Genomic DNA, 60,948 nt, shown 5'->3' with positions numbered 1-60,948 from the left:
TTCACAGAGTGGACTCCTCCCTGAGAGTGGGGGCTGACGGCGTGACACCGGAGCAGCCTCCCCCGGGAGCGGCGGTCCGAAGGCGCAGGCAGGGCCACCGCGCCGGGCGCTGCGCTCGCCCGGGAACCCGCGGCCAGATGGCGGGAGGCGAGGGGACCCTTTGTGCGCCCGGAGCGCGCGCCTCAAAGCCGCGCGGTCGCCGGCACCGGAAGGGTTCACACTGCGTCTGAAAGGGGACAATGGAGTCTGGATAGATCAACATCGCAGAAATCGAGTTCATTTGTGATTCAGCCCCTTTCACCATGGTTGTCATGCAAACTTCCTACTTTGATCAGCAGAGGGTGGAGGGGGAAAAAGCCCGCAGAGGCCCGGCCGCGGCGCGTCCGCGGCGCCCTTGGCGGGTCCCCGCCCCCTTCCGGAAGGAGCCGCGGGGACGCAGCATCCTGCACCTTGACCTGTCTAGACGGGCCCCGAGTTTTTGTGTCGGTTACCAAGGGCGAGGGGTGCTCTTTGACCCCCGCGCGGGGCGGAGGTGGTGGCCAGAGGGTCCTCTGAATCCTCGCCGGATTCCGGAGGGAGCCGGGCGCGCGGAGACCGGCACCAGCTGTCCCCAGAGCCCGCGGCCGCGCCCGGGGCCGCCCTGCCCGCCCCTCTCCCCCGGCGCCCGCGGGCGTCAGCGCGGCGGCCGGGGACCCGCGCCCAGGACCCGCGCCCCGGGGCGCAACTGTTGGCTCGGCCGAACTTGTCCGGAATGGAGGGGCGCGCTGCCTCGCTGGGTCTCCATCCCTCCCTGTCCCCGTCTCGTCCTCTCCAGGTTCCAGGTCTCCCTCTCTCTCTGCCTCTCTCTCTTCCTCCCTCTCTCTCTCTATTGCAAGTAAATAATCACAGCCATTTTCTGTCCTCAGTGCCTTAGTCTGCCTGTTCGGGGACTTTTATAAATGATTACCTGTATAAGTGTACTTTCTAGTTTGAATATAGTTTTTTTTTTTCTGTCCACTTTCAAACATCCGCACTTTTTCAAAAGCACCATTTAAGCTAACTTCTTAAATTCTGTAAGTAGTACAATTGCATACATATTATATTAGGAGAGTAATGCACGTTGGCGTTCATGGGGGTGGAGGATGTTTCCATATGGCTTCATCGCGAGCTCTCTCGAACCTTGTGCACGGGAAGACAGCTTCCCTGCCCGTGTTGTCTTCACAGATCGCCTTAGCCCACTCGGAGGCTTTCCTAGCAGACCTGTTGGATGGAGTGTGTGAGCGGATGAACGACCACAAGCTGGAAGAAGACCCCGTGACCAAGGAGAAGGCGTTTAAGAGATTTGCCCCAAGGAAAGGAGACAAAATATACAAAGAATTTTAAAAATTCTGTTTTTATTCTGATGCTTACAGACCTTTGAAATTCGCGGTAAGCTCTCTTCCTGGCAGGTGAATCCTGGGCGCCATGAGTACAGTGTGGTTACTCTTTTTTGCTATTTGCTTGGGTTGTTGAGTTTCAAGACACCGAACATTAAAATGTTATCTGTTAGCTTTGTTGTCCGTCCTGCTTTTTCAGTGTTGACCAGGCATTTAGGAACTTGCCAGTGAGACACCTAACGGGGCTCTGGAGACAGGAGACATTTTCCAGAAAGTGCTGTTGCAGCTCCTAGGGACTTTGAGACACAGTTTGCGTGTTTCTGTGCGGTGGGGCTCGGGGAGGGGTCTCCGTGGGTCCCCTGGCCGAGGCAGGTCTCTTCCAGGTTCCCACAGAAATAATCAGGGGTCATGGCTCCTAGGTTAAAATCCAAATTAAAATGAATGTCGCTTTCAAATATTTATTGCCAAATGATGGAGGAAGAGTGACACACATCATCCTTTCTCCCCCCCTCTGGGCTTCACAGAAGAGAGAGAATTTCTTTCCTGAGTCAATTCAAGTATTTTAGCACAAACTAAGTTAAACAAAGGCTTAGGTGTGATAGCTGGCTTAATGCCAAACTTCCGTCCAGTATAGTGTTTATTTTAGATGAAGGCTGGCCTCTGGCTTGCTAGAATGTGCCTGGCAAAATATATTCCAATATATTTCACTTTACTTAACGGTGTTGAATCAGACAAACTGTTGGGAAAGCCTGTTTAAAAAATGTATTAAGTTCACACACTGGCCAAAATGTCAGGCATGCTGAAACCCTGAAGTAAGGGCTTTAGCTGACTTTTGAAGATTTCATTTTAATTAAAAAGTATAGGCAATAATTCCAGGTTAAAAGCACTGTGGAAGAGAAATTGCAATGAGTGAGTATGCTTGCATTTCACAGGTTTTAAATAAACACATTATAGTGGAATTTAAATATTTTTAAATGCCATTTAAAATTTTTAAAGTCTTGCTTAATGAACTTGGAAAGTGATTTGCAAGTCTCGAGCGAATGCCCTTCTGCAGGTTCCCAGTTCCTGAAACTGTAACCTTGTGGGTCTCTAACACAGACACATACTTCACTTAGAATTTAAGATTTTTTTCTTTTTTCCTAATGCCTGGGCAAATTTGGGCTGCCTCTTCTCTGAAAAGTTAGATTTGGGGGTAGAAGCAGAGTGAAATTATGAATGGATCTCTAAATGGTATGAAAGGAAACTTGCCTAAGTAACTGTCAAGCATGTTATCCACAGTGAAATTGAGGATGCATTTGTTTTGATTGCTGAGAAAGCTTAATTGTTTTCACACTTCAGACTCTGTTTTAAAACCACAACATGGATTATTATGTTAAATCTGAGGGAACCGGGTTTAACCATTTCAAGGAGCTGTGTTCTTTAAAGGGTTCTAAAAAAAAAAGCAAAAACAAAAACAGAAGCTAAGACTTTTCAGCTCCACCTAGGAGACCCATTTCTTCCTAGTCCTCGCGTTCCAATTTAAGGAAAAGGAACAAATACAAAGAACTAGTTTCCTTCCTTACCCTCGTCTTTCAACACGACTAATCAGTTGGTTAGGTCCCAGGAAAATGATGCAATTAACATTCTGGGGAGAGGGTTGATCCAATGCCATGGAGTCTTAAACCAAAGGGGCTAATAAAAATGAGCCACCTTGGCAACACGATTTTCTATTTTCAGCTAAGAAAATGTTGGTAAGTGCTTCTAACCAGATGCCCGGTGCGTGCGTATCTACCCACCTATGCGGTGATTCTGTTTCCTCAGTGCGAAGCCATAATAGAGGAGCATGAAGACGGAATATTCTCACTTATCGCCCAGGAGGCACACCACCTCGCTGACAAGCTGTGCAGTAAAAAGGCAGGTACTGTGTCTGATGTAACATGTGTCCTCCGTGCGCCCACCCCCTCTGCCTTGCTGTCTCCCTGCCACCAACAGCTCTCCACTGACTCAGAAAGACACCAAGTGAGAGAGAACAAACAAACAGAACCACAGGGCTACCGGGCTCTCGGGTGGCACTTCCTTTCCTCTGCATTGTCGAGGAAGTCTAAAGGACTCGATTTCCAGATGTTAAGGAGCACATGCTCGTCAGAATTGGATGGATCCAAAACACTTTCTCTTTCTAAACTCCCGAGAGCTAGGATTCTCCATCCTGGATCAGGAAGGAGAATCTCTTTATGATTTGCCTACACTGACAGAAGGTGGGATCTTTATTTAGTACGGGATTTTGAAAGTTGTTTTTTTTTGTTTGTTTGTTTGCTGATTTGCGAGGGTGCTGGGGTTTTTTTTTTCAAGTTTATTTCCCAGAAATCCACTTCTTCTTAAAAAAATTTTTCTTTTCTGGTAGAGGGTAGAAAATAATATTTGAGTCATATTCTTATACACACTCACACACACACACACACACTCACACTCAGAAGCTAGAAAAAATTACCAGAACTTGATTTATATAAAGTTGAAACATGTTACCACCATTGGCCTTTCCACCTGTTTGGTGGAGTATGAACCTTCTAGGGGAGTGTCACTATGATGCTTATTTAATACACTTACTAGAATGTAGCTCAAGTTGTGCAGTCTTTTCAGATATCTTTGAGCAAATGAATGATATGTATGAAGACTGATTGAAAGTCCTGGGAATACTTTTATGCCCTTGCAGAAGCTTGAGACATTTAGCAATTGTTTATAATAAAGTATAATATACCTGCATCCACAGTATCAAATTTTTAGTGCCAAAGTCCTTAAAATAATAGTTACTGCCCATTTGTAGATAGATATTCATGTCATCAAAGGTTATTAAACAAGAAAGTTATAAATCCACATTAACAGGAAAAAGTTTTCTTACTCTGAGTAGATAATGGGGTTGTTTTCTGCTTAAAATCCAGTTTGAAAAATAATAATAAAATCTAGTTTGGTTGGGAGTTTGAAGAATAGTACAGTGGAATGATACAGTCAGGATTGTTCTCGAGTTTGAGGGCTTTTTCATGGAGTTCAGCTACATAATGTTGCAATTTTGTGAAATTCACATCAATAAGCGCATAGCCACGATTTTCTGAAGGAAGTATTTTGGAAGTTTTTCAAACAATTCGGAGATATACGTATGCTTGAAGATACAAGCAAAAATGTGATGACCGATCCTGAAAATACCTGTTTTCCTATTTTTTCCTCACAAAGGGTTTGGACTCGTCATAATCATCTTTGTAGGGCAAATGCAACTAATTTGCTCTCTAAACACCTGTTCAGACCTTACAGAAGGGCCTGAGAAAGTTTCACTAAGTCTTCACAACAGCCCTTGACCCAAATAATAAGATCCTGGGGTGGGGGGGTAAGACTCTGTTCCTAAATGCAGCAGTTTGACCTAAGTTCAATAATATTGTCTTTTCACTCCTTTTGCGTATTTATAATTGAAGCTAAAAATTAACATGAACCCCAAGAAAACGCGAACATAAGGGGGAAACCTAAGCTACATGCAGGACTGCTGGTGTAAAATAAAACATTAGATAATTAATTCTTAATAGCATTTGATTGCTTAAAAACTGGTTAAGTACTTATACTATAAACATAAACATCAGTGCCTCAGAACTCTTGAGAATGCAAGGCAGCCACCCCAGAGGGTAACCACAGTGCAGGGGAGAGAGTTTTTCCAGGCTGTGTTTCTCTGTGAAACCTATTTATGGATGTTCTAAACCGTTCATAAATTAAAAACTCTGAGTACATTAATCCTAAAAAGAGGCTAGACTGCCCCCACCCCGCCGAGTTCCTACTGTTGAAATAAGGTAACACCCCATAACAATTTTTCAATAATTTTTTCAAACTTAAAAATTATTGCCAGAAAAGGATAAAGCACTACATCAATGAGAAAAATTGCACGCAATGACCACAGCAACAAAGAAGCAGTGTGTTTTAACATATTGGGATGGTTTCAGATTACCGTGTAAAAGGTGAGACGCTCACATTGTAGAAAAACTCGGGCACTTTCCGACGTAATGTATATACAAAGATAGCAGGTGTCCTGTGAGAGCATGGCGTCCGTGTTCTGTTTCGTCGAGGTGATACTTTATCTTGTTCTATTGTCCAGCGACTTTGCTATGATTGATCTCCACGATTTAAAGATGTTTTGAAGATATGGCCGTGTGTGTGTGTGTGTGTGTGTGTGTGTGTGTGTGTGTGTGTGTGTGTCCTGGAGGCTCTGACCCCGCATTAACCAGTAACGCATTACCCAATGTCTACTGTGTGCAAGACACTCTACTGAGGTCTGCTAAATGCTTTTAGGGAGATAACTTCTTTTAAATAGGTATTTCTAGAACTAGAGGTTCAATTGGAAAGTTAGTCCCTTTTTATACTTTATGTATGTGTGTGTACGGGTGCGCATGCATTTGTTATATGTGTCTATATATGAATTTTGCTTTTTTCTCTTTACTGTAGATCATTTCACTTTATTTTTTAATAATTACATAAGACCAGATGAAGGCACATTCACAGACTTTAAAACTTCAGCTTTTTTGAGGTATAATTGGCATAAAATTGTAAGGTGTATAAAGTGTACAACGTGGTGATTTGATATGTGTGTATGTTGTGAAAGATGCCTCCCATCTACTTAATTAACACTGGACTCTTTAAGTATTAGGATTCTTCTACAGTGTACCCCTTACCCATAAACATATAAATGGGGAGTGATGGAGAAAACATCTGTTACACTCAAGATGACCGTTTTGATTTAAAAATAACACATCAGTGGGATTTTCACGAACATTATGTGCCACCTTTTGAATCAGTAAAGAAAACCTCAGTGAAAGACGATAGGATTGCAGATGGGTCTGTGGATGTCCCTCTGCAGCTTTATTCACTGCATAAAATAAAAGTTTATCAAATACATCCTATTCTTGGGGTGTGAGACAGAGGAATGGGGCTACCCCATACGTAATCTGGTTTTTTTTTTCCCTAGGCAAAAAAAAAGGGAGCTCATTAGATTATCCTGATGGAATATTTTGTGGCACATGACCCAGGCTTTGCCAGATTGTCATTTTAAAGTCTTGAAGTCAAAATGATGTTTTAAAATCTTAATAAGATATCAGGTCGTGATAAAAAGTGTTGCTGTATTCCACTGATGGTAGAGAACATAGCACTCTAGATCGTGGACGCATGGATGTTCTGAGGTCTGTGGGGGTATTCATTAGCTAGAGTGTGAGGGTACAGACGTAAAGACAGAAATGTCTTCTGGATACACGTCACTTCTGCTTTGATAGTAAATCTTCACATTTAAACCATTAGACTGACGAATCTGTCACATGATCATTTTGAACGCAACACAGGGAATCACGTACCAAGTATCTTGAAATGTTTAGCCTTCATTTAAAGGAAAAGCATTTTTACCTTTTTGTGTAGCCTTCCCAACACTAATGGTGGTATTGAATTCTAATATGCCAAATGGTTACTTTCAAAGGCTGGTGTATTTCCTGTTTCAAATAGACGATGTAGTTAAAAGAACCCATAGCCTCTCCAAAGAGAGCCGGCATTCGTTGCTTCTAGTTGGAAAAGTAGTGTGCATCAGAGCATCCCCCTGCCTCTCTGCTCCTTGGGTTAGATGCCAAGCGTGCTGTGCCCTCATTTAAAGCATTTCTTAAATACTCCCAAGGCCGTGGGCAAAATGGTACGATCCCTGGGCTTTGGTTTTTAAGTATTCCAGGAAAAAATGCTGGAGGATGGAATGAGAATAGCAGAGCATTGACAGGTGTTGAGGCCAGGTTTGGGGTCCAGGGGAGTAGATTATACCCTTTTTTTCTGCTTTTGTGTGTATTTGAAAGTTTCCACAATGAAAAAGTTTTTAAAATGTGCTTCCATAAAAATGTGTCTTTTTGCAGAAAGTTAGTGACTCACACGCTGTGATTAAATGTGAGTGTGATGCCGTGTAACTTTTTTTTCCAGACCTCTGTGAAACCTATGCTGAGCAAATTGAGCTCTAGGATACCGGTGCTACCAGGTAGTGGGGAGGAGAGCCACAGCCCACAGGTCACCGTCTGTGCTCATATCTTTATGTTTCTTCATGAAAAGAAAGGCTATGTCTCGTTCATACCATGTCATCTCATGTAGGACATTTTATTGAAAATCTCTTGTTTGGCATCATGACAAACCTGGTTCTTTCTACAGGGGAGGCTGAGGAGTGCATAAAACAAAGTACCTTTGTGGATTTTGGTACAGACAGGGTTGGGAGTAAAGCATTTAATTTGGTAATAAGAAAAAAGTGAAACCATTTTAAGGATTTGATAATGCATACTGTATATTTTATGCATGTCTACAAGTATCCCGTTCTATTTGATAAGAACTTGATTTGATTTCTTAAATACTTGATTGGTCATGAATTTAAGAAAATATGTTGCCACAAATTCCAGATTATGTCTTCCAGGATATATATGGTGGTCAATAAAAGAAACAAACTAACTTTAGATCAGGAATGAAAATCAAATTTCCAGCTTTAAACCCTAAGTTTAAAAACTTTTTAATCTCTAAAATGTAATTGAATGTATAAAAAATAATGAATATTTTCATAGCAAGCAGTACGATGGCCTTCTCCTGCAGACCTTCTGAATTGAGATGATTCAGAGAGTCGATTTTTTATCACACTGCGTGTTCTTCAAAGATGACACCAATGACCATGTTTTGTTTTGCTGCAAACTCTATTGCGTGTGTGTGTTTTTTGAAAGACTTCAGCTAACAGCATGTATATTTTGCTGCTAACTAACCTATTATTCTCCCAATTTGGGTGTTTTCATTGGTGTGGAGATGAAGGGGAGGTGGGACCTTATGAAAAGTTACCTATTGACCACACTTAATACCAGAACGTAGTAATCATATTGCTCTTGGATATTTCATTGTCTCTGTTAAATTTACATTCAGTGGAATCTGACTTTAATTATTTAACATGTCAGGGCATATTCTACACACTTCTCTTTAAAAAGAAATGCTCATTGTTGGTGGTGAGAATTTACAAGGTAGGATGAGATAAATTCTGCCCCCAAAGAGCAAAAACCATCTTGCCATGTGTTCCATCATTGCCTAGAAAACACTCAGCTGAGGCTTCGGGGAGGGGATAGTTCTGAAACTTAGGAACATTTACCAAAATTAAGAGGAAGCAGTTTCCACTTTTCTCCTTCTTCCACCCCACTTCTTACTAGAAGTCAGAATTTTAAATTCATGCCAGTTGTTTGTTTGGGGAAACGGAAAGGCTCGTGATGTTTGGACGCATCTATAGCCAGGTAACGAGGACAGACCCTACATGCTATAGCCCAGGAAACCTGCACTGATAGAAAATGGAAATAGGATTTCAGAATAATTAGCACCATTTTTCAGTCAGGTAGTAAAGTTGTGATTTACAACACAGTCCCTACATCTTTATGTAAACCTGTCTATCTAAGATTAATTCAGCATTTCGAATAGCGCCGAGTCATGAACCTCTCCTGAACTTGGGCTTCCTTGGTACGTGCGCTGCCCAGGAACCTGATTCCTTCATGAGAAGATGGCCAAGGCCGTGGCTGGCAAGTGCCCCTGGAGCTGGACATCTGTGACTGTGGAAGTGTGACCTCAGGCTTCCCAGATTCTCACTGGTAACTGTTACAGATTCTCAGATGCGGACACTGCTAATGCTGAGCACACACTGTACACGAATGTGGGGTCCTGCTTAGCAACCTAAGTGAACATGAGGACTCCGCCTTCCTTCCCCCACGGAAGTTTCTCGTGGATGGTGATGCGCTTGCTTTGACTGGAGCGAACCACGCATCTTGCCTCTAATAGTGAACATCGAAGGTTTCGCCGAATTTGGCTTTTCAGTTGTTTCTTATTTCCCAGGAAAAATAGTCTTGTCTCTTCCAAGATTTTTGGTAGCTCATGACTTATCGACTTTTCCTTTCCAGAAATTTGTTTCCAGCGCAAGCTTGTTAAACTCACGTAAATACTGCAGCTTACTGAGTTACTGATTAAATGTATGTTTGAGGGATAGACACAAACCACCGCATTTCTTATGGCTGCAAATATTCGGGAGTTTCCCTGTAGGGCACAGTCAGGCTGTGCACTTTTGCTAATGAGCAATAATGAGACAGAGTAGTTGCTCGCTTTAGCGTCCCTCTGAGTCACAGTCCTGCCTTCTTAATGACGTTTATTGACCAAACCAAAACAAAGCAAAAAGCCTGGGAAAAATAAAAAAGGCAGCACCCAGAGTATGGCACAAAAGTTTCTCAGAGTCAATGAAAAGCAACCTAATTCTGGGTCAGAAAATTCCTTGGAGGAAAAAAGCGGGGGGTGTGATGCTCATTAAAATAACAGGGAGAGTAGACACGTTTGAGGCAAGTGGTTTCAAGTTGTGCTTTTATGAGACAGGTTCTTTGGGTCTCCCTGGAAGACTCTGGGAACCTGTTCTTATAAAAAGAAACCAAATTGGCTGAGACGCACTGTTTATATTTTGTTATGTGGATTACTACTTGCTAAGAATAAGCCAAGACCAATGAATCCATTTCACCGAGGAGTGGAAAGTGGAATTGAGCCAAAGTCCCAAATGGGAGAGATCAATACTTTATTTACTAAGACAAGCCCTAAAAAAAATAGAGTCAATAGCTGGTTATATTTGTTCTACCTATTTCTCTGCTTGGGTTGATAGTTATTCATATATGTAATGGCTTTATCTAATTAAAAAAATTTTAAACTATCACTCTTAAAATTCAGATTATAATGGAATATGAGAAAAAGCCATTCTTTGATGTGATTTTGTGGCCTGTTTTAAGATTTGATGCAAATTTTTGAGCTAATCTTAAATGAGTTAATCTTAAATCTTGAAGCCCACCCACCAGCATATTGCATAGTTTTATACCAAAATGCAATTAGCAATGATATTAAATTGTCACAATACCTGTTAGATACAAGTGTGTGTTTTATTATGATTTTCTGCCTATAACTTACTGCCCCTTTATACATTGCCTAAATTCCTCAGATTATTTGCCTATATTTATAGCAAGGAGCTAAATAGTTAAAAGACCAAATGAGATAAATGAAATTGAAATATGGAATCATAGACATTCACTGCCCTTAAGTTACCTAGGATAAGACGCAGCAGATGACAATGCCCTCTCCCTAGCACTTGCTGCCCCTGGCCCTGAACGTGTATTTGCTGAGGGGGAACAGCCCACTGGTTTTATCCATTTTCAGGACCTGCCCTTCTCGAAGATGGTGATTAAATTTAATGTACTATGAGCTCATTTGTCTGTAAGGACATTACCTGAAAAATCCAGTTTGGCTTCCTAAGGACAGTTTGTGAGGTGGAGTCTGAACCATCAGAAAGAGTTCTCCACCTTTCTGGATTCTCGGCGGGCTCAGGAGATGGGTGGGAGGGTAGGAACACACGTGCACACACACAAACCCACACCCGTAGACAGAGACACAGTCTGGACACAGGGAAGTCAGCTGAAGCTGGGACCGCTCCAAGGTGGAGATCTCAGAGGAAAACGTGTCTGGAAACTTCTGTAATTCCTTAAGGAAAAAAAAAATCATCCCTGTGCTCCTTAATCTTGATTTTTCAAGATTTTCAAGAAAGAAAAAAAAAATACCCTAAATTATAACACATAGGGAAAATAGTCTACCTCACAACAGCAAGACATTTACAAAACACATTCCATCTGTTAAGAAGTTCTTGGAAAACAACAAGCTTTGAGACTGTGCTGGAAATATATCAGAATTATATTGTGATATGGCTCATTATTATGGAACACAGATTTTATTTGACCAGCCATGGGTCAAAACGGTATCCCCCTAAACATAATGGCACAAAGTAGAAGCCAATACAGTGAGGTGAGCGATTAAACAGGCCAGAGAGCGCTGAGTTCCCTCAAACCACAGGGTAGGTGAGAGCTGCCTGCACACTTGGCTGAGCCATGATACAACTCGGGGGCGCACAGGCCTTCCCTTGGAACAGACAGAGGCTCCAGGAACTTCCTCCTCCTTTCAGGGATGTTAATAAACCAATATCTAAGGAATGCAAGTTACATAATGGAACGTTGGATGCCCAATGTCAGCTAATTAAGCATGGCTGAGACTCGGAAAGATCCTGTAAGTGATAAGTTAAAATATTAATACCAATTTCAAACTTCATGAATAGCGAGGTTGGCACCTGAAGAGTTAGAATGTACTCCTGACATTTTACATTAAGGGTTTGCCTCAAAGCCGCTTTCCGAACAAGTGGGAATTTCTCTACAGCATATTCTCTGATATTAGCCAAGAAAGGCTGATGATAATCCTTGAGGTGACACCACTGTCAACAGAGAGAGAGAAGATTTCAATCAGGTGATTTTCATTGTCTGGCAGAAATGATGTTTATGGCTTTGTTGTTCTTCATCAAAGGGCGCTGATTAAGCACCTTCATGCCCTGTGGTTTGTAGAAGAAAGCAGAGAACCAAAAAATAGACTATCTGGCCGCCATTAAAAATGGACCCTATTTAAAGCAACATGGTATTAAGACAGAGCGAAGTCTAATACAAATGCAGGTTCAATAAGTGTTATTAAATTATTAGACCTTAAGGTGAAAATATACCCTTGAACTGCCTTTATATGCAATCAGAGCTGTGATTAAATTTTAATGCCCTAAGATTAAAGGGCCACTTGAGTGGGGGTTTTTTGTGTTTCGTTTTTTGGGGTTTGTTTCTTTGTTGTTATTGTTTTGTTTTGCTTTTTAGCAATACCCCAAATGGTGAACAGGAGATGTTGTGAATTTGCTCCATTTTGTATACTTGCTGGATACTGAGGCCTGGACCAGTTTCCATAGTGAAAACCTCCAGGCTCTGGCTCGGCCATGCGTGGCTGCCACGGAGTGGCCATTCGCCCTCCCCAAGCCACAGGAAGCCCCGTGGTCCCGTGTCCAGGCACCAGTGGCGCTGCGGGGGCCTTCTGCTGAAAGACAAGTCTCGTCGGGGCAGCCCCGGTGTGAGAACAAACACGCGTAAACTAGGCCAGATAAAGGCAGCTGACTCTCCACCTACTGGGTGTGGCGCTTTGAACCTTAAGAAAAGAATATTTTCTTTCTTTTTTCTTTCTTTCTTTTTTTTTTTTTTAGAAATGCTTTTCCTTCTACCTGGTGACTGAGTGTCAAACCCAGCAAAGCCTTTGTTCTGGTTCGTACGGCGTATTCCCAAAGATGGACGTGTTGCCTTATGCACTAACCACACAGTAACCTGACCACTCAGGGCCCGGGGACCCCCATGGCCCACCCCCGGGCAGTGCCGCTGCATGACCCCGAGCCCCTCGGGCAGCGGGCGCAGGTGGGCAGCCCTTTGTCCGGCGCTGGCCTGCCGCCTTGCTCTGAGCAGCCTGAGCATGCCCTTGAGCCCCGCTGTCCTTGCCCTGGGTCCCAGAGGAGCAAACGACACCGTCAGCCCGCCAGTCTCAAACAAAGCGCTGGCTCCCTTCCATTTGTTCTCTACTCCATGGGAGCCCCGCTCGCCGCTCTGCTCTCAGGCTGGGCCCTGAATCCGGGCTTCATATTCAGCTCAGAGTGAGCCATGGGCTCGAACTGGAGAAACTTCTCACCCAAACCCCTCGTCCTACCTGGCAGACAAGCTCACACAGACTCGATGCCGCCTGCCTGGGGCTAGGGGTGCCCCAGCAGCCTGTGCCCCTGCAGTAACCGTACCCCTTTATGGCAACTCTTGCTGACCCCCACGTTTCATCAGACACCTGTGTGCTCTAAGACCCCACGGTGAAAAGCAGAGGGGTGGTAGGCAGGGCCCCCTCCACATTCAGATGGGAAGCTGGGGATTTTCCATGGGGAGGGGAGGTGTGGGGAGACCTCGCCGGAGGCCTTGACGTGAATGCTGGTGCCCTCCGCGTGCTGGACAAGGACGGGGGTCCTCGTCTTCATTCTCGAGAAGGCCACCTCCTCCTGGGCCACCACAGTTTTTGAGATCAGTAGTGGGAAAAGCAGACCCAGAAAAGACCCCCGTTGGTGGCAGGAAGAAACCCTAACTAGACACCCTGTGATGAGAGGTGGGGGCTGGAAGTGTGCTCCCTGCTCGGGGGCCACTGGTGGGAGCAAGGGGAGGAATCTAACGGGGCGAGGAGCTCACACAGACCCCCAGGGTCTCCTCCTGCCCTGAGAGGGAAGAGGCAGAGACCATGGGGGCTCGGGGGCAGAGTGGCCGAGTGGTCCTTCCTCTGCGCCCCTGGCGGGCACCTTGCAGGGATATCTCCCAGGTCGCCTGTGATCCCAGCACAGACAGAGACGGACCTGACGTGGGGCTGCTGTCGGTCTTGCAGATGGACTGGCGAGAACTCTGGGCCTGCATGCCTCCCCGAGGGCTGTCACCATAGCCAGCCTGGGCAGCACCTGGAGCCGACGTCCCCCGGACTTGCCTTCCCTGGTCTCCTGCAGGGGCAGGTTTGGGGCCTGCATGTTACTTCAAGCTGAACACAAACTCAAGATTGTAAAAATATTTCATCTCCTCTTGGTATTTTTCAGTAGAGTAGAAAACCCGTAATTTTTCTTTGCAGTTAGGCTCCCACAGTGCGAGGGGTGCTCAGGGTGGAGGAGAGCAGATGGAGTTGCTTGGACCCCTCTGGAGTTTTTATTTATCTACTTGATTAAGTGCCTGCGACCAGTCTGCATCCTGGTCATCTTCCCTCTGAAAGCCTGGCATCAGGAGAGAGTCTCCAACCTGAGCTAGGAACCGAGGGACCCACTGACCCTGTGGCCTTCCAATCCCTGGTTTATCTGCCCGCCTGACCTGGTCCGTCTCGAGCGCACCGAGCAGACCCTGCTGGTCTTTCTCCCCCGTCCCCCTGGGAGGACCACATTCAAGATCGCCAAGTGCCTCCTGGCCCTGCGCCTCCTGGAGGCAGCAGGGCCAGTCGGGGTCTCCAGGGGCCATACTGTGGGAACCCTTGGTCCTCCAAACACTTGGGAGGTACCAGTCCCACCAGGGCTTGCTGTGCACTGGGGGGTGGGGGGTCAGTGCCCGGAGCAGGAGGACTGCAGAGGAGGCATCTCGTTCTCTGCGGCTTGAGTCTCCTTTAAAACCAGACAAAAGGAAAATCACACACACACACACACACACACACACACACACACACACACACACACCTTACATTTTTTCTTATAAGCAAAAAAGAAATACATGTATTTATAGAAATGTAGCTTTTTGTGTGTGTGCGTGTGTGCACACGAGCTTGTGGATTAGGTGTGTAACTGGGTGTTCTCTGGCCCGGCCTTCCACTCGAAGTGCTAGGAGTCTCTTCTCATGCTCGATATTCTCCTACAATGGAACTTGTCAGGGTTGCAAGGTGCTTACTTCTCATGGGGTGCGTCACCTCTAGTTAGCTGGTCTCCCACGTCACTTAGGTTATTTCCAATCTTTTATTATTGTGAACAAGGTGGAGATGACTTTTGGTAGCTGAATCTTTAGCAAATTCAGAAAGGCTTCCCTTGGCGGGAGGTTGCAGACTTGGAAGCCTGAGTCTGAGCAGACGGGAGACTGGAGTGGGTGCGGGGTGTGAGCCACTGACGACGCTTCCACGGACCTCGTTGGGGTTTCTTACTGCTTCGGCAGGGCCTCTGACAGGCTTGGACCCATAGGACCAGTGATGCCATCAGAGTCTAGAATGGCACCTACCCTCCCGATTTGGCACCCCTGTACGTGAGGAGTCCAAAAAGTCTTCTCCCACTTGGGAAATGCCCTGCCTTCAGTCCCAGGACAACCCGAGCCCTCCCGGGTTCCGGGTGGTGATGCAGAGCTCCTGCTGGGTCGTCTGGGCCCCCCGAGGGCACGCCATTGCTCTAATGATGGGGATGTGCTGGGGATGACCATGAGCATGACTTTACAATCCCTCCCGCGGGCACCGCTTCCTGTTGCCCTCACACAACCTTGTACAGAAATAACAATTCTCATCTCCACCTTGCAGATGAAGAAACCAGGGTCTGGAGAGGCATGAGTGGCCAGGTTCAAGGGTCCTGGTGTCCTGACTGCAGCACCAGCAGGGGGGCCCTCCAATGCAGTGAAGGTGGGCCCCTGAAACAGACTGGTTGGTCAGGACAGTCTCCAAGGTGCTCTGGGTTCTGGCGTGAGGGCATGACGGCGGGAGGCCCCGGGCGTCTGGGCTCGGCGCCTCCAGAGCCCCCAGGAGCCCTGTGCACAGAGCACCGGAGCAAAGTCTGCTGCACAGAGAGCAGGACTCTAGGGGCAGCGCCGCGGCTGCTGGGACGTGGGCTTGTCCATGGTGCCATCTCCCCTAAAGACCATGCAGGAAGGTATGTGTCAAGGGGAGGCAGAGGGCACGGCCCTCACGTGGGGGGCTGAGCTCAGGGATGGGGGCGACCGAGTCCACCTGCAGCGTCATGGAGGCTGGGCTCGGCCAGGCGGTGGCAGCTGACACGGTGCCCGTGTCCACAGGCACAACCAGACTGGGGAGCAGGGGCCCAAAAACCATCCTGAGGGAGGTGAATATTAATATTCTGAATTCTGAATATTAATAATTTAGGGTCAGCCCTCCGCTCCTCTGAGCTACTTCATTGATTGTTCCCCATTGTAACGACACTGTTCTTTGAACTTCCTTTTCTCTCCTTTCTGCCCTAGAGAGCTCCTGGTCCTTTAGTAAATGTGCATTTCGCCTCTCAGCATCCCTCTAAAGCAGAGCTTCGTAACCTCTTTTAATGCCACAGAGCCTCCCGGCAGCCTTGGGAAGCCCATGGCCATGCCCTCCTCTGACGGATACATAGGCACGCATAAAATAACACGTACATGATCACGAGAAACCCAATTAGATTAAAATACTTATAAAATGTATTTTAATCATGATGTGTTTCTTTACTAATATATTAGATAAGAAGATGTCCTCACAGACCTAATCAATGATTTTGAAGTAGAGACAAGCAGAGATGATCTTCCGCCATCATCTGCGACAACTGTAGCAGGATATGAAAGTGTCTGTGGTTTCAACTGGCAACAGGGGAGCGAGAAAGTATCAAGCTAAGGGAAATAAGGCAGAGAAAGACAAATACCATATGATCTCACTCGTAGGTGGAATCTAAGACACAGAAAACGTGGGCAAAGGGGGGAAAAAAGAGAAAGAGAGACAAAGCCAGAAACAGACCCTTACCTACAGAGAACACATTGCTGGTCACCCGAGGGGAGTGCGTGGGGGACGGGGGAAACCTGATGGGAACGAAGGAGCGCACCTGTCCTGATGAGCGCCGCTGGTGCACGGACGTGCTGGATCTCCACATTGCACACCTGAAACTAACATTGCCCTGTATGTGAACTAATGGGAATTAAAATAAAAACTTAAAGGAATTGGCAACAGGGTCACAGGCAAGGCCAAATCCTCCTGTGGTATCATTAGGTCTGTTTTGTAATGAAAAGAACTGGTAAATTGCTGGTAGACATCGGTTAGGGAGAACAGGACGCATTTTCCCTGCCCGAGTTCACGGAACCACGACGAAGAACTCCTGCCCTAAAGTAAACAGAAAGAAGTCAACCTGTGCGGAGAAGAGACTGAAGCACAGAGAGGCTCCTGTTTGGTCTAAGGCAACGCAGCAGGTCAGAGCCCCACACGGGACCTTCTGCTGAAGGCAAGGACCGGTCACTGCTGGCTCAGATGTCCTCTTCCCCATTAGTGCCCCAGAGAATTCAGCCTGACGCGCTTCCACAAAGATCACTGGACCACATTTACTACTCACTAAAGAAGACCATTGACAAAAGCCTAAGACGTTGAAAAAAGCATTTTAGGAAATAGGAAAAGAGTTACTGGTAATATAAAACCCAAACCTGAGCCACACGTGCAGAATTGCTCAATCAGGGGGAATTAGAAGATTTATTTTATCAGAGAAAATCTCGAAAATTCAACCCTATCCAACCCAAATTCAATCCCCAAATTCAAATTTTATAGTGCTCATTTTGGGGAGCACTATAAAATTGGCAATAAGATTAGTAATAAGACTGCCTAAAGAAATCCTTCAAACCAAGTTCAGATTTAAAAGAAATAAATATTTATAGGCATATTAACTGTAAGCTTCACTTATTGTATTTGATTACAACGGACGATGTGGCCATTGGGTCTTCCGGTACCATGTTGCCAAAATTCTGTACAAGATAAAGCACTCTGGGGGCAGGTAGCCCCCCAAAAATATGCCTAAATTTCATGTTTCCAGAAGTATATACCCAAAAGAATAGAACAGTACATGATTATTTATTCATTGAACAAATACTCCAAATGAAAAGGTGGGCAATTGAACTCTTCCACCGTTTCCATAAATCAAAGGTATAACTTCCCCTAAATCTCTCCCTTCCTCTCATTTGTTTTCACATCCCCACGGCGGTCAGGATTCCTGTGCTACACGCACAGGGTCATCGCTCCCTTACCAAAGATGCTCTACGGCAGCCAGAGAGATTTCACGGGAGGAAGCGAACCCGCACTCCCTCCGGGGCTGTCTTCCTCTCTCCTGTTTCCCTGGTGACTGCATCCCTACTGTACTGCTTTCCACCTTACTACCCCCACCCCAAATCAGCCACCTCTTCCGTCTGTTCCTGCTCCAGGCTCAGCTGGGTGCCATGGACCGAGATGGTACCTGATGCTCCTCCTCCAGCTCCCCCTTCTCCAGCAGCTCCCCCTCCTCCAGCAGCTCCTCCTCCATCAGCTCCTCCCCCTCCAGCAGCTCCTCCTCCTCCAGCTGCTCCTCCTCCTCCAGCAGCTCCTCCTCCAGCAGCTCCCCTTCTCCAGCTGCTCCTCCTCCTCCAGCAGCTCCTCCTCCAGCAGCTCGCCCTCCTCCAGCAGCTCCTCCTCCAGCAGCTCCTCCCCCTCCAGCAGCTCCTCCTCCTCCAGCTGCTCCTCCTCCTCCAGCAGCTCCTCCTCCAGCAGCTCCCCCTCCTCCAGCAGCTCCTCCTCCAGCAGCTCCTCCTCCTCCAGCCGCTCCTCCCCCAACTGCCCCCCTCCTCCAGCAGCTCCTCCTCCAGCAGCTCCTCCAGCTGCCCCCCTCCCCCAGCTGCCCCTCCTCCAGCTGCCCCACCCCCTCCAGCTGCTCCTCCCCCAGCTGCCCCCCTCCTCCAGCTGCTCCTCCTGCTCCCCCAGCTGCCCCCCTGCTCCTCCATCAGCCCCTTCTCCTCCAGCCGCTCCCACCCTGTGCCTCCCTGCCCTGCGCCCTTGCAGTCCTCAGAGCCTGAGTTCGGCCCTCTTGCTTCCTGTCCAATTGCTTCTTCCCTCCGTCTCAACATCGTTCTTGCTCCTTCCAGGTTTCTGTATCCCAGAACTCCAGAGTGACCAAGTGTTTAAAAGGCAGGCTGGATATATAGCTAAGCCACACCACCATAAGTCTAGTTAACATCCGTCACCTTACACGGTTACCAACTTATCTGTGTGTGATGAGAACTTTTAAGATGTACTCTCTTAGCAACTTTCCAATATGCACTACAGTGTTTCCACCCACAGCGGCCATGTTGCCCATCACACTGTTTCACGGTAGATACAAGTATCGAATCATTGTGCCCCATTGTGCCTGTAAGGTTATATGTCCCTTGTGCCTCAATAAAAAGCAAGGAAGGCTCAGTCGGTTGGGTGGCTGCCTTCGGCTCAGGTCATGATCCCGGTGCGCCGGGATCGAGTCCCACATCGGGCTCCCTGCTCGGCGGGGAGCCTGCTTCCCCCTCTGCCTGCAGCTCCCCCTGCTTGTACTCTCGCTCACTCTCTCGCGCCCAGGCTCTCTCTCTCTAACAAATGAGTGAATGAAATCTTTAAAAAAAAAAAAAAAAAGCAAGGAAGGAAGGAAGGGAGGGCAAGTAATGAACAGAAGGCCGAGTGGCGCCCGGGAAAAAGCCTGCAACGGAGGGACGCAAGAGACCTGGCGGGTGTGACCTTGGGCCATCCGCTCACCCTTGGCTCAGTTTCTGTGCTGCCCTGGGACAGAAAGGGCTAAGCTCCTTTGATTCCTCCCCGATCGTGTGGCACTGCAGTCATGCTCTGCTTAGTGATGCACACGTAGATATTTTGCTGTTTCCGTCCGTCTTCCTCAACTGCTCCCGTCCATGTGTTTCGGTCCCACTTCCGTTCCCCATGTCCTCAGGAACCCCTCAGATGCTCTGCGCTCTCTCCTCTTCCTGGCCGTCCCTGGTGCTGGGGCGACACCTGACACCTCCGCCCTGCCCCTCACCCCCCTGCCCCGCTCCTCCCATGAGCCTCATCTTGGGGCTGAGTCTGGCTTTGCTCTGCGCCCTTTGTTGCTTTGTCTTCCCTTCTTTTCCTTTTGTTTCTGTGGGGCTCACTAAACTGTTTGCACACTTTTAGAAAAATTTCCGTCTTCCCCATGAGCCCATTCTCTCCTGCCCGATCGAGTCCCGCCACCAGGTTTTCTGGAGCCCCCGCGGATGCCTGGAGCTAACCATGGCAACAGCCAGGGGTGCGGCCGGCCTCCGGGATCCGCGCGCCCAGCTGCACCATCCTCATGCAGAAAGGATCTTGGGGCATAAAGAGAGAAGGTTCTGGACACCAAGCCCCGAGTTCAGGTGTTTAGACGGCTCTGGCCTCATGTGTCTCAAGGCTGAGCCACGGGTAGGCATGCGGAGAGCTCAGTGGAGAAAGAGCTCCTTGCACATCAGTGTCATGTGTCGCTAAGAACTATCAGGGAATTTTAAGTGTCTTAAGAACCTTAACGCCACGACGGAAGAGAATGCCATCCTGTAGCAATCCCCGCGCTGGGGAGGACTTTCAGCCTTGCCGAGGGGCCCCCCTCTGTGCTGCACTTTAAAACTTTCTGACCCATTTCCTCCTGGGAAAGCCTGGCACCCCGAAGTCAAGCCCGTCCCTGACTCTCTGCCCGAGCTGTCCTCACACCAAGCCCCGCCCATCCCGGCCTGGCTCCTGATTAGAAATGTAAAAGAGTGTGGTGAGAGCAGATGCCCCGTCACTTCCCGAGATGGTCCTCCTTTTCTCTTCGGACCTCAGCTCTTCCCACTTTTAAAGACGCCCGGCACACAGAAAACGCAGCCGTGCATGCAGCCCGGCACAGCCCCTTCCGGGCTCTGACGGGGTCTGGGAACAGCCGCCATTCACCCTTTGCCTTCTGGTGGCTTCTGAACCATGAAGTCCTGGTCAGTGGTGCTCAGGACAATCCCTGGGAGCAAGGGGCAGGCCAGGGGCCGGGGCCCTGGGAGGGGCTCCCCCAGGAGAATGTTTGCTGTTGTAAGGATCCCTCCTTCTCGGCCGACCCAGGGTTGGGATGGGGAGCGCCCGATGAGAACCCCCAAGGACACTTGGCAAAAGCAGTTGTTGCCCTGAGCCTCGGTTGCCCCGGCCTGTGCTGGGTGGAAGGGATGGGAGGGCCTGGACGGGGCCCTGCTCTCCCTTGACCAAGCAGAAGGGAGTCTGGGCCCAGCGGGGGCAGATGCGGGCCTCAGCGGGAGCAAGCCTGCCCTGCCAGCTGCCAGCACCACGTTGCCCGCCAGCCTCGGCCGCCTCTCTCGGCCTCCGTTTCTTGGGATTCACCACCGATGCCTCCACGCCCAGCGCAGGCCCTCAGCCCTTCTCTCTGGCCCTCGGTCCAACGCCCTTTCTCTGCCCCCAGATATGCCTCCGGCAGATGGGTCTGACCGCAGCGCCTCCTTGGCCTGCTCCGGGTCCTCAGGCCATCCACGGAGACGAGCTCCTTGCTGCCGCTCAGCCTCTATGTTCTCTGCATCCTCTCTGGGCCCAGCCTGGCTGCCAGGGAGGGGTTCCGACCTCCTTCGGGCAGGCCTCCCCCGATCCCAAGCCCCACTAGACCTGCTGGTATTTGTGCTCCCGCTCCCTGAGCACAAACTCTCACCCAGCCGCCGCGTCTCAGACCCAGTGGCCGCCAGGACCCTTCCTTGCTTCGGGCACTCATCCAGGAGCGGGACAGGATGCGGCTCTAGAGAAGCATCGACCTGGTCCCCAGCGGAGCATCCCACCCAGGATCGCGTGCATTCCTGTTCAGTGACCGCAGGAGAGGTCTGTCTGCCCGCCGGTGCTCTCCTTCGGGAAGGAAACTGCTCAGGCTTTAATTCCCAGCTCTACCCTCTGAGCCTCAGTTTCTGCGCCTGAAACACGGACAGGGGACAGTTTCAACCGCACAGGGCAGTAGAGGGGCTAACTGTAAAGTGCATGTGTACACAGTCACGCTGCTTGTAAGGCAGACTCTGTCGTCCAGCCTGGGACACCAGAGTAGGGAGGGCTGGGAGCAGCCGGGCAGGGCCCCGGCGCGAGCGGAGCACCCTGGGGGCGTGCGCCTCCGTCCTCCTGGTGCAGAAACGGTCAGCAAATACTTACGGACTAGTGAAGTTTGAAATGGTCAGATTTCCTGTTAGACAAGGTGGGGAATGCAGGGGGCGTCCTGGCATCTCTCTGTGTGAAGGGGGGGGGTCAGACGCTGGGCTTTGTTAGAGGCAAGAGGACGTAGGAGAGGTCGTTGGGCCGAATTTGCTCCTCAGGGAGGGCGGATGGTCCCTCTCAGGGCTGCCGGGGAGACGGAATGAGCCAAGAGCCATCCAGGTCCTTTGACAATGAAGTGGGGGGCCCTTGGGCTGCTCTGAGTCCAGGGCTGGGTGGGATGAGGTGTCTCAAGGGCGACAGGGGCCAGTCCCCAGAGCAGCTGGGCCCCAAGGGGCAGGGAGCCCTGTCCAAGGGGATCAGAGAAGGATCAGCGACAGGCAGGGGGGCACGCCGCTTGGGATGGGCTCCGGTGTCAGATAAGGAAGGGCTGAGTGGGAGCCGAGCGAGGTGGGGGGCCCCCCTCTAGTCAAGGACTCCTGGGTGTGCAGTGACCGCCAAGGGCCTTGCAAGACCCTAGTCTCACCAGTGAGTTCTACATACAGAGTAAATATCATGTATCAAGTTTAGGTGGCACGGCTCAGACAACTGTCCTCCGGTACCCCCGTCTCTGCACCGCAACTTGGCGCATGCCCACAGCAGCTGCCCGGTCAAGTCCCTTGCCCGGTTCCTTGCCGTGAGGAGCGGCCCTGGACTGATTCTCTAAGACAGTGTGAGCAGACACAGTGTTCCCCTCCCCCCCGGGCCTGCCCCCTCCAAGCAGGGTCTCCCGCCTGGGACCCGGCAGGGCTGGGGAGGAGTCATGCTGTCCCGTGCCGTGGCCACCAGCCCCGTGGGCGGCTAATTTAAATAAGCTAAGGTTAGATAAAACTGAAATTCCGTTTCTCAGTTGCGCCAGCCACACTGCGAATGCTCAGTGGCGACGCGGGCTAGTGGCTACCGTGCTGGACAGGGCACACGCAGAACGTTTCTGTCAGCATGGAGAGCCCCGCTGGACAGCCGCGGGCAGGAATGCGGGTTTCCAAACGATCCCCTGGACCAAGGCCGCCCCACCGTCCCCGGGCCTTTCCCTGCAGAAGCATGTCATCAGAGAAAAGTAAACTTCAACTTCTGTATTCTTTGCAGAATACATTGTATTTTGGGGCCTCTTTGTTATAGCAACCTACTGTTAACATGTATTTGCGGGTGTATATGTTTATGTGTATATTTATACATATATATGTGTAGGTGTATATATTATATAAATATATAGATATTTGTGGGTATCTATGTTGATATAAAGATACATTTATGGGTGTATGTATTTTTGAATGCATATATTTGTGTGTATACATATGAACACATATATAAATTGTGCCTCAAATACGTGTGGGTGCTAATGCGATCGACAAATGCTAAGGTTTTTTGGTTTTGTCTGTTTTCTCAGAAAGTACCAAAATGATAACTACCATCAGGTTATAGACCTCAGAGTCTGCATTTGGATGTTAAAAAAGAGACGCTTTTACCTGAAAAGGTTGAGAATCACTGCAACAGACGAGACTTAAGCCTGGCTCGAGAGGAGGACGCGGGGCTCGTAGACGGACAGCTGCCTGGCCTGAGGTCTGCACACTGCTGTGAGGAGGTTGTGTGGGCACTGGGGCTTTGACCGGTCACCCTCCGTTGCAAGCCTGGACCTCGGCTCTCGGAGCAGATGACTTGGAGTAGTCAAGGCAAACAGGAGTGTCCAGGTGTCTGGCCTGGGGGTACAGGTGATCATCCTACAGCCTAATGCGGAAAGCACAGAGATAGGGAAACTGAGGCACAGACACGCTGAGAGACTTTCTTGGATTCACACGGCTGGGCAGTGGTTGATTGGAGATCCAAACCCGGAATCTTGCTCCCGGCCACCCTGCGGTGCGTCCTCCCCAGAGGCAGCTGGTGACGGCACAGTGTGGGGGTGCATGGGGGACACCCTCGTCACCTCCCCTCCCTCAGGTCTCACCATCCTCCCACCGACCTGTGTTCAGGCTGTCACATTACAGGCAACTGTGCGAATACATCCCCTGGGAATTTACACGACAACCAGGAAATTAATTTTGTGCAGGTCACCCAACACTTTTTGCTGAGTGACGACAATCCTCAGTTCCACCCTGTGCCTCAGAGATGGGGACACTGTAGGCAGAACCCACATGTGCTCGGTGTGATGTCACACATGCCTGTCTTCCCTCCCGCAGCCCTGAAGTCCGCCTCTCTGGGTCAGAGGACCTGGTGGGCGACCTGTAGCTCGAGGAATTCTCCCCGGGAAGACCCCTCCTGGAGCCCATCCAGCCTGACCCCTGACCAAGCGGAGTGGCCTGGGAGGCTCCCCAGGAAGGGCCCTGGCAGGAGAGGGAGCCCACGAATGTGGTGTGGGCCAGGCCACAGGGACAGTGTGAAAGCAGGGCTGAAGAGGAGTTGGGAAGAATCCCGAAGTGTGCTCGCAGGGACCAGCTGGCCACGGGGACACGGAGGCATGGGTGGCTTCCTAAAGCCAAGGAAGGCCCAGTCCGGCTCCAAGGATGGAGCTCTGATCGGAGAAGCCTCACCGGCCCGCATGTTTTCATTACATCTGTGCCCAGAGGCAGGTGTGGGGCAGGTAGTCACCTGGAGCCCAGACAGCAAAGGGGCTTTTCTCTTCCTGGGATGAAAATGGGGTCTTAGGGACAATGACTCCTGGAGTCACGGCTCCAGAAGGAGCTGGTGGCTGGACAAATGGACAGCAAAGACTCTGAAAGTCACTGTTGGGCCAATACGGAGCAGAAGCCAGCCCAGTCACGACTTGGAGCAGGAGATGCTCGGGCCTTGCACCGACCCTGAGTGTGGGCCCACGGTGGACCTGGTGGGAAGGGGCAGACCAGAGGGGGAAGGATGAGGAGCAGAAGCCCCGGAGGGGTCATCAGGAGACTAACATGTCCTAACGGGGGAAGAGCCGACCCGTCTCAGCCCGGGGTTGGAGCAGAGCTGGGGCCAGAACCAAGAGGTCTGGAAAGTGGCGGACCCCGCCCCTAGGGCAGGTGGTCTCAACCAGTATGCGCTCCCCAGGGTGGGGCAAGGTCCATTTACAGAGCACGCCTGCGGGTCTCCCACCTCTGGTGGGCCCCATCCTGCGCCACCCCGACACTCTTCCTTCCACACAGGACGAGGGTTTTCCGCGGAAGGATTGGCTCCGCCCCCACCCCCAGGAGGGCCCTGACTGGGTGGGTCAGTCAGCACATCACCTGATCATTGGCTCAGGGAGATCACATGACCCAACTTAAGCCAGTGAAGAGCGGAGAAATGCTTGCTGGGAGCCTTTGGGAAGGATCCCTCTGAGGATGGGCCCTGGGGCCGGGGGTTGCTTTCCCTCTGGATGTGAACTAAGAAGCTCATGACCTGTGTTTCTGCAGGAAGCCAACTTGTATCCATGCAGGGAAGAAAGTTTAGAATGAAGCTGACACCACGGCAGGCAAAGGGAAAGACAAAGGAAACCAGCCCTCCTTACCTTCGCAAGCCTTGGTCAAGCCTGACCTGATGCCATCCAGCTGAACCTTGGGGCTTGTCTACGCCAGGCTGAGTTGGCTTTTACTGTTCCTTGTGATTGAAAGCATCCTAAATGACACAACTGTTAATTCATTTTATGTTAAGCAATTCTGACAGGCTGGATAAATGAAGTGTTTCATGTTTATACAAGTCGGTATCTGCAGATGCCCTTGTGATCAGTGCATCTAAAAGCATTTCTTAATTCATCATTATGTTTTCTCATTGTGCAGTTTCTCAGTGAGCAGATAGTAAAGGACAGCGGCCCGTGCTGCGTCCCCCGTGTTTTGGATGTTTAAAAAGGCCCCCTGCTGATGGGAATCAACCACACCAAGAAAGATAATTCGAGTTTGTGTAGGAGTAAAAATGGAACTCTTTCTATTTTTCAGGATTGTTTCCAGATTGCTTTCTTCTTTCCTCCGCAAAATTGGGACGCCCCGTGAGCACAGCTGGGGGTGGGTCTGCGGCTTCTCCTGCAGCATCACGTGCCCCCTTCCAGGCGCCTAGGCAGGGGCACCAACCTGGCAAGTGTGCACCGGGTGTTCTCAAGATGCCTGGGTCCCTGTTAGCAATCCTGATGCCCCCAGTCCCAGCCCTGCTGTCTGAGGCTCATCCATCCCAACTAGGAACAGGGTACTCCTGACATCCAGCTGACCCCGGGGATCTAACCTCAGTGTGCACAGCAGTTGCCCGATTAGTCCCCAAAAATCTAGTGGGAAGAGGTTCTGTCCTCCAGTTGACTACATCATGGTTTGACTTCAGGTCCCAAAGCAATTAGCATTTGATGACAAATACAATAACAAGTAGAAACCTGCCCTCATAGACACCTTACTCACCTGACACACAGATGTGCATGCATACACGAATGCACCCGTGCACACACACATATGCAGATGTGTACATTCACCATGCACACACAGGTGGGTGTGCACACACATGTGGGCACACACATGCACACACACATGGCTGCACACATTGCACATGGTCATGCACAGACATCGCACAGACATGCACACTCACCTACACACAGGTGGGTGTGCACACACAGGTGGGCACACGCATGCACACACATGCAGGCATGAACACTCATGCACACACACACAGCTGCACATATCACACATAGTCATGAACACATATCACACAGACATGCACACTCACCTGCACACATGCACACCTACTCCCCAGGTCAACTTCTGGAGATGGCTTCCCGAGAACGTGAGCTTTCCTAGGGCAGATGGGTGGTCCTCTCCTACTGCTGCACTCGTCAGAGGCCTAAGGAGCTGGGGACATAGGCCTTGCCTGGGGACATAGGGCCTGGGGCCTCCCTCACTCAACTCTGGAGACCCTCAATTCATCTGGCTCCTTCAGTCAGGGTCTCTGGCCCTACCTCCACTGGCAGGCTGAAGCTGTCCTGCTTGGTTGGGCCTGCTCAGCCCCTCGGCTGGGATCTGCCCTCAGCCCTCTCACCCCTGCCTGCCCGCTCCCTGACCTGGTCCTGCAAGGTGCACCTTGGGCACATCCGTTGTGGATCTCAGTGAGCTGTCCCTGCAGTTCAGTGGTTAGTGGTTAGGAACACCATCTCTTTGGGCCTGTTCACGATGTGACTTGAAGCCAGCCTCCACATCCCCATCCCCGCATGAACTAGCATCTGGTGGGCATGCCTGCACGATCTCCCACCACCCCACCCCGACCTCGGATAGTCAGGCAACAGCCTCTTTCATGGCCACCCACGGACCTCCATCCCCCAGGATGTGGCCCGAAGGCCTGAGCCCCATTTACCTGCCCCTCCAGTAGAAAAGCTTCAGGCTGGTTCCGGCCCTCTGGTCTGGGAGGGGGGCCATCTGCGTCCTGCACACCCCTCCCCACTTCCTCCCACCCCTGAGATAGTAGGGGTCCTGGGGCCCTGTTCCAAGCTGCTGACTCAGACACATTCATGCTTTCCCCAGTGCCCCCCCCCGACACACACACCCTTCACCCTGAACAAGGTCTGAGGGACCCACAGAGGGCCCAGTGGTTCTGGACCACTTCGGTCTCCATACTAGGAAATAACAGGAAACTCCAATGTAGGTCAATGGATGCTCTCTGAAAAGCAAGGAAAAAACCCACTCGCTGCTTTCAGTTTTCGGTAGGGTATGAGCACTATATTTTTGGGTGGAGGGGTCATACGAGACATACAACCAATAACACGTGGTTAAACATATGGTTTTCTCCTACTAAGTTCAGTAGAGATGAAAATGTAAATTTATCTGAGCTAAACAAGTGTCACCCAGAATCATCAGAAAAGAGGGTTGGATGTAGGAATAATAAAACATGTTAGCCTTGAATTTTTATCATCCCAAGCAGATTACGAGAATGTGGCAAACACCAACACATCCCATCACGTTACAGGGGGGCCCCGGGCAGCAGGAGGGCGTGTGGCATGCCCAAGGGCTTTGCACACAGCCGCAGACACACACCCCCTCATGGAAGATGCCACATCCTCCTGAACCCTGCTCCTTCCCTCCGCAGCAAATGCCCCTGCAAAATTATGCAGTAAGTGCATATGACAATGGAGACAATTTGGGCACAGGGTGTGAACCTCAGTCTGCCTCTGCATTCTGGGTCTAGACACCTGGAGGTGCAAATGGGGAGAGGAGGAGAGTGAAGACATGGAGCTGGAGGGTCAAGGGCAGGGAGACTATCTGCCTCCCTCAGGACAGGCTGGTCCCAGAGTCCTGTTGTGAGGTACAGGGTTCAGGGAGGCCACTCTGTGGCCAGGGCCAGCTGACAAGTCCGTGTATCTCATGGTCTGCTGAGTCTACCACCACATGTCCAAAGTAGGTTGGCGGCTCTGCTCCATGCAGCTATTTAGGAAGCCAGGCAGACGTGGGCCTCAGCGCTCCGTGACATCACCATCTAACCCTGGTGTCCAGAGCTGTGAAGACAGGAAAGAACGTGGGGAACTCACACCTGCTTTTAGTAACCTCAGACCCAAGGGTGCCAGGGGGCCACTTTGCCCCAAGATCATTGGTCAATGCTAATCTGGTGTCCCCACCTAACTGTCAGGGAGGCTGGGAAACCCACAGGGGCACATGGAATGTTTGGGGAGCACCACGTCTCTGCCACAGTTCCCCACCCAACGTATGTCCTGACGCCGAGCATCCATCCTGACAAGGTACTCCTTGGGATTAGCCAAGCCTCTGCCTGGAAGGAAATCTCAGGTCTGCCAGGTCCCAGGGTGGTGGCTTTTGGAAGTCCCGTACTCTCCCTGGGCCTTGCTAGGACCCTGCTAGTAATAGGGCTCACCCACCGGAGGTGAGCTGGTCTGTGCAGGCTTTGTGTGGCACCTAGCACTCAGAAATGTTCGGTGAATGCTTGCGGTTCCTGCTATCGGCAGTCAGGATCAGTGCTTGGCAGGCCCCGAGGTAGCCAGAGATGGAAGACAGGCAGAGCCTACGACCAGGGGTGTGCCTGCCCTGCACAGCTGATGTGCTTGCTGCTGGGCCTCTGAGAGAGAGAGCAGACATGGGTCTCCACCTAACGTTTCTCTTTCTGTTCCCCTCCGCCTGAAAGAGACTCTCTAGCTGCAGAGTGTCTGCTTGGGCGCCTAAGGACGGGCTCCGCTGTCTGCCCTGCAGAGTGCACCAGCTTCGGGCCTGAGACACGCAGTCCCACACTCCCCTGGTCGGCTCTGTGGGAACGAGACGCACTCCCACGGGAAGCTAGTGAGACAGTGACGACACAGCCACCCAGTAACAAGCGTTCTGAGGGCACAGGGTGTGCTCGAGAGCATCCAGCGGGGCCACAGGAGGGCCAGCCTCGGCTCCCACCTTGGCCAGAGGCCTCTGTGGGGAGGCCCATACGTGCAGAATGCCAACCTCCCTCTGAGGCGGGTAGAATTCTGTTTTGAAGAAAACAGGGTCCGGAGCACACAAGGGACTTGGCCGGGGTTGTCTGAGCTCGCAGACAGGTCTGGCTGGTCCCCAAGCTCAGGTTCCTTGGCATCTGCTGCTTGCAGAGCCGGGGAGGGTGGAGGAGGGGGTGAGGCTTACCTGAAACTGAGGAACCCAGAGGGCAGCACACAGGAGTTATAATTCCACACTTTCACAACTAAAGCATCCTAGGTGACCTTGGCAAAGAGGAGCATCAGAGCTGACGCTTACCCAGGGAGTGACCACCCCGTGCCAGGCCCGATCCCGCGTGCGTCACACTAAGCCACCAGCGAGCGCACGCAGTACCCTCTATCATATGCTAAACGGGAGGGAAATCAAGGCACAGAGGGGGAAAGGGGTCATCACAACCTAGCAACCTTGTGCTCCGCATCTGACGAAGCCAGTTCATATGAACTGAGTCACGGGAGGGACGATGTCCCGCTGGGTCACACGGACGTGGGCTGGCCAGGCCCCACCTGTCAAAGGTGGTGTCAGCAAGACCCCAGCCCAGCAGAGGAAGCTGAAAGGCTGTGTCACACGGAGAACAAAGGCACGCTCAGACCCAGCCACGGAGACCGCTGCACACGCGACCTCCAGGAGGAGCTCACTTCTAGAGTCCGCACCCCAAAACCCATGGTAAGAACAGAACCCACGGTGCAGGGCTTGATACCAGAGGAGTTTAAGACAGTCTACACTGCATGCCAAGTCCTGGCTGTCCTGGCTGCTGTTGCGTGCCCCCACATCCAGGTCCATGGTGAACCTGGGAATGTGGCCGTATTCGGAAACAAAGTCTTTCCAGAGGGAATCAAGAGAAGGGTGGGCCCTCAGTTCAATGTAACTGGTGTCTTAGGAAAAGGAGAAATTGGGACGCAGACACACACACAGGAAGCAGGCCTGTGAAGACAGAGGAAGGGACCACCAAGCATGGATGACCAGAGCTGGTTGGGGGGGGGTGCAGAGCCGCCCTCGGAGCCCCAGAAGGAACCCATGCGGCTGGCGCCTTGCTTCCTGACTTCCGGTCTCCAGAGCTGAGACGACAACTTTCTATGTTTTAAGTCCCCAGTGTGTGGCTCTTTGTTACCCGGGCCTCAGGAAACAGATATGCGGGCGCATTGTAGGGACTCCGCCCGAGTTAGGCCATGTTCTTCTTTAAGACAGAAGGGCATAACAGCCCGGATGTCCGCCAGCCAGGGGGGGCTGGGACGAGAAGCACAAAGGAAGGACTAGAATGTGTTCTAAGGTAACCACCAGCTAAAGGACAAAACCCGAAAGGCATGGAGCCGAGAGCATCACGGGACTGTTCTCTGGCTGGGGGCCGCTAAGCCCCTGGGCCTGGCTTCCCCGGCTGGTGGAACCCACCACGGACTGGCTGCGTGGGCACAGTAATCACAGTGCCTGCCAGCCACTTCATAACTTGAGGGAGGCTTGAGAGGATTAGGGCAGACGGACATTCCCAAGTCCTGGAAACGGGGGCGCGCCAGGGCGGGGGCGGGGGCGGCTGGGGGCTGCCCCTCCCCCACTGGCCCCGCCGCCGCAGCCTTCCGTGGGGACCGGGGTGGGCCAGAGCTGCAGGGCGGGTCTTTGGAATGCAGGGATGTGCTGGCTGGCTTGAGTGGGAGTCAGGTTTTATGCCTGAGGCAGAGGGAATTCTAACACACACTGGAGCAGCAAGACAGAAATTACCTTTTAGATGGCTGCCATCAGCAATATTCAGCAGGCAGGTCTACGGGGCAGTTTAACCTTCTGTAACCTTACGTTTAAGTGGGCGTGCACGCTCCCTCTCGCGATCACTCTCTGTCTCCCCCCCCACACACACACACACACTCACACACAGATGTACAGATACAGCTGCAATTATATATAATATTTTACCATAATGGTTTTATTTGCAGGGGAGCGCAACAGACTTAGCTTTTTTCCCTCTTTATGTAACTAATACCCTCCATATGCATATACACACCCGACTTACATATTCACATCTAATAGGAATTGAAACTCAATCGCAAGAACCTGCAAGCTTCTTGCTAATCAGGGCAATCCCGAATATACAGTTGGAGTTCAGCAAATAATTAATAGTAATGAAAATTGACATTGTAAAAATTAAAGTGAGGGGGCTGATAGAAAGGAATTGGTTTGGTTGTCAAACCTCAGGCCTAAAGGGAAACAGATTGCTTTGGAGAATCTTTTAATTAATTTCAGAGTTTCCCTGTTTCTTCTCCTGCCAAATGAGTGGAGTTTCCTTCTTGGCCATCAGGATCCTGTGCAGAGAGAGGGAGGCATGAAGAGAGATGAACTGTGTCAGGGGTCATCCCATCCCGGGAGCCTCCCGAACCCCACCCCCCAGCAAAGCAAGGGCTATGTGAGGGGGACACAGCCCAAAGAGGGGTTCGTTCTGTACATTTACTACCTATGAATAAACCAGGAGGTCTACCTCATTCATAGCTAAAATAAAAATGGATCTCTACCGTCTGACCAAGTTCAGCCACTGAGCTGCAGCATTAACTTGTATTCTAACAAGATTAAAATATATTTGTCCTGGGGATTAGCATACTTAAGTCTCCTTTTGCCTTTTTAGCAGTGGCAGGGCACTTTGATCTGCCTTGCGTGGCAAGAGCGCGGCTTGGGCCCAGCTATCCGACTGCCAAGTGTGAAATCGGCCTGATGTCATCCTCATTCTTCATCTTTTACATCTTTCACCAGTTTAATTATATTTCCGCCACAAAGCCCTGGCGCCTCATTGCATATTCAAGTTAGACCAGGAAGCATTTAGAAAAAAAAAAAAGGTGCGAATGAGATACCCCTGTAGGGGGAAGGGAGGGGGCTGCAAATCTCAGCGGTGCAAGGAAAGGGGCCAGCCCTCGGTGTGTGGGGAGGGGGCCCCCTCAGCCCGAGATGCTCCTACCTGCGTGGAAAACTGAGCCCGACGCCGGCCTACTCTGCACTGTGCCCAGCTACCCCTGTGCCCAGCTACCCCATTCGGTGCCGGGCACAAAGGCCATTGTCACGCCCGCCTTGTGTTTGGGGGTGTTTGGCTTGTGACTCCAGTGGTTTGTATTTTGTTCCTCCTCTGACGCACTGGTTCTGTGTCCTTAGGGCTCGGAACCTACAGGGCATGCTCCCGTGGCTACGTAAAGGCTGCCTTCGTCCCTGCCAGGTGATGAGTCACCCGCGAATCGCCCGCTTCGAGGCAATGTGCAGTCGGCCAGAATAAATTCTGCGGCTCACCCGGTGTCCAAAGGGAATGTGTCTGGCTGACCTTTGATCACCTCACAAGAATCAGACAATTTCACTCTCCACCCAGACCCGATATTCTGACCCTCCAGCCCTTTGCAGATTCCCCGGGAACCACTCAGAAAGGCCAGCTTGCCAGCAGAATGGGCCTTGACTGGATCCCAGTGGGGCACCTCTTAAAGTGCCTCACCTCCCACACCACCAGAGCTTCCTCTGCGATGATGGCTTAGGGGTGGGGGAAGGAAGGGAGGGAGGAGGGAGGGGAGCCGGTGACAGCCAGTCCTGGTCCCACGGGGTTCCCGGGGCACCCCTCAGAGGGCACTAGTGTTTGGGAGAGGAAATGAACCACCTGCAGGGGTGGCTGGGGTCTGACCTTCACCTCAGCCCCCAGCCCCAGGCTCCAGGCTCCATTCACTCCCAGCTGGAGTGTCTCAGAGACAGGACATTCGGGGAAGGGGGGGCTCTCCATCAGGGACCTTGGGTGTTACTTCCACATACAAGCTGGACAGAATAGAAATGCAGATGGGCTTCCTTAGCATTTGAGAGCAGGTCAGCGCTGGGAAATGCTCTGCTCAGATGGACGGCCCTCTTTGTCTGAGACTTTCCAGTGTTTTCCACTTTCTTGGTGGGAGTGTGTGCAGGTAAAGGGACATTAGGTAGGCTGAGTTGATATTCACGTTTGCCATTTGGGGAAAACGAAGAGACAGCCCTGATAGGTCTTTTAAAAGGTCCAGATTTATGACCATTTTTATTTTGAATCATCACTCTTGTGAAAATTAGGAGGTTAACAACACATTGCTTCTTAAATTGAATGATATAATTATAAAATTATCTCCACATAATTAACTCAGGATTATGTTTCATTCTGGTTAGCATGTAATCAAAGCCTGTTATGCTTTTAGCTATAGGAACAGCAATTAATTTAAAAGGGTTACTTAGACCCTTCACTATTTAGACCAAAGAGCTCATCAGGCCATCAGGATGCCCACTCGCTCTTGGAGGAAGGCGGGGGGTGGGGGGGAGACAGCAAGATGTGTAAACACAGGCTGGGGCCCACGTGTAAGGTGTAGCTTGGCTTCCGGCCTCACTGTCCAGTAGGATGCCCGCGTCCTGTGCTTGGAGTCAAATCGGGTTCGGGGCAATGCGATGATACTGCCAAGAGCAGTGACTATGGATGGGAATGGGAAATGGAGCAGTGTGTGATGTCACCGGGCTTCTGTGGAAACCCCAGGTGCAGCATCTTACTTATATTGTGGTCAAGAAAAATGTGGGGGGGAAATCCTGGGGTGAGGATGTGTGCGTCATGTCCAAGTCCTGCCGTGACAAAGGACACACAGCAGTGATTGTCTCTCCTAGTCACGATTTCCTCTCTTTTCCTTTCCCTAAACTCTATAGAGGCCACTTTAGGGGGTGGGAGCCAGGAAGGCCAAGTGCTCTACCAGGAGCTGGTACCAGGTTTGTGGCCTCCACAGCCGAGTCCAGCACAGGTCATTGCCAAGTAGAAAGGTAACCTCTCACTTGCCAAGCCCTGTTCTGGGCCAGGCGCTTTAGGCTCATTTTCCCTCATGAAACACTCTATGGGGAAGCCCATTAGGTAGGTTTTCTTGCTATTGGACAGATGAATGGCTGAGTTGGGATGGGGGCAGTTACAAAACTGTACCTTCACTGTAGGGCACTTCTTTCTGTGCTGGGCGATGTTATGTGATTGCATGAAAAAAAAAAAAAAAACCAACAACCCTGAAACCTGAGCTGACTGAGCCCCAGTGTGGAAGCACAGACCTCAGGGCACCTGACAGCAAGCTCAGCCCACTGCTTCTTTGCTGGCTTCAGCCTTTCCCCAAAGGGACAGATGTTTGGAAGCCAGCATAGTCATCATTCATTCGAGGGATTGAGATTTTCCCAACTTTCATCCAGATGTTTTAGCATGGGAAGGTATAATCTGAGACTTCTGAGTTGTAATGTAAGCGGTTTATTGGGGGCAACTTACTTGTAGTAATAGAAGAGGGCTACTGGCCTGGGCACTTCATGATTCTGCCACGTACCTGGCTATTGCTTGAATCCAAAGAAATGCCAGCTTCCAGGACTCACATTTTGTTGCTAGGAGTGGGAGACTAAAGCTACCAAAAACCTCAGGACAAAGTTTGGTCTAAAGGGAAAAGTCCAATGCAGCGTCCCTGGCCACTAAGTGACGCCAGAGGGCAGGGGCCGGGGGTCCCGGCGAGGTTGGGGGGAAGCGGCCAGTCTTCTGCTGGGAGGGGCCGCAGACACAGAAACGGGGCAGCAGCTCCTCGCAGTGCGCTTGGCAGCTGGAGCCTGTGATTACCCATCCAAGGAGGAGAGAAAAGCGAAGGGAAGAAAGGGCAGTTAGCGGAGGGGGTAGAGGTTGGGGGAAGGAGAAGGCAAACCACGGCCGAGCTGACAGTCCCCTTCCAGACAAAGGACTTGGCGGGAGGAGAGAACCCCGAAGGCGCGGCTGAAAGGCTCTGGGCGGCCCCTTCCGCAGGCAGCGCGCGCGCGGATCGCACGGCCAAGTTTCGCAGCCTGGCAGATGGGGATGAGCGGCGGCCCTCCCCGATTCTTCCAGACGGTCCGTGCACGCAGTGATCCCCACCATTCCTCGGCCCCACGGAGCATCCCTCTGTGCGAGGGTCCCTCCCGCCCGCGCGCCCCACCCCGACCCCCTCTGCGCAGGGGGAGGCGCGCAGGCCAAGCCGCGGCGCAACCCACTGGGCCCTCAGCTCTTCTTCCCTCCCGGTCTTCGGGGGACTGGGACGGGGGCCTCTCTGGGATGCCTTCCAGGCCGAGGGGACGAAGAGGCGGCCCAGGAGGCAGATCCGGCTACTCTTTGTTTCTGCTCCAAGCAAAGCGCGGGGCTCAGCCCTGAAAGGGGGCCAACCAATAGAGGAGGGAGGTGTCCTGGGCTCTGGACCCAAGGTTCCCCATCCCAGAAAACCGGCCCTGGCGTCTCTCGGGGACATGGAGGGCCTAGGAGTCTGGGGCGCCCCTACCTCCGCCCAGAGTTGTTGCTCAGGCCTTGCACGGGCCTGGGACTGGGTCGACAAGGGCAGTAAGCTTGGACCACACCTGTTCCCCGGGACTCCGGAGTCGTTCCGCCCCCCTTCCTCCATCTTGCGGCTCCCCAAATCCCCAAACTGAAGAAGTGGCCGGCACTCTGGCGCCTGAGCACCGGGCTACTAACAACAGCAGCAGCAGCAACAACAAAAAACAGTAACAGTAACACCGTCATCGTCGGCCTCACCAGCCGGAGCCAAGCAGCAGTGGACCACGCTTGATTAAATCTCATAATTAGGAGCCACTTTCTTAATGAATATTATTACATTTCAGGCGATTTCAGGAATGGCCTTTTATTTTCTGTGGGCGGGCAGCAGAAATACAATGAAGTGTTTGAAATTAATAACAACACGAATGGTGTATCCAGGGCTCACGCGGCCCGGCGGTGGGGCGCATCCGCCAGGGTCACGCACAGGCGCGCGGGAGCTCCGGGCCCCCGCACCCACGCGCGCGCCTGTCTCCGCGGGCGCCGGGCCTCCCCGGCCTGCCAGCCCGCGGGGTCCGGAGGGCGCAACGCTCGTGGCCCGCCTGTGGGCCGCCCGCTCCACGCCACCCCACCCGCCTCTACTGCGGGGTCTGCCGAAGGCCTCGCCCTCGGCCCCGCGGGCTGGAGAAGCGCGGAAAGGGGGCCCCGCCGCGAGGCCCGGCGCGGGGGCTGCCGAGCGAGTGTGGGGCGGGTGTCGCGGTGCGGCTGTGGAGTGGAGAGCAGTCGGCGTTGCGCCGTGGCCCTTGGGCGCCAGTCCGTAGGCACCTCCCAGCCGCCGCAGCTCCTCCTGGCCGGCGGCGGGTTTCGGCGGAGCCTGGACGTCCCGGGGACGCTTGGGGAGCTGTCTGGGCAGGCAGAGACCGCGGAGGTCGGATATTAAATCAGCGGGAGACAGAATGACTTGTCGCCGAGCGAGAGCCAGCAAACGCGGCCTCCCCGCCAGCCAGCGCTGGGCGGCCGGTGAGCGTATTTGCACATACAGTGTGGGGTGTTTGTGGTGAGCTGAGCGCTGTGCGCCAGGCACACCTGTGCCAGGAGGTCTAGAAGCCCCCATCGATTTAACCTTTTCACGCAAGGGGAAAAAAAAAGTTGGAGTTCTCTTGGAGATTACACTGATTGACCCGCGTGGCTCCTTCCTTGTTTCCCCTGAAGAAAGCACATGGCGGGTCCACACTGGGTGACCCTCAAGCCTGTGTTGACCCTCGGATTCTGAATCCGGCCCGAAGGCTGGACCCTCCTCCTCTGATCACTTTGGGCATCGGAAGAGGAAAGCCCTCTGAACCCCAAGGGGCCCTGCTAGGCCTCTCTGTCTGGTGTCTGGCAGCCCCGCAAGAGCCGAGCGGCTCAAGCAGGCCCGGGAGGCAACCAGCATCAATACTCCCCCACCCGGGCTCCCAGGTCCCGCCTGGATTTTGCTGGGCTATGGAGGATTTGGGGACACAGACAGGCCTGGGCGGTGGCAGCCCTCTGGCCGGAAAGAGCAAGGGCCTCCTTTATAAACGGGCTTTCCTCTGAAGAACATTTATGAAACTGGCCTTCTGAAGGGGAAGCGGTCTGGCCGGGTCTGGCCCCAGGCCCCACCAGCTCCCGGGGCTGCAGTCCTGGTTCAGATCCGAGGCACGTTACGTTAAGCCGTTGAGTCCAGGCTCTGGATCAGAACGGAGCCTTGCCTCTGCTGCAGGCCTGGCTCTGGTCTCCACTTGCCACTAAGAGAGAGGGGGCTGGCTGGTGCAACAGTGGCTCTTCATGAGTCTCAAACTTAGATTGTATACTGAATTAAAAATGTAATAAACATAGAAGCAAAACCAGAATCTTAGCATTTTGAGGGTCTGGGGGTTCATTCAGTCCAATCACCTATTAGAGACAAAAAAAAGAAAAACTCCTGATGCCACTGCAGGCTTAATGTTTGCTTGCACTCTTCCAAGGACGGGGAACTCATTACCTTACAAAACTGTACACAGCCCCTCAACAATGTTATGATTTGTGAATAGATTAAAAAATAAGAATGATTGCTTAATGTTGCCATACTGTCTTTTTATTAAAACGAGAGAGTGGTCAATCAGGTAATAGAAGTTGTCCCTGTCCTTTTGTTTAGTGTTTAAAAAATCCTCAGAATTGTGCAGGGGGAGGGGGGAGACACTGGGATTGCCTGAATGATCACGCCCCATTGGCGGTGACCCAGGGGCACTGCTGAGACCAGGCAGCTAGGGCTCCAGAGCCTCCGTGGTGAGACCCCAGCTCTCTTTCCATCAGTGCATCTTTGCAAATCCTGGGAGTAGCCCCTCTCCTGCCCCAAGACCCAGCTTCCACTTGGGAAGCCAAGGTAGTACCGAAAACACCAGTCTCCTTTGGCAGCCGATGATCCTCATTAGTCTCTGAGTTTCTTTTACTGGGAGAAGAATCTTTTCCAAGCCAGGGAAGGTTGGACATAGATTAGTTGGGCACACCGGGTGCGCTCGGCTATCCTGCCTGGACACACTGGCCATCACCACCCTCCCCAAAACACTACCCGGATGGATGCTTCTGGTCGGCTGGTCAGCTAGGGCAAAGTCTGTCATTTCCTCACTTCTGTCTCTGGATGCGTCCATGTCCTTTGCTTTTGGGGGTTAAAAACAAAACGTAAAAGAGAGCCCTTCCCAAGGGACCAGCATCTCTCGCTCTCCCATAGGAACAGTAGGGAGGCCAGAGACCTGTTGCATTCTGTAGGACTTTCAACAATTATGCAATGAAATAGAACCATACTTGTGAACACTTCCTTCTGGTAAAGAAATGTACTTAAATTATTTTGGTTATTCTATGCTCACACAGGAGATATTCAAAGTGTCTTAATTTGTTTTTGTTTTTGTTTTTTTTAATTTGTACCTCTGGCTGCAAAAGTAAACAGTTGCACCCCTGCTCTGATTGAGGCAAAGGCCAGGAGCACCTGAACCACAGGGAGGATGCCCAGAGCAGTTGGGCTGGACTTAGAAACACGCTTAGAAAAACTAGTCATGCCACCTTGGACATTCAATATTTTACAATAAAGCGGGTTTTTTTTTTTTATTTAATGTAACTTTCAAGAATTTAAACACACAAAAAATGCAAGGGGAATGTTCACAATGCTGATAACCACAGTTGTAAATAGAAACATTCATTTCTCATAAGATTATAAATATTTGATGCTGGAACTGTAAAATGCACATGTTTTATAAACCAAAAAAAAAATGAAATAAAAAATAAAAACCAAAAAACTTTGCTTCCTGCTAAAAAGGCATATCATTTCATTGAGTTTCCTAAGCAGCAGATGGTTCTTCACAGAATTTTAAATTACAACTTTTCTTTTTATAGTTTCCTTTTAAAAAAGGTTTGCACTAGTATGTACAAAGTGAAACTATTATCGCAGTGAAATAAAGAGGTTTAAGGCAAAGAGAAACGTTCACCCTCAGTCCTCAGGGGTTCAGCCATGGGTCTGGCTCAGCCACCGGCACCCCCTCTGGGCTGTCCCGGCTGCAGACGGACATTTGGACACGATTCTTTTTCCATACACTAACCAGAAGACAGTGCAGAGTTATATATATAGATAATGTGTTTATATATGTACTTGGTGGGGTTATATTGAATATATTTAATTTACACTGTACCACACCTTCAAAAAATAAAATGTATATTAAAAAAAAAAACAAGAAAAGACAAAAAGTGATAAGAAGTGATTATTTACACATTTTCTTCCTTCTTCTCAATCCTGGAGGATTCTGAGTTCCTCCAGAAGTCAAGGTAGCCACACGCTGGGGAACTGTGGACTCACACACGTCTGCGCGCGTCTCTACACGCGGTCCACAGATATGCGCGCGCGCGCGCGCACACACACACACACACACACACACACACACACACACACACACACCCCTTGAAAGAATGCTCTCCAAAGCAGAAGCAGCCACTTAAAAAAAAAGAAAAAAAGGAAGGGAAGAAAAACAAGAAAGGAAGAAAACACAAGCTCCCGCTGCAGAGCCCTCTGCGCGCCCAGAAGCAGGAGACCTCCGCTGTTTCCGCGGCCCACGGAGCGCCGCTGGGGAGCTGACGGGGCGGCAGGAGACACCCCAGGCCTGGGGGACAGGACAGGGGCGGCTCCACCATCCCTGGGCCTCTGGCCACATGCTGCGCCCATGGGCCTGGGATCCCTGAAACGGTGCCCGGAGGCGAGAGAGCTGGCTCGGGCAGCGGGCGGCTGGATAGGGGACAGCAACAGACGCGGACTGAAGCACACGGAGGTGCCCGCCGGGCCTCGGCAAAGAGGGGGAGGGGGAGGGGGAGGAGGAGGAGGAACCCGAGAGAAGGCAGGAGGAGGGGAGCCGCGCGAGGCTGGGGGCCTGGGCGGCCCAGCACTGCGGGCCCGCCGCCCGGGGCGCGCTCCTGACTGCCACCAAGGCGCGGCACTCCTCCCAGGACCCCGACGGTCCCCCGGGGCCCTGCCAGGGCCCCTGCGCTGCTGCCATCCCCCCTCCTCCGCCCCCCCCCTCCCGGGGCCGGGGCTGGGGGTGCAGACCCTCCTGCTGTCCTCACCGAGCCCACACAAACAAAGTGGCAGAACTCAGAGACCAAGTAGGAGCTATTTATTCGGTTCACAGTCGTGTGAAATGCAGCAATAAAAATCTTTGGACTTCAGCAAGTTGTTTTAATTTTTTTCTTCTTTTGAAATTAAAAAATAAAAGTGTCCCATGTCCCACAATGGAGCCTAGGGGATTAGAAAAGATGAAACCCTAAGCAGCCCCCTTCGCAAAAAAAAAGAAAAATCATAAAATTAGCATAATCTCATAAACACAGAAAAACTCAAAAAATATTTTATAGTCAGATATTTTGGATTTTACACCACCTGTAAATTATATATACATAGAATATTGCAGAACCATAGCTAATACACGATATTTTCACTATTAATGCTGGTATAATCTTTATACACTGGCCCTTTATGATTTTAAATTATTGCATTGTTTAGCGCGGGCCGAGACCAGACCCCGGCACCCGCCCGCCCTACTCGCTGTCCGACTTGCCCTCCTTGGCGGTGGTGGAGTGGTTGTACAGACCCTGCGCCATGAGGTGCACGGCCAGCGTGTTCTTGTTGCCCGTGGCCTTCTTGATCTTGGCGCGCTTGTTCTGGAACCAAATCTTGATCTGTGACTCGTTGAGGCTGAGCTCCTGTGCCAGGCTCTGGCGCCGCTGCTCGGTCAGGTACCTGTTGGTCTGGAACTCGGCCTTGAGCCTCTGCAGCTGCTCTGCCGTGAAGGCCGTGCGGGGCCGCTTGTCTTCTTTGTTGGGGTTCTTCTTCTTTGGTTTGCGAGACCTGGGACCTGGGCACGCACAGGGGACAGAGCACAGGGTTAGGAGGGCTCCAGGCCTGTCTGCCAACTCAGGCCGCAGAGACCTGGGAGGAAAGTGCCCAGTCCGGCTGCACACTGGGGACTGAACTTTCTCCCATCCGGCCTCCAGGACCCACCCCTGGAAAGCCAGAAGCCAGGCCGAGGACATCAGGGTGTGAGGGGGTGAGTGGGGGTAGAGAGCAGGCTTAGTGGAAAGGTCTCCAGGGGCACCTGGCTGGCTCAGTTGGAGGAGCATGCGACGCTTGATCTCGGGGGTCATTCAGAGTTCGAGCCCCACATGTGGCACAGAGTTTACTTAAGATTAAAAGAAGAAAGAAGGGCCTCCAGATAAAAGGAAAACTCCTGCAGGAAAGCAAAAACCCCAAACTTCCTAGCATGGCCTTTTCTGTCCCTTTCTGTCCAGGCATAACGGCAGGGGGGCACAGGAGAGGCAAGAGGAAAGGTTGGGGGAGGGGCGGGGCAGCCCGAGTAGCAACAGTGGGAGCCCAGGGAACAGTGACAGGATGCCCACAGGATGCCCACAGGGGATAGCCTCAGGTGCCAGGGGCAGTGGGAGTCAGGGGGCAGGTGCATCCAGAGAACAGGACAAGCCCGTGGATCTGCCTCCACCCTAGCCCCCTTTCTGCCTCCCCTAACTGGCCTAGTGGGTCCAAGTTCATTGTTTCTCTCCTGGAGGGGAGGGAGCACACGGACCCTTTCCTGGGTGGGGAAGGAGCACTGAGCCACTCCCCGTCACCTCCCCTTCAGTCTCCCAGTGCAGGAGACGGAACCTGGTTGCCCCAGACTGGGGCTGCCTCCCTGGAGGCCGGAGAGGAGCCCAGCTGACCTTGTGCAAAGGGTTCACACTTCTGACCCCCGCCTGGGCTCCTCCCACTGGGACAACCCCTGCACCACTTGAGGTTGGTTTGGGGCAGTGGTGGCAAGGCTCCTAGGACCCCGCCATCTGAAAAGGCCTGAGTGAGGAGAGCAGAAAGGAGGGCCAAGCGCTTTCTTTTTGTTGGTGTCAAGAAGTTCAGCCCCACAAGGGTGTCTTTGAGGGAAGAGATGGCAAAGGCCATTAGGAGAGGAAAGCTGGGCTGTACGTGTGGGTTTCTTACTCTGTGAAGTGAACCAACTTTGGGGAGCTCCGGCCCCAACTCCTTCCCAGACGCCCGCGGCGGGAGGCTGGACCCCTGCCGGCTCCCTCAAGCAGCCGGAGCCCCCCAGGTCTCCGCCGGGGGCCCACGAGCCCACCCTGCAGGGCCAGGGGACAGCCCCGCCGCCCTGCGCAGCAGCGGCGGAGGGATCTCGCGGTACGCTCTCGGTGCACCCGACCCGAGCCCGAAATGTGGAGAAGGTTGAGTGCTCCGCAGGTCCTGAGACCCAGCGGGCGCCGAGAACACCCTGCCCGCCTACCCAGCCGTGCGCTCTCGGGAGGCAAACTCCGGTAGAGGGGCTGTGGCCGCCGGCGAGGGGGTGCCAAGGGCCGTTCGGCTCAAACTCCCGGTCTTTTAGATTCTAGAGCATAGCCACGCTCACACCCGCGCCCCCGCGCACACACCCACTCCCGCGCACACACCTACCCCCGCGCGCGCACACCCACCGCCACCGCCACGCACACGCCAAGGGCGCCGGTTCCGCGCCGGCCGGCGGGCTTTGATCGAGAGGCTGCCGGGGCGCGCGCGGAGGGTTACGTACGGGTGGCTCCGCTAGGCCTCGCGAGGCCCCGCACCTGCTCGGACCCGACCGCGGCCTCGTGCTCCGGGAGCCGGTTCTGCGTCTCCACTGTCCGGGGGAAGCACGCTTCCTACCCTCCAAATTCCCCTGGTCCTGGGGCTCTTGCACACACGAACCAGCCCGTAAAAAGATACACACCATTTTGCGGAAAGAAAATCTCCCTAAAAACAGAATTTTTAGTTCTCTTTCTTTGATTTTCTTTCAAAACGTAAACACTTGAGAGTCGCAGAAACAGAAGCAAACCCCGGCAAAGAAAACTCTCTGCCTTGCTTCTTTCTAAAAGGCCAAGAAACACAAATGTTACGTTATGGTTTTCTGGGTTTTTGTTTTGTTTTTAAGTCCAGGAAGACCAGCGACTGGGGCCCGGCCGGGTTGCGGGGCTCCCTCGGGCCACCGGGGCCTGGCGCGGCCGCGACTCCGCCGCTGCACAAAGCCGGGCCGAGGCTCCTCGCTGGCCGCATTGTGAGCCTATATGTTAATTAAATATTAACAAAGGAGGGAGGCGAGAACAATGGAGCAAATTTCAGATCTAGCTGGAGAAATGTGGATTTCATCAGAAATATATACACACATTTCTGCGGGAAGGCGGCCCAGGGGAGACTCAGTTATGCTGTGATTTGGGTAAACAACCCCCGCAAAACAGTTGAGGGTTGGGGGGGCAGCGGGGTCCGGTCTGGGCTGCCGACTCAGGGACAAATGGAGTCCCCTCCTAATGGCGGTTCGCAGCCGCAGACCCCCATTTCATGCAGCTGATGATTTCTACAAGGACGTGCATTTCGCTTTTAAAAATCCAGATCTATGAAAAATACAGCCAGAACCCCTGCACACACCCGCTGGCCCCTCCCCACCCTCCCGCGCAGAAATCCGCTTCTGTTCTCCCTGAGAGGTGCCCCAGGGAACCTCTGGGAGAAGGTCCTAATTGGGGGACCGCAGGCCTCCCTCCTCGGAGCAGTGTGCAAGATGGGTGCTGAGCTTCCCCACCGTGTGATCAGACAACTAAAACCGGGCGAAGGGCCCCTGTTTCCATGCCTTCCCCAGCTCTATCCCCCCCCCCCACTCCTCCCTTCTCAGCCCAGGCGAAGGGTGGAAGGAAGAGCCTGGAGCCTTGCTCTTTCTTCCCGGGCTTCATCTGGGATAACTGGATCGTAGGATGAGCCTAGAACTGGGGTGAGGGGGGCAGGGAGCTGGGCATGGGTCCTGGGTCTGGACTGAGTCGGAAGGACAGAGAAAGAGTTAAGGGTGCCAGATTCTAGGCTAGTCTTCCAGCCACCCCCGGTCTCACCAAATAAACTCCAGCCAGGGGAGGGGTGGGCTAGGGACTTTGGGGAGTGACCCCCAAAGGCAAGATCGCGAGGGAAGGTCCTGTCGCTTCTGCTTTTCTAAGAAATCTGTACCCCCCTGCGAATCAATCGAGGCCCCCTCTCCTCCTGGCCGCTGCCCCGACCAGCGTCAGCAGCACACAATGTCCCTGTTTGTGTGTCTTTGTGTGTGTTGGGGGTGGGGGGGGGGTGTCCTGGTGTCTTCTTCCTCTGGGTAAGTTCCCGCGCCAGCGCCGCCCCGCAACCCCGCGGGCCTCCCCGCGGCGGGCTCACCTGAAGAAGGCCGGTCCGAGTAGCGCGTGCAGTAGACCCAGGCCGGCCAAAGCATGGGCTGCGCGCCCAGGTTGGCGCTGGCCTGCGAGCTGTCCGAGTCCGAGCTCACCGATAGGTCGCCGCCGCCCAAGGCGCGGGCCTTGAGCGCCCCGTCCAGGGGGCCCCCGGCGTCGCCGCCTTTCTTGGCGCCGCCGTGCAGCGAGAGCGCCTTGGAGCCGCCTTCCCCGTCGCCCGGAGAGTCGCCGCCGCCGCCGCCGGGCAGCGGCCCGCCCGCACCGGGCGCGCTGGGCACGTTCTGCCGGGCCTCTCGACCCGACCCCAGGAGCTGTTCGGCGCCGCCCGCGCCGCCGCCTCCTTCCGCGCCGCCCGCGCCGCCTTCCCCGCCGGCTCCACCGCCTCTTCCTCCTCCCGCGCCGGCACAGCACGTCCCCGTGTCCTTTCTCCGGCCGAACTCGGGCCGCAGGATGTTGTCGATGAAGAAGTTGGTGATGCGGTGCGGGTGCTGGTGGTTGCCTGGCGCCTGCAGGACCGCGGGCAGCATCAGAGCCCGCCGGCGGCCAGTGTCCGCGTCGCCCGGGCTGCTGCCGCCGCCCGAGCCGCCACTGGGGCTGGATTCCGGCTGTCGCTGCCCCTCCACCGCCGCCGCTTCGCTGGGCTTGGGGTCATTCTCCTCCATGCTGTTCACAACAAATCCCAAATTGGTTCTCCGGGCACCCCCCCCCCCTCCAATCAGCCCTCGGCCCGCCCGTGGTGCGCACAGAGACACTCGCGGCCGGCTCGCGCTCCTACCCCGCCGAGTCTTCCGAGGGCGTGCGCGGCGGCCGAGGCCAGGGCTGGGGTCCTACAAGTCACCGGCCGCGTTTGGAGCGGAGCCACGTTCCAATCCACGAGTTGAATTAGAAAATACCAAGAGTCTCCCCGCGCTCAGACGCCGGGAGATTCAAAAGAGTCGGGTCCTCGTCTTTGCCGCGCACCCGGGCGCTAGACAGTCACAATGGTCCGGCGGGGACCCGGGGCTCCTCCCGGGCTCCGCGCTCCTCTCCGCGTCCCGCTGCCTTGGGCTCCGGCGCTGCCGCTGCTGCCGCGGCCGCCCGGGGCTAGAGCTGCGCGCATGCAGGCAGCACGCTCCCCCGCGCTCACGCCCGCCCGGGCCCGCTCCGGCCGCCGCCGCCGCCCGGCCGCCCCCGCCCGCGAGCCCCGGCCGGCCCTCGAGGGTGCGGGGCGCGAGCGGTCAGCGCGCCCGCCGCCGCCAGCACGCACATGGAGGCCCGCGGGCCCGCGCTGCGCTCGGCCGCCGCCCCGCTGCGGGCCGGGGCGCCCCACCGGCGTGCGGCCGCGCCCCCGCCGAGCCCCGCCGAGCCCCGCGGCCCGAGTCGCATGGGTGAGCGGCGGGAGGCGCGGGCCAGGCCGGGCCGGGCTGGGCCGCCCGCGCTCCCTCGCCGTCTGCGCGCCCTCGCCGCCTCGGCCTCCGCGCGGGCTCGGGCGATTTCCAGGCCACTTAGCGCAACCTGAGACACTTTCACTCTGGATTTTTGTTCTTATTTTTAACAGAGCCCCCTCGAGTGACGTCGCGGGCCGGTCTCCTGGACACGTGCCTCGGGCCAATGGCCACAGCGCCGCGCGCCCACGTGACGCGCCGGCGGCCGCTCGGTGACAGGAGCCGCCCGCCGCCCCTCCCCCGCCGCCGCCACCCCTCCCCCCCTTAAAGCGGCCGCATCCTCGGGCTCCGCGTGCCGGAGCCCCGGCCCCAGCGAGCCCGGGACCGTGTTTCCTGCGCTCGCTCGCGCTTTCCCCGCCGCCCTTGGTTCAGGAAGCCGAGGAACCCCGCGACAGCCCCTTCAGGTCACCCTGGTGTGCATACATGGACACGCGCTGGAAGATTGCTATTTTTAACATTTCCATATTGTTTACCATGGGGAAAAATCCCACAATTCCTTGCACAAAAATGCATAAATAATATTAAATGAGCTGCTGAGATACAAAGGGACTTTTGTAGTCTCCTTTCCTTGCTGGTGGATGGGGAAATTGACACTTACACTTGACTTTGGTAACCTGGCAGATTCCGGTCTTAAACGCAGAGCTGGCGTGCAGGACCCTCCTCCTGTAGATACTCATTGTAAGTGTGCATGTGTGTGCGTGTGCGTGTGCGTGAGCAGGGAGGCGAGTGCATCTGGCAGGATTCCACCCGGGAACACAGATCCTCATGCAACATGCGTGTAGATCCCGAAGAGCGCGGGAATAGGATTTGGGGCTCCGTGTGGGGGAAAAAGAAATAAAGGAGCATGGCGGGTTATAACTGAATCTTCTGTTTTGGAAAGGAGCGCGGGCTGACGGTTCAGCCACACCTTCAAAACCATCCTCAGAGAAAACACCCCAGAGCAACCGCCCCCCCTTCTCAGAGAACCCTCCCAGCCCCACCCCCACATCTCTACCCCCACTGACGGGCTACCAGGCCATTTACCTCATTTTCTTTGTCCTAAAATCCTTGAAACAAGTTCCTCGGGAGAGCAGGGGCCATCTAAAAGTGGGTGGAGGGGTGAGGGCCACAGTTTGTTTCTCCTCACTCCTCTCCTTTTTTCTCTCTCCCTTCGTAAACTTTCTTTCCGGTCGCTGTCAGATGTCCAACTTGAACTTCTGTTTCCTCTTCCCTTCCCCCTCTTCCCTTAGGCTCCTTGTTTGCTCTTCTCTCTTCCCCCCCAGCTGCAGACACCCCACCAAACACCCTTGTTCCCCTAAGCTTGCCTGTCTATCCTTTAAAATGCATTTTTATGGAAATTTGCAAACTTCAGGAAGCCTCCGAAAGGACTGCCCCAAGGGTTTGGGAGCACTGACATAATAAAATTGCCCTCGGTGGAAAGAGGCATGGGGAGGAGGGGAGGAGGGAGAGCTGGGGCGCCCTAGCTCTGGCCAGCCCAGGCGGCTTTGGGGTGCTCAGCAGCTGAGGCCCACTGCAGAGCAGCTCTAGGTCTGGGGCTGCCAGTGGGGCACTGCCAGGCTAGGCAAGGCAGGATCAGGTCTGGGCAAGCAGCCCTCCGGGCATTGTGATCGCCAAGCCACCTTGCGGGTTGAAGGCTTCCCCCTAGCCTGGCTCAGCTCTCCTCCCATTGCGCCCAGGTCCTATCTTCTCTCCAACCCAGCTCTGTCTGCTCACTGCACGTTCCAGGGTTCAGGCGGGTGGGGGTGGGGGACAAACAGCAGTTACAAGGTTCTGCTCCCAGGGAAATTAACCCTCAGAAGGGGGCCTGGATGGGGGACAGGAGGAGGTGCTGGACTGGGTCACCTGGCCACTAAAGGTGGACTGAATGTGGGTAGGCTCCCACGTTTTCCTCCTATTGGAGGGGTCCTTGCCAAATTACCGGCTAGGTTCATACCTGCCAGGGCTCTTCCCTGGGTCTCAAAAAATCAAACCTCACAGTCTGTCTGTCCCTAGGAAAATGGGGCTGGTGAAGTTTGTGGGAACACCCTACTGACTTCTGTTTATGGTTTTCTGGGAAATTTCCCTCTAACTCTGAGGAACCCTAATCATCACCAGCCAGGGAATGTCCAAATTACTTTGGGTCTCCAGAACTCAAACGGAGTGGAGGGAAGGCCCAGGGCTGATTTGCTTCCTGCAAAGCCATCCCAGGTTAATTTCTCCACCTGTCCCATGAAAAATCAATTAGACTGTCTCCTGAGAAATATTTTCTAATTTCTTGGGAAACTTTGCCTCTGATTGCCTTAGCCTTAAGTGAGCCCATGGTACTGGACTTCTGCTGTGTCCTTTCCTGCAATCCAGACCCATATTCATGGCTGCAGCAGGAACTCTGCAAAGCAGCACATTATCTCCAGGCAAACCCAGCCTGTTTGTAGGCAGCAACCTGCGGACACCAGGTCTCCAGCCGGCAGGGTCAGGCTGGTCTGAGGGAGAAGGCGGATTTCCAAGTTTCTGGCTTGGAGAGGGGAGCAGGAGGTGCAGGAGGAAGAGGAAGGCAAAAAGAAAGGAATGTGGAGAGAAATAATTAAGAGTATCAGGCCACCCAAAGCCAACCCAAACATGGCAATAATTCCCCAAAAGAGCGCCTCTTGAGAGTGAGCACCCTACAAAGGGCCAGCCAGGAGGGGAGGAGAAACTGGGCTGAAGCTGCCCACATTGAGGGAATTGTAAATCCTACAACACGGGCACCGCAACAAGCTGTTTCAGGAAGCTTGGAAAACATGCTTGACACCCAGCCCCCGCCCCCTGCGAATCAGGGACGCCGCCTTGGCTGTGCTTCTGGGAGGGGCGCGGGAGTGGGCATTTGCAGCTCTCTCCTCCAGTCCGGGAGATGCCAGCCAGTCCTGCAGCCGCTCGGCCCCGCGGCCCTGCGCCCGGCGAGCCGCGCTCCCCCTCCTGCCCGATTCTGCCGGCCGCCGCAGGCGCGCTCAAGGTCGGCTTCTTGGTGCGCGACCAGGAGAGCCACCGCTGGACTTTTGTTTCTCCTTAGCGTCAAGTCCTCGAGGCCTGGACCCGGGAACCTGGAATACTCCTCACCTCGCAGGTGCTGGAGAGCATCGGCAAACCACCCGCGTTCAGAGAACCATCTCCATACTTCCCCGGGCTATCTGCACGAAGAGGGACCTGGAAGAGTATCAAAAAGGAAAGACGGCTTCTAGACACGTGGATTTATAATAGCGACACTAGTATTACAAATAAAATCTCGCGCAAGGCTGCGGAGGGCGGGAGCGCTCCTGCGGACGTTGGGTGCCTGGCTGCTGATTCAGCCTCCCCCCCCCCTTTTTTTTTCCTTAAAACGAGGCTGGAGGAGGGTGACTTTTTCGGCAGCTCCGTTGTCCCCTCACTTCCCACACTTGTTTAAGCGGGTGTGGGGACACTCGGGGAAAAAACGAACGCAGTGAGGATGGCGTTTGGTCGCAGGGGTCACTGCCACTCTGCTGGTAGAGACGTCCAAAAATTCCAGAGAGCAAGACTTCCACCCCAACAAAAATCAGGCTGGGGAGCATCGCCCCGCCCCTCACCCCCCCACCCTCCCGCCGGGAGCCGGCTCTGCACGTCCCGGCCCTGGGCGCGGAGCCGGGGAAGTGGGGCCAAGCAGAAAGAACCCCCTCCAGCCTGACGGAGAGCCACCCTTGGTGCTGCCGCAGCTCCCCGGGCCTGTAGACAAAGGCCGCAGTGAAGGGGCACGGGCAGCAGGGCGTGGGTCTTTGGGTGGGGCAGCGGGTGGAGGGAGCATGTCTGTGCTCACTTCCTAGGAAAGCAGGGGCCTACAGACCCAGCAGGCGAACTTGGGGCCCGGGGTCATGGAGGCTGGGCCTGGGGTCAGGGGCCTCAGCTGGGTAACCCCAGGAAGGAAGGGGTTAAACACAGCAGTGGCAAGCCTGGGAGAGGCTGAAGCTGGTAGGGAGCAGAGGTGCCCACGCTCCTGGCTCCTGCACTCCAGGCCTCACATCTCTCCCTTTCCCAGGCCGGCAAGGGTCCCCTAGCTCCCCAGAGGCCCTGCCAGGTGCCACGGAGAGCCTGGTGGGCAGGTGGGTGCCCAGGGAGGCTCAGCTGAGGAGGGCGACAGGGCAGCAAGCAGCACTGCTTGTCTGGAGTCCTGGGGAGAGTGGAGAAGCAACAGCTTGGGCTCAGCAAAAGCTCCCTGGGTGTCAGGGGGCACCAAGTCGGGGAGACACCCACTGGAGACCTCTCCTGTCCAGACTGCAGGGAGAGGTCCTCATTTTGACACTTAGCTCTAGAACTAGCCTGGGAGAGCTGGGGAGATGTGGGGAGGATGGGCAGATCTCCAGAGCTAGAGACTACCACGCAGAAAGCATCCCTAACCTGGTTTCTCATGAAAACAGAAGCTTCTAAAGGGGGATCTGTAGGCTGGCCACACTTGTGCTCACGAACTCACACCCAAACTCGGTCTTGGCCCCATGACCACCCTCCCTTGACTTTCTCCCAGGCCCAGGTGACTCCTGGCTTAAGCGACCTGATTTGGGATTCTTTGGGAATCACTTTGTACCCCGGGGTGGGGGGGGAGGCTTTCCTGCTCTCTCACCCTGTTTCACTGCTGTTCTTAATCCCAGTCAAATCTGGACCCACTCACACTCCAGATCAACCACAGCTCTGGGGTCTGGTGTGGACGTTTCTCCAGAGCAGCCTGTGCAGAGTGGAGTCGTGGTTGGGGGTCAGACAGACCTAACGCCCCGACTGTAAAGAAAATGTCCCCTGAGGATTGCAGCAACCCAGAAGAAAGTGACACATTCCCAAAAAATCCAGAGGAAAACGGGTAAAATTGGTTTGGCAAAGGAATTAGGGGAGCAGCACTTACTGAGCTGACCAAGCACGCCCCAAAACAAGAAGACATATGAAAGGATAATGGAGTTGTGGAGAAAACCAGCCACCCTCTGCGATCTTCTGATTACTTACAAACAGCGGAAGAACTTCAAGTATCTATCCACTGTCTTCCTTTTGACCTTTGGAAGGAAAACAAGAGCTTCAGAAGGGACTCCGGGAATCCCTGGTTCCCTCACGGAGCACGAGGGTTTTCTCCTCTTTCTTTCCCTAAAAGCCAAAGGTCATCCCTGAGAGGCTGACATAGCATCAGCTCACACTTGCTGACCTTGCATTGTTTTTGGAAATATGATTTGAGTAGCTAGAGATTTTCAGAACTTTAGGCAAGTTCAGGCTTAACTTAGAGTGCCTGGATCCAGCCCAGCCAATCTCTCCACAGCTAACGAGACAAACAGTTCATTAGCCTAGGTTCCATGTCAGGAAGAACATATCTACACAATCACTCTCAAATATCCACGACTGAGCAGCGCCTCACTTGGGGGGGGAGCTCAGGTAGAGCTATAGGCTGGTTCAGTTGGGGGGAGGGAGGATTTTTAAAAATCTGTGTTCAAGTTGATTTCTTTTTCCCTTTATCAAATAGAACTCTATAGTTTGATATAAAAGGGTAAAACTACCTCGTGATTTAAATTCAAACATTCTCTAGACTAGATTAAATCATTGATCAATTCCAGGGACTTGAACAATATTGGTCACCTCTCTAGCATCAGTATCTAATTGGTGAACATTCTTAAACGTATGGAATAAGGGGTATGTCCCACCCTGGTAAATTCCTAGGCTAAGTACAGAACAGCACTTGTGGGAAGAGTGGTGGCCCTTTACCAGCACAAAGGCTCATGCTGACCATGCTAGCTGGCATGGGCACCCGTGTCACCCTGCACAGTGGGTGCCTGCCCTTAGTAACTGTGCTCAGGGAGTGCTCACCAAGGCCCTGGCTGCCCTTCCCTAGGTTCCTCTGATGGCTCCTGCTAGGGCCAGGGACACTCTCAGAACCTCCCTCGCTCTCTCCTCTGCCTCTCTGCCTCTCTTCCCTCATCCCAGACCCTCTCCTCCACTTAAGGAAAAGTCCACAGAGCAATGTTTTCAAGTGAGGGCACAGGGCAGAAGGGCTCTCTTTCTCCTCCAGAACTCTTCCCTCTCTTCAGTTCCTCTTAAAAAAAAAAAAAAAATTCCATTCCTCTGCAGGCAGCCTCTTTGTGTTGTGTTTTATGTTATGGAGTTTCAGGGTTTTGTGTGTGTCTCATATCAGTTAATCCCTTAAGACACAACAGCCTCTGTGATGCCGGCAGAGTCTAGAGACTACGCCATTTGGAGTATTAGCACAGGCTGGGAGAGAGAAATGGGATATGTGCGAGGATTTCCCACGTATGCAGCTAATGCCCTTAAATTCCTTGGGATTTACACCTCCCCATCTACCAGGAGCGGGGAAATGCAAGCTGTTCTAATTAACTGCCTACTTTCAGCTCTCAGTTGGCACTGCCAGGGCTAACTCGGGCTACAGACGTGGGGGGCCCGGCGCGTGGGGGCCAGTGGTCGGGGCAGCCTGCCCGGACTAGAAGGTTTCGTGCCCCGGACTGGCAGACGCGCTGGGAGGGCACAGCCCGGGTTCCCCCAAACAAACGACACACTTGGGGTGACAGGCTTTCTGTCTTATTTGCAGAATCAAGTCCAGCAGCTCCGCGTGCAAGGCAGCCATGAAAAAAGCTCAGCCTGGAAAACAGAATGTGAAACCAAGGGTGGACCGTTTGGGAACCTCACTCCGGAGGCAGTCTCCGTAGCCAGCGACCAGAATGGATTTAGGATCAAGAAGATCCACAGAGGCGAACGTCTACCAGGGTTGGAGACGGGGCCGAATACAGGCTTGCAGCCTTTCTCCTTTCCGCAGTGGAAACAACTCCTGGAAAACAGAAAATCGAGCGAAAAGGAAAGCATTGATGCCTGTCTGCGGCCGGGGCGCGAGGAGAGCTCCCTCTCCGGGAGTCAGGGCACCTCGCCCTTGCAGACTCGAGGGCCCGGTGGGGGTGGGTGGGCCGCTTCGGGTCGGGGTGGGGGCCCGGCGCCTTCTGCGGGTGCCCGCCGCGCTCCGGTATGCTCCGCGGAGCGGGAAGGAGGGGGCGCGCACCCGCAGCACCCCGGAAGGGCCTGGAGGTGTCTCGGGCGAGCGGCCAGCACAGGCCTCCGCGCCCAGCGGCAGTGGACTCGCGGCGGAGGCGGGGTGGGACGCCCGGCGCTGGAGCCTCCTGTCGTGCGCGGGCCGGGCGGAGAGTGCAAGCGGGGCCGGAGCCCGCTGTGTGCGCGCGGGGGAAGGCGGGGGCCCAGGCCTTTGCTCACTCGAGTGTGACCCGGGCTCTTCCTTGCAGAGGTGGCAGCCTCGGCCGGGGGCGCGGCTCCTCTAGCTCTCTCGGAACCGCCCTCCCCACCTCGCTGCCGCGTGGGGTCGTGTGAGGGGTCCTTCGCTGGGGCTGCGAGTGCGAGACCTCCGGGAGGCCCCGGAGTAGGTTTCGTTCCAGGGTCCCCCTTCCCCTGCGCATCAGAGTAAGCAGCGAAGCCCCCGGGCAGGCGTGGTTTTAGGGATGATTCCTTATGACTTGCCAGGTGCCCCGCCACGCCCCGAGAGGGAGGGAGGGGGCGCTGTGGCTCCGGCGCCGGCCTTTCCCGGGGGCGCAGAGGGCTACACGCGCGCCTTAGGCTCAGAATAGGCCCTTGGGGACGCGCCCCAGCAGCGCTCCGGCCTTCGGGCGAGGAGGGGACCCGGGCCCAGTTGAGACTCTTGGCTTGACAGCGAGGGCCCGGGAGTCAGAGGCCGGATCCCTGGGGCGGACTTCTCAGCTTCCGGCTTTTCCTTCGAGGTGAAAGCCGGTCCCCCCAACTCCCCACTTCGAGGCTGGCGAGGAGGCTCGGGCGCGGCAGGAGCAGGAGCGCTGGGCCCCAGGCTCGGGCGCAGCGAGGGCGGCCCCAGGCGCGGATTTGTGAAAGAGCCGCTGAGCTCTCCGCAGCTCACAGATCAGAGGGCTGCGATCGCCCCACCGACGTGGTCCAATGAGCCGCTGCAATGAGCGCTGAGCGACAAAGCAGGCACGGCCCGGACTCGGCGGTTCTGCGCGGCGCCGGGCGGGAACGCGGGGGGCGGGGGGCGAGCCGAGACAGCGACTTCAAAGCCGCTCGCCGGGACTCAGTGAAAGGGTGGCGCTCGCAGCGGGGGCGCGGCCTGGAGCTGCGTGTCCCCCACCCCACTCCCCGAAACGCCCACAGGCGTTCTGCCCGCGGCGACCCGGAGCTTGCTGCGGCCTCCGACCCACCCCGCGTGCGTCCTTCGAGTACCCCGGGGACGCTGGGCGCGCTCACCTAACCCTTACCCCCTTACGTCCGCGCGCGAGTCTCCGCGGACCGGTTTCCCTAAGCAGCTGTGTTTTCAAAAGGCTCCCCCACTGCCCCTCCCACCTTTAAATCAAAGCGTGTCGTTGCCTCCATGGTGCTCCCGTCGTTAGGCACCCACGTGTGCGCCCCGCGGAGGGGCACGGCCTCTCGGCTCCGAGTGTCAGGCCCAAGAGAGCCCCCTGGGGAGGGAGACCCGCCCTGGCACCCGCCGCCGCTCTCCCCTTCTCCTCCAGGTGGGTCTCCCTGCGTTTCCGAGGCGCGCGCCTCCAAAAGGCCGCAGTCCTGGTCTCCAAAGCCGCCCCCGCCCTCACCTACCTTTAAACGAGGGAGGCGCGGAGAAGGGGGAAGGGAGGCAGGGGCCTGGGGGGTGGGGTAGGGAAGGAGAGAGAGGTCAGAGGTTAGAAAGGATTACGGCTCGGTGACCCCTCTCATCCTCAGTGGCCCAGGGAGGGAATCACTGAAGCAGAGGGTCCGGACATCTTTTAAAACACTGAGTTTGGAGGCAGGGCGTTGGTCCAGTGAAGACAAGGAAAAGTCTAAATGACTTGAGGGTCCGAAATAGAAGCGACAACAGAAGTCGACAGGACCTAGAGGTGCGAGCTCAGGAGCACAGGAGCATCGAGGGCAGGGATTCCTCTCGTATGAGTCTTTGTTTTTAAGTCAATAAAGTTTTATTTAAGGAATTTTGCACGTGATCTCTTCCACTGTCAATCACCTTAGTTCCTCCAAAGTCAAAATCATAATCTTCAAACCAGCCCTTTTAAAAAGAACTTTTTTTTCAGTTCACACTTGTCAAGTCAGTCCGCATTTCTTTCCTTGGGCTTCTTTGATCTCCACGTGAATATGGACAGACTTCAAAACTGCTCCACCTGGCCTGGGTGGCTCAGTCATTAGGCCTCCATCTGCCGTTGGCTCAGGTCATGATCCCAGCGTCCTGGGATGGAGCCCCGCATTGGGTTCCCTGCTCCACGGGAAGCCTGCTTCTCCCTCTCCTGCTCCCCCTGCTTGTGTTCCTGCTCTCCCTGTGTCTCTCTGTCAATAAAATAAAATAAAATAAAATAAATAAAATAAAATAAAATAAAATAAAATAAAATAAAATAATAAAATAAAATAAAATAAAATAAAATAAAATAAAATAAATCTTTAAAAAAAACTGCTCCACCTGTAATCTTTGGGGTCCAATTTCTACACTTTAGGGCCCTGGAAGTGAAGCCGTAGGAAGTACATTCATCGCTACTTTAGCAAATAATCTAAAATTATGATTCCTTAATTGTTCCTACTATTGAAGTCTTGTGTTCCTTCCTGTCTACTCCATGAGCCTCGCAGAAAACGTGACAGGTGTCATTGTGATCACCGCGGTAAACGTGCTGCGATGGAAGCGTCCCCTGTGTCTCCATGTGGGTTCCTGGACACCATCAACGACAGTGCCCATTGCTATCTACGTCTCTGATGATGCTCTGTCCCACCGTGACGGGAGGACAGGGGCACCCCTGGAGAGGTTACTGACGCTGGGGCAGAGGCTGAATTTTCTCCCGGGCAGCTCAGATCCACTCAGCTGCCCCGGCCCCCGCCGGGGAAGCTCCGGGATTCCCCGTCCCCCCTCGCCGGACTGACTAGGGGCGGGGCTCAGCTCGCCCCTCCCTCCTACTTGCTGGGAAGCCCCACCAGGCTTTCCCTTCCCCAGATTCCCGAGGATAAATCCCCCCAGGGGGACGAACTGCCCCCAGGCACAAGAGGGGCTCTGACGTTTGGAGACTTCCCAAAGCTGTGGCAGCCAATAGAAAAGGAAAAAATGAGTCTGCTATGTCCTTCTCTAGGTAAAGTCTCCTCTACTACCATGCTGGCCGCAATTCCAGACTTCCCCCTGGTCCACACACACACACACACACACACACACCCCGCTTCCCAGCTGCTCGGATGACAATCCAGATTTCCGTCCAGTTCTGAGCATGACACCCATGTACCTGACTGCCCCCTGGCTGCCTCCGCTCTGGGGTCTAACTGGCGCTTCAAATGTGTCAGCCCAAATGGGTGGGTTGAGTCCTTGTCCCCCAGTCTGCTTCTCCTTACCTTGTTTCCCCCACGCAGCCAGTTTCTCTGGCCAAGCCTCCGGGAGAAGTGCTGGCTCCGTCTCTCAGAGCCCACACCCTGACCTTGCTGCCTGCAGGCGCATCCCACCATCACTCCTTTCTCCCTCTTCCTCTCCCTCTGCGGCAGGATCCTCCTGATCGGCTTTCTACCTCTGCTGGTCCCTGCAGGCTGAAGGAGCTTCACTGAGTGCAAACCAGATGCTCTCATGTCCTTGGTCTGCACCCGTGGTTTCCAGGAATGTGGACAACGAGACAAAACCCTGTAATCGTCCTTCAGGGCCCCACGTGATTGCCCTGGCCACCTCCCTCACCCAAAGTTAGGCCACTGGCTTCCCTCTGCCAGCCGGGCACCCTACTAATTCTGCCATCCAAGCTCCCCGCCCCCCCCCCAGGGGGTTCTCTCCCCTCTGGCTGGAACATCCTGCAGGTCCTTGCATACAGAGCCCAGAATGAGGCCGTGTGTCTACAACGGTTGTTGATCCAGTTGTGCATTCTTTCTGAGGCTTATGGCTACTTGGGTTTTAAGTGTCCACGTGTGCAATTTCAGGCTGAACTAGAATCTGCACTTCAGGCGGGCGGGGCCCCGTCTCCTGTGGCTTCAGCCCCGTGAAGCCAGACAAGCTGACATATAGCAAAGCCCAGCCCGCACTCTCGGGCTTTGGTCTCGGAGCCCCTTTATAGTCCTAAAAATTATTGAGGGCCCCGAACACCTTTCTTTGTTTGGATCATACCTACTAATATTTACCATATTAGAAATTGAAACAAAGAGAAGCCTGGGTGGCTTAGTCTGTTAAGCATCTGTCTTCAGCTCAGGTCTTGATCTCAGGATCCTGGGATCGAGTCCTGCAATCGGGCTCCCTTCTCAGTGGGGAGCCTGCTTCTCCCTCTTCTTTTCCATCTGTGCTCTCTCTCTCAAATAAATAGATAAAATCTTTAACAAAATTTTTTAAATTGTGGTTAAAAAAAGAAATTGAAAGAAATGTAAACATATTTGTTGATGCACGTGCAATGACAATAAACTTCTTGATGTTTACTTAAATAATATATTTCAATAAACGTTTACTGTGTATCCCCAAACAAAACAAAATTAATGGAGTGGTGTTTTACATTTTTATACACTTTGATGTCTGGCTTAATAGGAGGTAGCGGGGTTCTCATTTCTGCTGTGCAATCCATTACTTTGGTTCAAGTCTATGAAGAAGATCCCGCCTTTCACAGATAGGTAGTTAGAAGAAGGAGGAGTGTTTTATTAGGTTCTTTGGTCAGACAATTATGGATATCCTTCCTTAATACTACACCAAAATTCAACGAGGGGTAGTTTCTGAAAGCTTAGTTGCAGCATGGAATCTGAAACCACATCGAAGAACATTTCATACTCCAATACATTCAAATCCATGGGGCCATCTTGAATTTGAAATGATCTTTTACCCATGAAAGATTTTGTGCCATCATTCACTGGTCATTTGGAAAATACTGGTTCTCTGGGTTAGGCAGTTCTTCCAAATGTTGACACTTTCATCACATGATACCGCAAAATCACATTTGTCATTTTGCCACTGACCTCATCAGAGAAGTCTGTAAGTACTGGGAAGTTGTCTGGCTCATGGTATTGGATACAAGGTTTCCAAAATTTTGTTTTCCACCTGAAAACTCAAATTTGATTATTGGCAACCACTCCTGTTTTCCTGGACACGACAGTCTCAGTTCACTTATTTTTGAGAAAATATCTGTCAGATACCCAAGTCCGAATAACCACGGTCTGTCCGGCAGATGTTGTTTCCTATAAAATGGAGTTCCAGGAAAGAGCCTCGTGTGGCTCACGACTCGGTCAACAAGTGCTTCTCATCTGGACAGCTACCACGCTTCTGAGTGCCCACTGCCCCTGTCTTCACCCAGAATGGTGTGAAAAAATATGTACTCAAGGGCCAAGGTTTAATAAAACCACTTTTTACTGTTTCTTCAAAGACATCCTTCAGTGAAACTGGCTTTTTTTTTCTTTTACAAAACTGAGAGTGCGTGGCCGTGAAAGGCTCAGTGGCCACGGGCACAGCTGGGGCCGTGGCTGAGGTCCTGGGGAGGACCAGCCCTTGGCCTCACCGGATGCTTGCTTGCACGTCTGTGCCCATGTCCGTAGGGCCGAGGTAGATAGTGGCTCAGCATCACTGCACATATAGCCCTGTGTGGACCCCCCGAAAGGGCTGGGGGGACTCCCAGATATCTGCAGACCGCATTTTGAGACCCGCTCTGCTAAATGTATATATATATTTTAAAGATTGTATTTATTTATTTGACAGAGAGAGACACAGCAAGAGAGGGAACACAAGCAGGGGGAGTGGGAGAGGGAGAAGCAGGCTTCCCGCTGAGCAGGGAGCCCGATGCGGGGCTCCATCCCAGGACCCTGGGATCATGACCTGAGCCGAAGGCAGACGCTCAATGACTGAGCCACTCAGGCACCCCCTAAATGTGTATTTGAATCATGAATTAATTTTACTACAGTCTTCTGAGGTGGACACTTAGAGGTGTTTCAGATCAGAACTTCTTTGATTTTGGAAAGGTAACGCAGTGCACGTCCTCTGTGTGACCTGTGTGTGGCCCGGTAGGTGCTGACAGCGCCGTGTAAGGAAACGGGTTGCTATTTCTGCAGTGAGTGTAGGAAAAGGGACGTTCCCTGGAATAGCAACCAGAAGAAGCCTCACATCCATTCAGATCAGGTTTTGCCATGAAATGAGGTTGGGAAGTGATGAAAGTTTTGCAAGTGTTTGGATTGTGGAGCTGCAGACCTCTACCGTGATGCTCACTCCGTGAGGGTGCAGCTGGGAACAGAAGGTCGACTGCTGCCCAGCAGTGGATGCAGGGGAAGGAACAGAGCGCGCGCCAAAGCCCAGGGCCCGTTGTGCTTGTGCTACCCGGAACCCAGGCTCCACCTGCAGCTCAGCCGCCCTCCGGACGCCTGGGTCCGGGCGTGGTGGAGCCCTGGTAGCAAGGTCCAGTGGGCACTCAGCACCCTGCCCGCGCCCTCTCTTCCGAGGGTGTCCCCCTCCCCAGAGCGGTAGCCGCTCAGGTGTGTTCTATCCTTGAGCCCACCAGGCGCTTTCCAGATTCCCGTTTCCCTTTCCGTATCACTCGTGAGCATCCAAGGTCCACCAGGGCTCCGGCTGCACTGAAAATGGTAAAATCTAAGACTGAAAAGGACATTTTTGCCTTTGGGCAAACTTGAGTTCTGGGCGGCTAATATTGCTGGGAAAATGGCTATTCTTTTCAAAATGTTAAAAAGTGTACATTCTCTTTAATAACGCTACAAGGGAAAACAGTAGATGGTGAAATTGGCTGTCTGACCTAAACTTTGATTTCACATGTTATTGAAATGTGGCTTTTTAAAAATGTGAAACAAATAAGGAGATTTAGGATCCCGACCTTTTTGAAAGGAAGTTTAGGAACGGAGCCCGCTCACACCGTGTGCAGCCATCAGCACCATCATCTCTGGGACTCTCGCATCTCCCCAAACTGAGAGCCTGTCCCCATGAAGCACCTGCCGCATCCCCGCCCCCCATGTCTGTGAACCTGACCACTCTGGGCGCCCCGTGCGGGTGGAGTCCTGGAGCATTTCCATTCTCCACTGAGCGTCGTGCCCTCCAGGTTCATCCGTGCAGTGTCCCATGGCAGACGGCCTTCCTTTGGAAGGCGGGATAACATCCCACTGTAGGAACACACCGCCTTGTGCACATCCACTCAACCAGCGATGGGCGCTCAGCTTGCTTCCCTCTCTTGGCTGCCGCCAGTGACGTGTGAACACGGGCGGCTGAGTAACCCCTCGCGACCTCGCTTCCCATTGTCTTGGCCGTGCATGCGGAGGTGGGGCTGCTGGGTCCAACGGCGGTTCCATTTGGACTGTTTCCGAGGCATCATCCTACTGCCTTCCACAGCAGCTGCACCTCGCGCATCCCACCATCGGCGCACAGGGTTCCAGTGACATCTCAAGGAGGTCTAGAACCGCAGTCCGTCGTGGCAGTGGCCGGGACCCGGGGCAGGGATGAGGGGAAAGAGCGCCACAGCACACTGGGGCGTTCGTGGAGCCGAGCCGACAGGAGGGCAAGTGGCCAGAGGAGTGGTGGCCCTGGGTGGAGGTGCGGTGGGGACGCAGGGGCGTGGGAGGCAGGGGGAGGGCTGCAGACCAGCCTGGTGGTCAGACCCCGTCCTCACCCTCTCCACGGGCTTCCTGGCCTTGTGCCCCAGCCTGCTGGGACCGCCCACTCCCCCACCACGCCGCTGTTTCATGATCTCCCCCATCCCTGGTCCACGCTCATGTTCACTCACCTTCCTAGAGCCTCTGGAGAGAGTATGGGGCACGTGGGGGAGAGTCCCCAAGGACAGAGAGCATGATGTCTTGTCTCTGGCACATAGGAGTAACAACAGGTCACATCTATGGAATGATTGCTGTGTCCTGGGCCCTGTTCTAGAAACTTCATGCGGAATGATCCAACCAAATGCATAACAGCCCCATGGACTCTTGTACCAGACAGGGCACTCCAGCGGATCAACAGGGGATTGGCTTTATAGAATTGGCTCTCGAGACTATAGGGTGGCAAATCTAAAATCCTTCTGGCAGGCGAGTCAGTGCAAGCTCCGGCAGGATTCCTTCTTCTCTGGAAACTTCCATTTTTGCTCCTAAGGCCTTAAGTTGATTGGATGAGGCCCATCTAATTGTGGAGGGTAGTCTCCCTTACTTAAAGCCAACTGATTATAGAGAATAATCACCTCTACAAAATACCTCCGTAGCAGCCCCTAGATCAGTGTTTCCAGACTGGGGACTGGAACCTCCTCAAGTGACCCAGAAACTCCATCATTCAGGCTCAAGGTGTGATGAGATCCAAAGGGCACCTGAGCCCTTCCCCAGATCTGCCGAGCCCAACATTCTGGGCAAGAGACCTGGAAACCCTCTTTGGAACTAATAGCCCAGGTGAAGGGAGCTCTCCAGGGTCTGAAGCCTCCAGTGCAGGGACAAGGCTTTGGAACGTCCTCTGTCAGATGCACCTGCTCTCATCAACCAGACACTTCTCAGGTCGTGACGTGGGGGCTGCTTAGGTG

At 53.4% G+C, this 60,948-nt stretch overlaps 2 protein-coding genes across 3 annotated transcripts; one reads left to right on the top strand and one right to left on the bottom strand.

The window, feature by feature from the left end:
- The first annotated feature begins 311 nt into the window (after positions 1–311).
- Positions 312–10,208, top strand: CNPY1 (canopy FGF signaling regulator 1). The gene is given in 5 exon segments (XM_035723331.1): positions 312–549; positions 552–670; positions 1,204–1,407; positions 3,156–3,252; positions 7,311–10,208. Coding segments are annotated over 5 exon segments (696 nt in total). The 3' UTR covers positions 7,349–10,208.
- Positions 10,209–40,017: 29,809 nt separating this feature from the next.
- EN2 (engrailed homeobox 2) lies at positions 40,018–45,200 on the bottom strand. Of its 2 annotated transcripts, none has more exons than XM_027574343.2 (2): positions 44,083–45,200; positions 40,018–40,744 (listed from the first exon to the last, which is right to left on the bottom strand). In XM_027574343.2, the coding sequence occupies exons 1-2, from the start codon at positions 44,756–44,758 to the stop codon at positions 40,428–40,430; spliced, it is 993 nt and encodes a 330-aa protein (XP_027430144.1). In that variant the 5' UTR covers positions 44,759–45,200; the 3' UTR covers positions 40,018–40,427. The 2 variants fall into 2 exon arrangements, 1 of the variants encoding a protein (XP_027430144.1); XR_003516549.1 differs by lacking the exon at positions 44,083–45,200 and adding an exon at positions 42,170–42,375 and having other exon boundaries at positions 40,614–40,744.
- Between the last annotated feature and the right edge of the window lie 15,748 nt (positions 45,201–60,948).

The sequence above is a fragment of the Zalophus californianus genome, chromosome 12, assembly GCF_009762305.2.
Source record: "Zalophus californianus isolate mZalCal1 chromosome 12, mZalCal1.pri.v2, whole genome shotgun sequence".
Classification (NCBI taxonomy): domain Eukaryota; kingdom Metazoa; phylum Chordata; class Mammalia; order Carnivora; family Otariidae; genus Zalophus; species Zalophus californianus.
Note: the sequence above shows the minus strand (reverse complement) of the source record. Positions and strands in the feature narration are given on the sequence as shown.

Bases quoted from the DNA above. Each gene is read 5' to 3' on its own strand.
- EN2 (XM_027574343.2), bottom strand. From the start codon at position 44,758: ATGGAGGAGAATGACCCCAAGCCCAGCGAAGCGGCGGCGGTGGAGGGG. The intron at 40,745-44,082 runs GTGAGCCCGCCG...GTGCGTGCCCAG, and splicing joins CTCGGACCGGCCTTCTTCAG to GTCCCAGGTCTCGCAAACCA.